This window comes from Mastigoproctus giganteus, chromosome 10, assembly GCF_048544385.1.
Source record: "Mastigoproctus giganteus isolate SK-2022 chromosome 10, ASM4854438v1, whole genome shotgun sequence".
NCBI classification, from domain to species: Eukaryota; Metazoa; Arthropoda; class Arachnida; order Uropygi; family Thelyphonidae; genus Mastigoproctus; species Mastigoproctus giganteus.
The window spans coordinates 182,287,355-182,359,443 of NC_143584.1; the positions used below are offsets into that span (position 1 = coordinate 182,287,355).

At 36.4% G+C, this 72,089-nt stretch overlaps 1 protein-coding gene and 1 pseudogene across 1 annotated transcript; one reads left to right on the top strand and one right to left on the bottom strand.

Annotated features, from left to right (window-relative positions):
• The first annotated feature begins 9,370 nt into the window (after window positions 1–9,370).
• On the top strand, window positions 9,371–32,545 carry LOC150079599 (zinc finger CCCH domain-containing protein 10-like). Its single transcript, XM_090382626.1, has 2 exons — window positions 9,371–9,479; window positions 31,269–32,545. Exon 2 carries the CDS (start codon window positions 31,457–31,459, stop codon window positions 32,543–32,545), a length of 1,089 nt encoding a protein of 362 aa, XP_090238752.1. The 5' UTR covers window positions 9,371–9,479; window positions 31,269–31,456.
• Window positions 27,635–27,733, bottom strand: LOC150079600 (U6 spliceosomal RNA; annotated as a pseudogene).
• Window positions 32,546–72,089: the final 39,544 nt, after the last annotated feature.

The following is a 72,089-nucleotide window of genomic DNA, read 5'->3' on the forward strand; positions in this document are numbered from 1 at the left end:
GACTCTATCCCCCCTCAGTTCTCCCACAACCACAGCACTTCCACTAGCTTGAACCCTTTGCTTTTTGCTCTGGCCTGAAGCATGATTTTCGTTCAATTTCAATATAATGGAAAATACTTCACTAAACAAATAGATCTAACGCAGTAATAACACTATACACCGGTTATGTTATGAATTTTACGTTATTAATTATATATAATTAAAATTCGAATGTTCCTATTGACACACCAGTTACATAATGCTACCAAGTTTGCATTATATATATTACACTATACCGTTACGCTTGAAAGTACAGGTATAATGTGTAGCAAATTATTCAACTAATGCCAATTTAAGGGATTCGAACTTGACCACAATTTAAAAAATTTTAATTCTCCTACCACTCACTCTATAACTATAACAATGGCGGCAGTTTCGAATGACAGAAAGGTTCCACGTATATTAAGCAATAACATACAAAATCTCTAGCTAAATTAAAAATAAAAACAACAAACGTGACTAGAACAATAAAGCTACTTATAGAGTATGATTTAATATGACAATTAGATCAATAAAACGGAAAATTCTTCAAAAATTTATCGTTTCTTGAAGTTGAAAATTCTTCGACTAGCCCGTGGATACTCTCATTTCCGAGTTTCCTGTTAGTGTACCCATAGTAGTGTTCACAGTGTGCCCAGTAGTGTAATTTCCTGTTAGTGTGTGCACAGTAGTGTCTCTGTATGGTTGTCCATTTATATGAGTAGGAGACCGGCAGAATTACTTAACAAGTACAGGTCACTGTTGAACAAAAGCCGAGAATTAGGGTTGAATTTGAAAGTGTCTGCAATTCTGCCCAGACACGATAGGAGGGAGTATATGATGAGAGCCTTGTCGATCAATTCGGCCCTGGAAAGATTGTGCAAGGCTCAAGGGGTAGAATTTTTTTCAGCCTGGACTGTACTTGTTAACAGGAGAGATTGCTTCTACAGGGATGGGATACACTTAAATAGAAAGGGTGCAAGAATATTTGCTGATGCTATCGAGGCAGTGTTAGGTGGGTCGGAAAACTGCTAGCTTAGGGGACGACAAAGACCAATAGATTGACAGTAGCCACTGGCAGAGGTGAAAGAGATTCTTGCACTGCTTCTATTAGAATGAGCAGAAGCCTGAAAAACAAGATGCATGATATTTCAGAGACTGCTGGGAGCCATTGCGGTACAAGTAAACACATGGGTTGTGTTAGGGTAGCTAAGAATAGAAACAGGTGCAGGTATACTTGCGTGTACACCAATGCTAGGAGTTTAGTAAATAAATTTGATGAATTTGAGGTATTGCTCAAAACATCAAAGGCAGATATTGTTAGGACATCAGAGACGTGGTGTCACACAAATATAAGGGATGCAGAACTGGAATTTGGGGAGTACAACGTCTACAGAAAGTATAGACAGGATAGGAAGGGGGGAGGGGTTATGCTATTAGTTAAGAAACACATAAAAACCAAGGAAGTGAAGCCAGTCGACATCGCTGGACAGTGCAGTGTTGAGTCAGTTTGGTGTGACATAAGCATTGGGAGATCAAAATTGAGAGTAGGAGTATGCTATAGGCCTAATGACTCTGATGAGTATAATAAGAAACTGTACAGGGAGATAGAGTGGGCCAGTAAATCAGAGAGTCTTATAATGGGAGATTTTAATTTCCCAGATATTGACTGGAATTTGGGGGCTAGTCACTCACACACTAGCAGGGCTTTTGTGGATTTATTGGATGATTGTTTTCTACATCAGCATGTTCGGGAGGCAACTAGAGGGAGTAATACTCTTGATTTGATTATCAGCAGTGATTCTTCATGCATTAAGAATCTGCAGATAAATGAACCACTAGGTGGCAGCGATCACAGTGTGCTGAAGTGGGATTTACTCAAAGAGGTAACTACCATTAGGGGTAAAGGGAAGAGTTATTGCTTCCGTAAAGGCGACTACGATGGACTGAGACAGTATTTAAATTCTATACAGTGGGACCAACTGATGATGTTACCAACAGCAAATTCAAAATGGGAAGCATTCAAAGAATTAATCTTGGAAGCTACTAGGCTTTACATACCAACTAAGAAATATTGTTCAAGGTTTAGGCCAAAATGGATGTCAGATGAACTAATGAGGCATATGGCAGAGAAGAAAAATGCATGGGATACTTACAAATTAACACATGACACAGAAGCCTATGATAGATACAAGTTGATATGCAACCAAGTTACAAAGGAGGTTAGGCAGGCGAAGGCAGATTACGAGAAATCCTTGGCAAGGGATGCAAGAAAAACAGCAAAGAGTTCTTTACTTATGTAAACTCTAGAAGGAAGGGGATGAATCAGATTGGTCCACTTGATATTGATGGGTCAACTGTTGATGACCCTGCTCAGGTAGCTAACAAACTAAATGAATATTTTGCATCGACATTCACACATGAGGAGTTATTCAGCGAGGGGAATGCCAGAGGTGTATTCAACTCTAGCAGTAAGCTACAGTATCTTGAAATAACTGGGAGTAAAGTGGAGGAGAAACTGTTGAAGATAAACACAAGAAAGGCACCTGGGGTGGATGGGATCGATCCAGTTATATTAAAGGAGGCAGCAAAGGAAGTAAGCAAACCCTTAGCCATAATTATGAGGGCTTCCTTGGACTCAGGGGAGGTACCCATAGACTGGAAATGTGCAAATGTGACCCCAATTCACAAAGGAGGATCAAAGGCTGACACAAGTAATTATAGACCTGTGAGCTTTAACTTCTGTTCCAGGAAAATTAATGGAGGCACTGGTTAAAGAAGCACTGCAGGATCATTTAGACAAGACTTCAGTTATAGCTCGGACGCAGCATGGTTTTGTTAAGGGGAAGTCTTGCCTGACCAATTTGATTGGATATTATGATGCAGTCACAAAAGAACTGGATGCAAGGAATAGCTTTGATATTATATACTTGGATCTTAGAAAGGCTTTTGATACTGTTGCACATGGAAGACTGCTACACAAATTGGAGCAGTGTGGCATTGGAGGCAAATTGCTGCTATGGATAAAGGGGTGGTTGAGGGGGAGAAGACAGAGAGTGGTAATCAATGGACACTGCTCATCGTGGACTAATGATATTAGTGGAGTCCCTCAGGGCTCAGTGTTGGGTCCATTATTGTTTTCTGTATTTATAAATGATATTGATGATGGTATATCAAGCTTAATGTCCAAGTTTGCAGACGATACAAAGGTTGGTAGGGTTGTCAAGGACACTACTGACACTATGCTGCTGCAACAGGATCTGGAGAGGTTGAGCAGATGGGCTGAGAGGTGGCAAATGAAGTTTAACATTGACAAATGTAAAGTACTACACATAGGAAACAGCAACCCCAGAGCAACGTATCAACTCTGTGGTACTACACTGACAGTGGTAGAGAATGAAAGGGACTTGGGGGTGGTTGTGCAGGCAGATATGAAGTTCTCTGAGCAGTGCAGACGGGCTGCAAGAGTAGCTCATGGAGTATTGTCAATGATATACAGGAATTTTTCCAGCAGGGATAAGAAAGTGATTATTCCCTTGTATAAGGCAATGGTCAGGCCACACCTAGAGTACTGTATACAGGTCTGGAGGCCTCATTTCAAGAAGGATGTAGAGCTGCTGGAACGAGTACAGAGAAGGGCAACAAGATTAGTGAATGGAACAAAGGGGTGCTCTTACGAAGAAAGGCTTAAGTTTTGCAAATTACAGTGTCTGGAGAATAGGCACCAGCGAGGTGATCTGATAGAGGTGTATAAAGCCTTGAATGGCTTGAGCATGCTTAATGCTGATGGGATTCTTCCTCTAGCTCAGAATAATCACCTGAGAGGGCATAAATTCAAATTGAGGAAAGACAGATGTAGGATAGACGTGCGGAAATTTGCCTTTAGCCAGCGGGTGGTTGGTTGGTGGAACAGCCTTCCATCCCTTGTAGTGGAGGTTGATAGCCTAAATAAGTTTAAGGCTCAGCTGGACAGGTATTTTGAACGAACAGAGGGGTGAAGTGGAAGTGGGTTTTTTTTTTTTTTTTTTTTGGCTGATGCTGCATAAGCTTGCTTTCTTGCATCAAATGCCTTTACTAATGCTAATGCTATATGGAAGCATTTTTGAATAAACGGTTAAAACAACTTGCAGACTGATATTGACTATATTTTGAGAGTCGTTATATCCACACCAAAGTTTTGATATAATGGAATGAAATCATTTTAGCATAGTATAGGGAGACCATGGGCGTTCCTAGGGTATGGGGCGCCCGTGTGCCAATTTAAATATGGCGTCCACCCTTTACAACTTTCTTCATATGTGTATATAAGTTTCAGGTAATGTTGTTTCTTGAATGTGGTGCCCGGGCGCAGTGCGTCCCTTTCACCCTGGGGATGACTCGCCCCTGAGGGAGACATTAGACGGAGAGGGAGAATCAAACGAGTAGTAAATACTGGCAATATAACAATATTGCTTCAATGGTACAGCAGACGACATCACTATGCTGCCATGCAACATAGGCAAAAATTTCCCCACTAGGATTTCCAAGTTATTACTTATTCTCTCCATAATTTTATGGTTTGGCTACAGATAAATGCGGCGACAGATAAAATTTGCCTTTAGCCTGCGGGTAGTTGATTGCTGGAACAAACTTCCATCTGTTGTTGTGGAAGTTGATAAATAAATTTAAGGCTGAACTAGACAAACATTTGGAGTGACTGGATGGTTGAAATGGAAAGTGTTTTTTTTTTTTTTTTTCGTCTGATGCTGTATAAGCTTGCTTTCTTGCATCATATGCCTCAACTAATGCTAATGCTAAAGAATTCTCTGAGCTTCTGATACGACTCTGATAAAGTTAAAGGAGTCTTGATGAGAGATAATTGGCTTTTCACCCCAAATAAGTTTTGATGTTGTAGGGTGTTAGGAGCATCAGCAACTAAGGTCATATTGTTTCGGGTATATTGTTTGTAAATTGTGTATATTCTGTGGTCAATTTTCTGTTTGATGGACAAAAAACCATGTTACCCTCTCCTAAGACTAACTCAGTCACGTTGAAAAGGACCATAAAAATTTCTCACGCCATCAGTGGCATTCGAACTCAAGTTTTTTTCACCCAGTGTGGGAATTATGAGAAATCCTTGGCAAAGGATGCAAAGAAAAACAGAAAAGAGTTCTTTACCTATTGAAACTCAAGAAGGAAAGGGATGAATCAGATTGGTCCACTGGATGTTGATGGTTCAACAGTTGAGGATCCTGCTCAGGTGGCTAACAATCTAAACGAGTATTTTACATCTACATTCACACATGAGGAGTTATTCAGGAAGGAGAATGTCGTAGGTGAAGTAAACATTGGCAGTGAGCTAGATGATTTTCTAATAACTGAGAGGAAAGTGGAGGAGAAATTGTTGAGGATAAACATAAAAAAGGTACCCGGGGTGGATGGGATCTATCCGGTTGTATTAAAGGAGGCAGAAAGGGAAGTAAGCGGGCCCCTAGCCATAATTTTGAGAGCTTCTTTGGACTCAGGGGAGGTACCCATAGACTGGAGATGTGCAAATGTAACCCCAATTCACAAAGGAGGATCAAAGGCTGACACAAGTAATTATAGACCTGCTAGTTTAACTTCGGTTCCAGGAAAATTAATGGAGGTACTGGTTAAAGAAGCACTGCAGGATCATCTAGACAAGAATTCAGTTGTAGCTCAGACACAGCATGGTTTTGTTAAGGGCAGGTCTTGTCTGACCAATTTGATTGGATACTATGATGCAGTCACAAAAGAACTGGATGCCGGGAATAACTTTGATATTATATATTTGGATCTTAGACAGGCTTTGATACTGTTGCGCATGGAAGACTGCTGCACAAATTGGAGCAGTGTGGCATTGGAGGCGGATTGCTGCTATGGATAAAGGGATGGTTGAGTGGCAGAAGACAGAGAGTGATAATCAATGGACACTGTTCAATGTGAACTAATGTTATTAGTGGAGTTCCTCAGGGTTCAGTGTTGGGTCCATTGTTGTTTTCTGTATTTATAAATGATATTGATGATGGTATATCAAGCTTAATGTCCAAGTTTGCAGACGATACAAAGGTTGTCAGGGTTGTCAAAGACGCTACTGATGCTATGCTGCTGCAACACGATCTGGAAAGGTTGAGCAGATGGGCTGAGAGGTGGCCAATGAAGTTTAACATTGACAAATGTAAAGTACTGCATATGGGAAACAGTAACCCCAGATCAACGTATCAACTCTGTGGTACTACGCGTACAGTGGTAGAGAATGAAAAGGACCTGGGGGTAATTGTGCAGGCAGATATGAAGTTCTCTGAGCAGTGCAGACGAGCTGCAAGAGTAGCTCATGGTGTCTTATCAATGATATACAGGAATTTTTCTAGCAGGGATAAGGAAGTGATTATCTCCTTGTATAAGGCAATGATCAGGCCACGCCTTGAGTACTGTATACAGGTCTGGAGGCCTCATTTCAAGAAGGATGTAGAGCTGCTGGAACGAGTACAGAGAAGGGCAGCAAGATTAGTGAATGGAACAAAAGGTTGCTCTTACAAAGAAAGGCTTAAATTTTGCAAATTAGAGTCTGGAGACTAGGCATCGGCGAGGTGATCTGATAGAGGTGTATAAGGCTTTGAATGGCTTGAGCATGCTCAATGCCGATGGGATTCTTCCTCTTGCTCAGAATAATCACCTGAGAGGGCATAAATTCAAATTGAGGAAGGACGGAAGTCGGATAGATGTGCGGAAATTTGCCTTTAGCCAGTGGGCAGTTGGTTTGTGGAATAGACTTCCATCACTTGTTGAAGTTGATAGCCTAAATAAATTTAAGGCTCAGCTGGACAGGTATTTCGAACGAATGGAGGGGTGAAATGGGAGTAGTGGTTGTGTTTTTTTTTTTTTTTTTTTTGGCTGATGCTGAATAAGCTTGCTTTCTTGCATCATATGCCTCTACTAATGCTGAATGCTGATTACGGTGATTCTCGAGGGTCAGGCAGAGATCAATTGATTATTGGAAAAAAATTCCATATGGTAGTAGTTTTAGTAATATTGGTGGTATCGTCACCATCTTCTCCACACCGGGTGAAAAAGGCCCGGGTTCGAATCCCGTCGATAACGCGAGGAACTTTAATGGGCTTTTTTCATTCCGTGGCTGAGTTAGTCGGTCTCAGGCGTAGACAGCAAATTTCCCCCCCAGGAACTGGGGTTTTTTCGTCCAGTCTGTTTTAGGCAAATCGACCAGAGAACACTCAATTTACAGACCCATTACACAAATGGGTATATAGAATAAAATTTGAGTGACTCTGTTATGCCACCTTATGTGTGTCCTAGGAACAGTAAGGGCGCCATCAGCATTTTGTTACTCAATCCATTGAAAGTTCGTTTCTGGCGCTGCAATTTACAAAAGTAAAGTCTTTCTTGGTAAGAATAACCGTTTCTGTCTTCCTTATTCATTTTGTTGCTCTTTTGTGCACCCGTTCCAACAGATCCACATCCTTCATAAATGAGGCTTCCTGACTTGTATATAGGACTCAATACGCGACCTATCCATTGCAATGGAATATCACCTTGTCCCTGCAGTCAAAATTTCTGCATATCATTTACAATACCCCAATAGCTATCGAGCAGCGTATCTCCACTGCTTAGAAAACATGGACTGTACAATTGTCACCCATATGCAGGACTTTGTGTTTATTAATAACCCCGGGGGCTGATATCTGGTGAGTATGGGCTTGGCATACCCAGGGTCCTGAGCTGGATATCACCATTCTTCTCTCTCTCTCTCTCTCTCTCTCTCTCTCTCTCTCTCTGTCTCTCTCTATCAGGGTAACACGGGTATTTTTTTTTTGCTGGTGCAGCATAAGCCTCAAGCTTCCTTGCACCATATGGCTAATAATAATAATAATATGAATTCTCAACTGCCACTTCAAAGCCAATCTGCGTAATATTTCTATTGTTGAAATAGAATTATGGTGTAGTGTGGGGGAAGTGGAGTTTGGAAATTTTTTAATAGTTTGATTATCGGAAAGGATGGGAAAATTAATTGGATAAAATGTTATTTTGTTTTGATGATGATTTGTGACCTTTCCTCCTTGCATAATTTTGTCAAGAAGTTTTGACATATTGCTGTTGGTCTGAGACAAATTTTCTGGAAAAAAACGCTCCAACATTTTCTGAAAAAAGATCCAAAACTTTTCTTAAAAAAAAGTTTTGGAACATCTTTTGTTATCTTCTTAAATGTTGTCTTCTTTTACAGAGTTGTCTTTTTACCTCTTCTCTGAAAGATATCAAAAATACTGTCCCTACCCATTAACATCAATGGAATCTTTTCATCTAATGGATTGGAAACAAAATTATTGTGGTATTACTGAATTCTTTCCATATAATGGGTAGGGGTGGTACTATCTTGTTTGCATATAGAAATTTAAACTCTTGACATTACCCTGTCTCTTATTTTCCGCTGTACTCTGTTGTAGGCTCATCGAACTTGACAACTTTGCTGTTTCATTATAACTACTTTATTGTTGCAGATAAACCAGCTCCACGATTTTCAACGGGACATGCATTTTTTATGACAGTGACTGTGTATGTTACCCCAGGCAAATAACCATTAAACGCTCAATGCCTTTTGTAAATGGCGTCCTGTGGCCGTAGTGTTTTTTTCTTCAGCTATCTGTCTAGCATTCAATGCAAATAAATAATTAAGGCATTGCCTTATTTAGCGGTCATATGGACTCGAATACTGGCAACTAAAATGCGTTTGCTACTGTACTCGTGCGTTGAACACTCAGCTACATAGTGTTTTTGGTTTATGAGTTATAGCTGCTTGTCTTTTCAAACTTATCTAAAATAACTAATCTAAAATAACTAAAAGTGAATGATTGAACTAAAAGTGAGTGATTGAACGTGTTGAGAACGTTCCATTCACAACAATCGAGAAGAAATAAATTTGTATATACTTATTGATCAGCTGAGTAAAAATTTTAGAAATTCTGCTTAAAATTCATAAAAAATAAATAAAGAATGAATGAAAGAAAAATAATCAGATATTTATTTTATCGCTCCGAAATGCTGGCGCCTGGATAGAATACTTCCAGGAATTTATGTTAGCAGGACCCTGGTGGTAGAAGTTAGCAATATGGAGTCTGTACCTTTTACATCAAATTGCATATTGTCATATTCATTTAATATCGCTAACTATATGTTGATGATAATAAAATGTACTTTCATCTCTTAGTACTTAATTAGAATATACTGTACTTAAAATATAATATTTACTGTTTTGGGATTTCTTCTGGATTTTTTTCTTATTGCGGCTGGATACAGCAACGGCTTTACCACAATGTACAGTTATCATATCTAGCCGTGGAGTGGTACAATATGGTGGCTGTGTGACGTGTACTTTATTAGTTTTATTTAGAAAATATTTGCATATTTACTAACCATCGAAAGAAATTATTGGCTAATCTTGCACACTTGTAAGTGGAATAGCAATATGTGATTATTCCGACTCAAATAGAATTAACAAATTCTATCCATTTTAGCCATATTGAGAGAGAGAGGGGTATCCATGATTATATACGTAATCTAAGAACATGGCCTGATTGCTTTAAAATCGCGTTGTCCTTTTCCCTGAAGGTGACGATATAGGGAACTTTTGAATTATTGAAATCACGAATTTTGTATATTGTGCCTAAGTATTGAATAGGCATAGTGTACAAAACTATTGATTAACTGGTTAATTATCTCAGAAAATTTTAAATCTTGCGAATATTATGTATGTATAAATTATGAATCCAATCCTTTCTCTCTTTCTCAGCACTATTGCACTATTTGTAAGTTATTTTTAGGGACTATCAACTGTTGTGGAGAAGACAATAATTAGTTGAGTATTACCGCAGCTTGCGAAGCATTTATTTTTCAGCTTTATACAGAACTGCATTGTAACTACACTTGGAATTGCACGATGACCTGTGTACACGAGTTATTCTCTCATTAGATATACTGTAGTTTTGTTGATATAGTTGTTATATATGAAGTTGTTTGTGATCGTGATTATCAGCTGTAATGTTAATATTTTAATTCAAGGAATTTATCTGAACTGCATTGTGGTATTTAGTATCTGTTGATATTTGCTGAAACTTAAGAAATTATACGAAAACTATGCCAGAACAATCCTGAATCTTTTCAATTCTCATGATGGCGCCTGAAAACAACAAAATCTGAAGAATGGCAGCGTGCAAGAGTAGCTGCAACTACTATGTACTTGTTCATTTACAGCAGTTCTATTTTTAATCTTGAATAGCCTTATGTTTAGTTTATCTTTTATAATGACCTTAATATCATCCAAAATTCAAGGGTTAGCACTGTAAAGAGAAGTCCTTAGAGCAATAAACCAGTGGGAAATTTGAACTGCCCATTTCCTACCCACTAGCAAAACTGAAATATTTTATCAATATTTTTCATAAAAAATATTGATAAAATATTTTTATGAAAAGTAACATTTGGGGAGGGAACAGTTTATCATGCTCTTGAATAACCATTTGAAAATAACAGGTTAGGTGACCCTGTTTTGTCTGACATTCAAAGCACCACTCTTGTTCTTTGAGTGAAGCCTAATCTGATGTTATGAATAGATAACATTAAGCAATTTTGAAGAATCCTTAAACTTCACATAATTATATAAAGTATGTACATTGTATATTTGTCGTTCTAAATATAATGCAGCAAAAATGTAATTATTGCAGAAAATAAATGGATACTTCTCTGCAGTTTGATTGACATGTGAAATGATGATTGTTGATTGAGTATTATAAAAGATAAAGTAAATTCTTGTATGACATTTTAAAAATTGCTTTTTTTTATGGTATTTTTTAAACTGTTCACACCCACCTTTAAAGCTCATAGACTCCCTATACCGTGTAGTCTGTGAGGACTTTTGCTATATGAAAGGAGGAATTTCCCTCTGCTATGCCAGCAGTGATTTCCTGTGTAGGTATGGTTGTCCATTCTATGCCTTTATTGATAATGGTAATTTTTTTATAAAACTGTGTCTACACTCAAGCTGCTGTCTCCAGCTCATAGCTGTAACAGAAAGGTCTACTTTTTTTTTTAAGTTAGTGTGATGAGTTGGTTCAAACGATTTTGTCTATCAAGTAGTTTGTTATAATGGATCTGGGAGCAGGGCTGCCTTTCAAATAAGGTAGTAACGGGCGATGTTCCCAAATTGAACTAAAATGATGAAGTGACAGTGGGAAGAAATTTGGTTTTTAGGTTTGAATGTATTTTCTTTTGTATTCAGGATGCTCTGGTATACATGAAAGCAAGTAGCAATGCGTGTGTAATCTAGTGTTGGGCACCTTGAAAACACTATCTTTGAGTTGCATGATGTATATGGCCACTTATCACTAAGATACTAACTTTGCATGCAAATATCAACAGATAACCCCGACCTGCTAACATTCTCGCATATCATAACCCATCTAGAACAGCCAAAATACTTCAAACATTCACTAATTAAAATGCAGCTATATACTGTCACAGTGGTTAGAGTGCAGGAATGATGTAATCTCCAACATCTTGACCAGTAATAGTTAAAACTGCCAAGTGTTCCTTTTTGTATGGGTCAGAATACAAACATAGAATTTCCAAGTTCTTTATTTTTAACAATACATAATGAATTGCATTTTTATTCTCCAAATTTAATTATGTCAGGATTTATTTACTTTAATACTTTGTGGCAGCTTAGTTGGCATTATACAGGTTGATTCTAAATTATTGTCGGGGTTTCTGTGGCCTATAATTTTCAAACCGTAAACAATCATCAAAAAAAGAGACAACTGGAAGACAACGATCTTCCAGTTGTCTCTCCTCTGACAATGCTGTACTCACCGCATTGATGTCTGGGTTGATATTGACGGCATTACTTCAAGATGGCAAATCTTCAAGGGAAGACAATATGCGTACTTTGGTTTTTCGAAACAAAGTCCATTATCACATTGCAACGTCGACACAGAACTCAGTATGGAAAAGATCCACCTTCAGATAATGCTATCTGACATTGGTTAGAGCAATTTCAAGAGACTGGTAGTGTTCTGCACCGAAAAGGAGCGGGAAGACCGAGCACTTTGCAGGAAGATGTTAATTGAATCCACGAAGCGTTTTCTCGAAGCCCACAAAAATCAACTAAACGAGCTTCTTTGCAGTTAGGTATACAACAAACCGCCACATTGGGCTCTTATTGTCCGAGAATTTCTTGACATGCATTTTCCTGGGTGCTGGGTTGGGCGTGGTGGACCAATTCAGTGCTCACCTGATCTTACGCTGCTTGATTTCTTCCTGTGGGGATACTTGAAGGACATTGTGTACAAGACCCCTGTGACCTCCCTCGATGAACTGAAGCTCAGAATTGTTGCTGCGATTGAAACAGTTACCACAAATGCTGGACACTTGGAGGGAAATTGAATATCGCTTGGACATCTTATGTGCCACAAAAGGCATGCGTATTGAAGTTGTTTAGCATTCTGCAGCGTTGATTTTATAAATAATAAAAATTTTTGAGTTACACTTTCATATTCCATAAGCAGTTTTATTTTGTTGTTTCCAGTTAGAAAATTATAGGCCATGGAAACCCCGACAATAATTTAGAATCGCCCTGTACATCACCACTTGCTTGGAGAGGTTTTAGTTTCCTTCTCATCTATGACTGGAGGAACTCTTTTGGCATCTTCAATCAGGGCTGGAGTTAACTGATCTGAAGTGGAGGAAGCACAGTATGTAGGGGGAAGAGATATGGATGATATGGGATATAGCTATGAAAGGAAATAGATTTGCTTCTCTACCAATGGCTGCAGTTGTGTGGTGACTATGTCATGTCAGTACTTTCTGTAAATTTAATCCTCTAGCATTTGCTTGAGGATCAGAAAGGTTCTAATTTTTCAGAACTTTGCTTTTGTGCATAAAGAAAGAACATAGCCAGTTCTGGTAATATGAAATGTGTTTATCTGCTTTTCTCAATGGAGGAAAAACTGTCAGATGTCAAGTGGTACTGATTGACTTCTTTCAGCAACATATTTTTCACTTTAACGGTAGCCAGTTGCATAAGAATTTGATAGCATTAGCACATGATGCACGAAAGCAAGCTTATATAGCATCAGCCAAAAAAAAAAAAAACACCCCCTTCTCATTTCAGGAACCGTAGGCCCGTATGCAAAAAATGGGTGCTGATTTATTTGCTTATGATGAGTGGTTAGGGTGATTATTCATCATAATCTGAAGGTTCTTGTCAGTAAATATTAAAGTAAAAGTAAAATTAAAAATTTAAGCTATAAACAATTAAACAATCACATGGGGGAAAATTCCAAGTTGGTTACTGCTGACTGTCCTGAAAAATTGCTAGAACTAAACTGCCCTTGGTAATCTGAATTCATCTGTAGGTTGATAAAGGAAAGTGATCTAGCCCACAGTAATGTGAAGTGATCTAGCCCACGTTGCCTTAGCCCACAGTAATGTGAAGCAAGCTGATGTTGGGATCTGCCCTCTTTCTGCTGGCTAATTGGCCAGAAGAAAGAGGCCCTCTGGTCACCCACTTGGTTAGGTTCAGGTGAGCCGGATTACTTTTATTACTATGTGGGGAACTGGAAGCTCATTGTCAGCAAAGTAGTGGTAGGCCTTTTTGCCACCTCCAAGAATAATTTCTAGTTCTCCTTCCGTATCAGTAACCAGCCATCCCAAATAGTTCAGCAAAATCAGAACAAGTTTTGTTTGTCAGCTCTTACAATATCATCATGAAATTGTCCAATCAAATTGTTTTGTTCAGGACTGTCAGCAGTGTCCAACTAGTTGTTCTTTCTTATGTGATTACTATAAAAAGCATTACTTTTTAATAACATAAAAAAAAAAAAAAAAAACTAAAGGGCTGGCTGTGGTTGTTGGGGTAACGTGCATGAGTGCAAATTAGCACACTGCAAAATCAAGCCTGTATGCTGCCACAAAAAAGTGCACAACCCATTATCAGCTGTTCCACTGTTATGTCAGCTGCAATAAAACAGTTACAATGAAGTTGTAAACTTTTCTGGCTTTGTCCATCCAAATAATAAATGGACATTTATTTATTTATTTTAACTTATATTCATTGAACAGGAACTCCCAGAGAGATGTGTGGCTTGAATAAGATCCTTTTTGGTGTAGTGTAGTGTTATCTATTGGGGTGGTGAAATTTTGGGAAGCTACAGATTAGATCTTTTGAAATTCACCATCAGCCACCATGCTGTTGATCATTGGAATAAGTTACCCCACAAACTTATCTTAATAATATTATTCATTATCAGCATAACCTGCATTCAGATGCCCTGTTTCCAACATACTGTGAACGAAAGAAGTTGCAAAAAAATAATTTTTGAAAAAATTATTTTTTTCAAAAATTATTTTTGAAAGTAATTATTACAGTTAGGAATGTAATATTTCTGAGAGTTAAAGGAAAAAGAAATGGCAACTAGATGATAACAGGCAACTACATTTTATTATTACATTAACCTTTAGTATAATTACCACCTATCTGTATAACTTCTTCCATTGATTATTAGGAATTTCCATATTTTTTTTTTTTTTTTTTTTTTTCAATATTTGCAAGATTATTTCAAAATGCTGGATCAGGAGCAGTTCTTTCATTTTTATCAGCAGTAGATCAGTCTCAGGAAAACGCATGCCATCAGTATAGTGTATACCTAACGTGACCATGCGTCCCGTTTTTAGGTAGCCTATCCTGTTTTCCCCAAGCACAGCTTCGGGATGCCAAAATGTCCCGTTTTCAGAAAGAGAGCAACCCACAGTAACAATTTCAAAAAAAAAGGCGCGAAAAATTAAAAAATCATCCAACTGTAGCACCTAGTAGCGCGGCAATGACGGCATGGCAATACGTCTCACACATATGTAAGTCGGTCAGAAGCCTGGTAGCTCGCTCCTCGGTTGCTAATACGCGTAGAAGGGGCGCCTCTATAGCCAGGTGGGAAGGAGCAGCAGTGCATAGCACACGCTTCTTGATTAGACCGGGGTTTGAGCCCATCACCACCAAATATGGAGGATGCAGAAAGGTCAGGGAATGACCATTGCATATCCCGGAGCAATATGGCCTTAGTTGCTAATGCTCCTAAAAACCAAATAACAAACGCTTAGACGGCTCACGCATCTTTCTTGACGATTGATTGTTTTTTTATCGTGTTATTATAGTCAATTTAAATTTCTTGTACGTGAACCCTTCATTTTAACAATGCCTAAACGCAAGTGCACTTTTAATGTTAACATAGAAACTAAGTACCCGTTTATAAAGCAAAGAAGTACTCCATCGGACGTCAGATATGAAAAATGTCGTACAGAATTTAGCATAGCCCATGGAGGTGCCAGCGATATTAACCAACATTTAAGATCAAAAAAACATAAAAATTCCGATCTTGCTGCCGCTTCAAGTTCTTCGATGCTTAATTTTTTTAAGAAAACTGATTCATCAACTTCGAAAGATCTGGAAGTTGCTGCGACGGAAGGCGCCTGGGCTTGTCATGCGGTGCAAGAGAACCACAGTTTTCTCTCAAACGATTGTGCTTCTAAGTTAATTCAAACATGTTTTGAACAGAAATTTAGATGTGCTCATACGAAAACAGAAGCTATTGTTGTAAATGTGTTAGCGCCAATAGTAATAGGTGAATTAAAAGATCATCTCAGCGAATGCAACTGTTACTATATTAACTGATGCTTCAAACCACGGGTCCAAGAAAATATTCCCTGTTTTAGTTCGCTTATTTTTACCATACGAAGGCACACAAGTCAAACGTTTAGAATTTCAAGATTAACCGGGCAAAACATCAGATGTTATTGTCAATTATCTAATGAAAGTATTGACAGAAAATAATTTGACTTCAAAAATCGTGTCATTTTGTGGAGATAATACTAACTGCAATTTTGGTGGATTGAAAAGACGAGGCGTCAACAATGTTTATGCAAAACTAAATTTATCTCTCGGAAGAACATTGATAGGAATCGGGTGTGGAGCTCACATAATTCACAATGCGATTAAAACTGCCGCAGATTGTCTACCTATAGACTTTGAGTGCGTTATTGTGAAAATATATTCACATTTTTATATCTATAGTGTTCGCGTGGTAGCTCTGAAAGAATTTTGTAATGAAGTTGCCACAGAGTATCACAAATTGCTAGGCTATAGTAAAACTAGGTGGCTTGCGCTTATGCCTGCTATTTAAAGAGTTTTGAAACTGTACAAGCCATTAAAAAACTACTTTTTGAGTATCGATAAATGTCCAAACATATTGAGAACCTTTTTTGAAAACCCTAACTCTGAATTATGGCTTTTTTTTATGCATGCACAGTCAGCAACATTCCATCAAGCTGTGTTAAAGGTCGAGGGTCAGAGTATTTCTGTAATTGAAGTCACGAAGGAAATAAATCAACTTAAAGACAATTTGGCCTTGAAACAAAGTACTCTGTTTCTTTCACACTCCGTTCGTAATTTAATAGCAAAATTGCAAGAAAGTGGCTGCAGTGGTGTTGACAAAGAATATATGAAAACTACAGCTGCTGAGTTCTATAAAATAAGCAAAAAAATATATATTTGGAGCAGTGGACTTTATTCTTTGAAGAATTAGAAATATTTGAATAGGCGAATTTAACCAAAATACCTACGTGGGAAAAATTCAAAGTGTAATGGATGCATTGATCGAAAAGGGATTTATTAATTGTAACCAAGGTACAGAAGTATTTGATGAGTATTCACTTATTTCTAACTACATTACACCGCAAAAAGTGACAGAATGGAACACTGGGAATGTTTCAACCGAAAGTCGTTGGGTGGAATTGTTCTAACACTTTCACACCAATAATTTGAATCGTACGAACTTTCGTATAATTATTGAATATATTTTATGTATGTCCGGCAGTAATGCACCCGTAGAAAGGGTCTTTTCTCTTATGAATAAGTTATGGACGAGTGAAAAAACACAGTTGCAAGTCGCAGTTCTTAAAGCAATGTTAATTACCAAAGTAAATTTTAAGAAATCCTGCCAAGAATTTCATTCTTATTTGAAATCAACACCAAATATACTCAAGCAAATTTGTTCTTCAGAAAAATATAAGACCACATAAATTATTTATTTTCATGTCTTCATTCCTGTTTTTTTCATTAATAAATAAAAACTGAAGAAATATGCGTTTTCTTGAATACACATACTATTACCTAAAAATTAGTAGATGTTCCGTTTTGAGTAAAAAAAATAAATGGTCACGTTATGTATACCTGTGTTTCTGGAGGTGCTGGATTCATGTGAATTGTTGGGGTGGGCGGAATTTGATTTTTCACTTGTCACAGAACTTGAATTGCTACACATGAATGGCCTAAGGAACATGATCCATCCGACCATGAGTAAATAACTATAGGATTATTATCATAACATAAATAAATCTGTTATTGTTGTCTATTATTATTTTTAGAGAAACTATTACTAAATGTTAACAAACAAAGTGAAAACTTGTGCTTCATTAGGGCTATAACAAGCCGAGTATTTGTTACCTTGTGTCTGTTCTGGCTTATGATGATTCTGTGAATGTTGATAATAATCACACTGTTCAACCTTTGTTGTATCACTGTTGGTTGTAAATAAATTTTCAGTCTCGACTAGAAGACTGCCAGTCCAGCAGTGTAAACTTTCATTGCCAATTTTAATATTCATAACTAGAGGACTACATAACTAGAAAGCTGGTTTCAGCTTTCTAGTTATGTAGCCCCAGCTGGTTGAGATGCTGAGGCTTTTTCTGTTACTGATGACCTTATACAACTTGTGCATTTACTTACCAGAATACTAGACATTTCTGCTCACGCGCATCCAACGTTCTTAATCACCCTTAGCAACCTTTCAAAATGCACATTCATACAAATCTCTTTATTACTGTTTTAATTACTGTTTTAAATCTTTCAGTCCTAATGCTTGCTCAGATCATGTTAGTAGTCTTAAAGTTATTCTTATAGGAATAAAGTCTCATTATTTATCTAAACTTTTAATTCAAACTCTTTAATTTAAACTCTCATTATTTAAAAAAATTTTTAATAATTGTACTAAGGTTGTTCAAGATTAGAATGTAGCATATTGCAATTGGCTTTTATTCACATATCCAGGTTTATTTTCTGCTCACAACAGCTGTAAAGTAACAATTATTAACCAGCCAAAACACAGTCTAACAGTATAAAACTTGCTTTTTGCCTAAGTGGTAGCCAAGCCTTCTGATTTCTGGCCAAAACTGTTGGCAGCAGTTTCCATCCACTTTTCTTTCCATCCACTTTTATTGCCGCCTCAGCTCTAGATGAAGCTGACTTTATTAGCATCCTACTTTCCTTGTAACTCTTGTATTGATGATCTTGGCAGATCTCCTCCTGCCATATAAAATGCCTCCTGTGGTCTTCTTACAGAAGGATGTTAGAAGAATACTGAAAACATTTATGAAAATAAAGTTCCAGGTTCTGTTACTCCACTTGTTCTCAAAACCTGTGCTCTGAGCTTGCACTCATTTTTTGTTGCCTTTTTGCACTTTCTTGTTTCACTGGAATTTATTTATATCTAGCCTTTTTCTAAAAAAGCAAATTCCTTGCATCCAGTTATCATTCCATTGCACTTAACTCTACTATTTCCAAAATAATGGAGAAATCCATTAACTGCCAAATCTTAACACTCAAACCTTCCATTTGATCACTGATTGCCAATATGAATTCTTTCAACGTTGATCCAATGCTAATATATTATCTTATGTTACTCATCTTTGGACAAATTCTCTGGAAAAGTTTGTTGGTATTCAAGCAGTTACTCTTGATATTTCCAAGAATTTTTATTGTGTTTGGCACAAAGGTTTTTTAAATAAGCTTCCAGTTTATGGATGGTCAACTGTTTTTTGTAATTGGGTATCCAGTTCTGACCACTCACTGTGAGTGATGGTAGACAGCTGTCAAGTTCCCAACTAATGTTGGTGTCCCCAAGATTCATTTCTTTCTCCCACTTGTTCCTTTTGTATGTTAATGCCTCTCTTTCAATGAATGAAAATTATGTTATTATGATTATTATTAATAGCCATATGGTGCAAGGAAGCCTGAGGCTTATGCTGCACCGGGGGGGGGGGGATCACAAGTTACCCTAAGAGACAGTCAAAAGTAGAAGGGAATCACCAAGAAAGAGAAGAGTCATGATATTCAGCTCAGGACCCTGGGTGTGCCAAGCCCATACTCACCAGATGTGAGCCGTTTGTAATTTTGCTAATGATAGCACACATTTCATCATCCACTTTGGTAAACTTTGCCATGCACAAACAGCTCACCCTCTCAAATATACATATTAATCCATAACCGATATACTAATCTTCTTGTAATTCTCCAATGTGGCAGAGAAAACTAGTTAACCTCAAACCTCAATCTAAAACTCAGTCCTGTCTTATTTCTCTCAAAAAGAGTATTGCTTCTATGCTCATCTTCACTGACACTCAGATTTCTAGACAAGATAAGAAGTCTGTTGGGGAGCACCCTGACTTCTAATCTCTGTTAGAATAAGCACATCACAAGTATTTCTTTTCATAAAAACACTTCCTTTACACTGTCACCATTCCTGGGGAATCACAAGTTACCCTAAGAGACAGTCAAAAGTAGAAGGGAATCACCAAGAAAGAGAAGAGTCATGATATTCAGCTCAGGACCCTGGGTGTGCCAAGCCCATACTCACCAGATGTGAGCCGTTTGTAATTTTGCTAATGATAGCACACATTTCATCATCCACTTTGGTAAACTTTGCCATGCACAAACAGCTCACCCTCTCAAATATACATATTAATCCATAACCGATATACTAATCTTCTTGTAATTCTCCAATGTGGCAGAGAAAACTAGTTAACCTCAAACCTCAATCTAAAACTCAGTCCTGTCTTATTTCTCTCAAAAAGAGTATTGCTTCTATGCTCATCTTCACTGACACTCAGATTTCTAGACAAGATAAGAAGTCTGTTGGGGAGCACCCTGACTTCTAATCTCTGTTAGAATAAGCACATCACAAGTATTTCTTTTCATAAAAACACTTCCTTTACACTGTCACCATTACTTTTCTTCTAAACAGCTGCCATAGCAAATGGTTAAGTGCAAGGGTGCAGAAGTATGTGCATTTGAGTAACCATATCACTTGACAACTAAATATGCCAGTGTCTTTTGATCTTGTGGTTGTCCTAGAGTATAAACAGAATTTGTTTACAAATCCATCCTAACATAGAATATTGTTTTGACATCGACCTCAAGCTCCTTGACTTTTCTTAAGAAAAGCTGTCAGGATAATTAATGACCCATCTCTTACAAAGCCTCTTCACTTTGTCTCATGGATGTTTAGTTTCTTCTGCGTGCCTTTTCTACGTACTGCTGTGACCACTGTTCTTCTGAATTGGTATCTGTGAATCTACTGCACCCTTCCATGACAGTTTAACATATGCCTTAGCCAGTCAACATCCATTCACTGTCCAACTCAAAAGTCACAAGTAACTTTTCATCTTCCTCATCCCTTTTACTTTTGTTTGATGGATGAGTCTTCCTTAATAAGTATCTTCCATCAACTTTTAACCCATGCAGAATACTAATTACAAATACTGTAGGTTCTAATGCCATTCATGTTTGGGTTTTGGGGTTTTTAAAAAATACACACACACAGGCTACAGAGCTTGGCAACAGGTACCTTAGTGAGGCTTGATGAAGATCTATAAGGGTCTGAAAGGGCTGACAAAATGAATGAAAGTGAAATATGAATAGATAGAAATTCAAATTATGCAAAAAGAAATTTAGACTGGAGTTGATGCATTTTAGGTCACAGACTGAAGAAATACAGTGGACACCCCTCCATTGACATTTGATCATGTTCTTTCCAAGCACTATGTATCAGACACAACTAAAAATATACTCATGGGTCTTCAAAGGAGACAGTAGTACAGTTGTGAATGCAAGATGCCATGATCAATGTAGTTAAGACTTCTAGCACAGAATGATAATAGGGTGCCACATAAACATTCGGTCTATACGTGACTTTTCAACCTCCCTGAAGATCTCTAGATTGATGATTGGTGATGTGATCTGCAAATGGAAGCAGACTATTGCTAAAACTGTCGTGAAACAACACAGAAAACCTCTGAAGCTGATAGAATGTGAAGGAGAGCAGTGCAAAGAATTATCTGCTTGGAACAAAGGTCGAGCCGACCTTTATGCCAGACACGATCGAAAGCCTTTGAGATGTCAAGAGCAACTGCTTGTGTTTCAATAAACTTTGCCGACCGGGCTAGCCGGGTGGGTAAAGCGCCTGCCTGGCAACCCAAAGGTCGCGGGTTCGAATCCCGCCTCGGGCTTGGATCAGAGTACTGCAAAAAACCTTGGGAGGTGCACTATGGCCACAGAAGCCGATGCGCCAATAACTACCAAAAAAAAAAAAAAAAAAACAAAGGTCGATATTGTTGCAGTATACACACACACAGGTCCTCAGTGCGATGATTGAAACATGTATCAGCACTAGTACAGTGTGCAGGATGCTGCATGATATGGGTTACTACAGTCACGTAGCCATCTGCAAGCCACTAATCACCCCAAGTAATGCCAGACACTATGTCTTTGTGTAAGGCCTGCTGTTCTTGGACTGAAGACCAATGGAAGGTTGTGCTTTGGAGTAAAAAGTCACAGTATGTGGTCTACCAGTACAGTCTGATAGTCATGCCTGTGTGTGGTAAATGCTTGGAGAAAGCTGCCTGCTGGACTGTATCAACCCAGTAATGAAGTTTGGTAGAGGCAGTGTGTTGATCTGGAGCTGGGGCTGTTTTTCATGGTTTGGACTAGACCATTGGTTGTTTTGGGCAAAACCATGAATGCGAAGGTTTATCTAGAATTCTTGACAATGATGCATTGCGTACATTGGCAGCATGCCAAGGAAGGCCCATACTTGTATCAGCACGACAACACTTTGTTATACTGCTCAGGTTATGACTGACTGGTTTGAAGAGATGAGTGTCAAAAAGTTGCACTGGCCTGCCCATAGTGCTGACTTCATTCCTACAGAACCTCTGAGATGAATTGGATCTTTGAGCAGAGAGGCTGTTCAAAAAACAGCTGAACTGGTCACCACTTTGAAGGCCAAATGGTGGGAAACATTGTAGGACATTACAAAAATCTGATGGAGAGTGTTCCACATGGACTAGAGATTGTCATAAAGGCTAAAGGTTTCAGCATAGATTAGTGGGGGCACCTCGGTGGGCAGGAGCAGCAGTGCGTAGCACATGCTTCTTGATTAGACCGGGGTTTGAGCCCGTGACCACCAAATATGGAGGATGCGGAAAGGTCAGGGAATGACCACCACATGTCCCCGGAGCAATATGGCCTTAGTTGCTAATGCTCCTAAAAACCAAATAACAACAACATAGATTAGTTTTCCTGTAAATAAAAGTTATTTGTATATATATATATATAGGTGTTCAGATATTATTGATAGTGCAGTGTATTAACTGGCACTGTGTGTTGACCATGGTAATGCCTGGCATAGTGCTGTTGAGAAAGATACTCTCATAGTTGTGTATAGTGATCAGCATCACCTTTGTAGTGCTTCATTCTTACTGGAATTTTTTCAATCAGGGAGTGATGCTTGCAAGTTCAACCAGTTTTTCCATAGGTAGTTGAGGCTGACAGACTGGAGGAATTTAAAAGGCCTGGTGATTGGTACATATGAACTGAGGGAAATGTAGTGTAGTGTATGCAGCAAATATCTCTGATTTTCTTGCACACTGTATCAGTACTAATTCTGAAATCTCTGGGACTACCATTTTTAGAAACAAATAAGACAATTACTATGTAAGATGTTCTGGTAAAAACCACTCTACATGTGAAATTTCTTAATTACTACAGCTGTGAGACTACATAAGAAGAAATATAATCAGTACATACTGTGTCCGACATTGTGCTTGGATGTTTTAAACTGCACATCATACATCACTGCAGGGCAAATGCATAATGAGGGATTGAATGTTGAACTTTTAAGTTCTCAGTACAAAAGCATGGAATGTATAATATTTCTATGTATACTGTTGGACCCAATCCTAGAGTTTTTTTTTTTGCCTGTAAAATTTAAAACACGCCATTTCAAATAATAAACAAAAAACAAAACATCAAGAAAAATACCAAAAAAAAAACTACCATACAAGAAACAATTTTTACATGAAAATATTAAATACTGTTAATTGTTTTTCGAGAAACATCGTATCTTGCAAAAAATTCATTAATTCAATTATTTTGTTGATAAAAAGAAATCAAAATGAATAAAATAAAAAATATCTTATACATTAATACTTGTAACCATGTTTTTTTTTTTTTTGTTTTTTTTTTGTACTGTTAATTGTAAATTTTAAAAATACATACTTTTACTACTGATACACAATGCATATACATTAAGTCTTTTTAAGTTATTTTATATTTTAAGTGAACTTAATCAGAATTTATTGATGCCCAGAAATTAATTTTATCCTCACTTGCAGTCTGTTTCTTTAAGTAAGGATTCCTCTTCACTTACTCCTAACTGTATATTAAAATTTTCAACCCTTTCATCAATGAGAGGCTAATCCACATGTTGATTCGTGTGTCTTTTCAATCTCAACCTGTTTTCAGCATTTTTTCAATTCTGAAATGCCAATTTCAGCTGCTTTTCATTCAAGTTATGATTTAACATCAACTAATTTAAAAGATACATTATGAAATGCAATATACTATTTAATCTCTTCAAAAATTAACTCATTTGGGTTCAGGCCTGCATGGTAGTGGTAAATGAAATACAGACATGTCACATCTCTCTAATATTTTATTCACATTATATATTTTAGATGGTTTGTTGTTTAATTAGATTGTATAGTTAATTTTTGAGCATATTATGATTGTAATGGTACTCAAATTTTTTACAACCATTCTTGCATATCACACTTTTTACTGCTAGATGGAATATTTTCTGACAAAGTATTTTGTGATATGGGGTATTTATCTATGACTGATACACTTTTTAGGAGAATATTGGGATTAATTTTCTTTCTATATAAATTTCAAAATTCAGCCAGTTCATTTCATTGTGAAATTCACATCTTTTGTTGAGTAAAATATAAGTAAAGCATTATGTAAAAACCATTATCCCCTCTGGCATGAGCAATAATTAAACAAGTCTTATTTTCTGGTACTAAAACTGGTTTTCTCACTTTTTAGTTTACTTTTTATGCTATAAAAAATTTATTTCCTATGATAAAGAAAACTTCGCTTTTTACTTCGCTTTGTAATTTTCTTGCCGTGTTTTTGCATCTATATATGAGCTATGCAATCACTTTTCATCCATATATATTATAGATTGTCCTTTTCTCTGGAACGGTTATTGGTCCTTAAATATAAAATTTGTAAATTGACAATATCAGATTGTTGTTTTAGAAGAACTCTTATTTGTTGCACATTTCTTTCATTGGAATCTTAGACGTTAAATTATTCATTGTAAAATTCACGATGAATAATTAAAGTTCATCGTAAAGTTAAATTATTCACCTTAAAGTTCACTACATTCAAATCCTATCTTCATTTAGTTTTCTGAGAATTTTCTTTATAATAGGAAATAAATTTTTTGCAGCATAAAACTCATTGATGACTTCATATTACACATTTGTCAAAATAATCAATATGACTTTTTGGATACAGCAGTCAATGCTGAAATTCTTCCAGCTGATTTTGTTAGTGGTGTTAAAATGACCCTTTTTTTCCTCACTTTCAATAGTATTCAGCTATATTAGACACTTTCTTAATTGACTGTGCAAAATTCCGTTTTTCAATGAAGACAACTATTGGATACGTCATATCATGTATCTGTCACTGAAAAAAATTAGTTACTTCGAGTGTTTGTTGAATGCAAAATCCAATCAGAAAGAACAACTCTTCACCATCTGTCTTGTTTTGAACTAATCCAACTGTATTACTGTGATCGGTCTATCACTTACATATGCTCCACTCTGCCAAGCATGCTACCACTTGCAGTACTTAATTATAAATTGTTCTTTTCCTGCTGTTATCTGATTGTTACTACTTTTGCATAATCCTCTTATAATGCTATTGTTAATTGATCATGATATATATATATATACACAGCTATGTTTTAAGCATTAAGACAGTTTCTGAAGAGGGTTTTGTTGTTAAAAAAAAAAAACTGCAGATATGAACATAGTGTTAAATTTTTATGATGCCTGCAGTAATATAGGCACAGCACTACCTCCAGAAAAGTATCTGGACACATGTTGGTTCATAAGCACATTGGTCCCTCTCTTTATGACACATTCCACCCTCCTGGATAAGCTTTCCACCAGTTGATACCACTGGTTTTCCATTCTTTCTACGGAACAGTGATCAGTTGAGCTACGATGTGAGATGTATTTTTGCTGGCCTCACCCAACATTCTAATTCATCCTACAGTGTTCTACCATGTTCAAATCAAGTCTTTGCACCATCATTCGAACTTTTTTTACATTCTTGTCCAAATTTGTGGATATGGAGTTATGGATATATTTTTGCTGGCCTCACCCAACATTCTAATTCATCCTACAGTGTTCTACCATGTTCAAATCAAGTCTTTGCACCATCATTCCAACTTTTTTTACATTCTTGTCCAAATTTGTGGATATGGAGTTATCTAGAGTAATAAATTATGACAAATTAATCAACACTGATATGGAAATTTTTGATACCTTTAAGAATATATAAAAATAGCACCTTCAGACTTCAGTTGCTCTCTAATCTTTTTATATCAGTATCATATAGGATAATATAAAATTTATCAGTTGAAAATCAAAAACAAGCTTGTCTTTCAGAAAATGTATATACTTTTTTTTTCTGCTTGGAAAGACACTGATCTGTGTCTTTTGTGGCATCAGCAGTAGGAACTAGAACTGGCTTACAGCCTTCTATTAGTAAATAACCTCTATATGGTTCTTGAACCATATAGAGGTTATTTGATACCAACTGAGGCAGGGTAGTAGATGCTTAAAGACTTAACACTGAAAACGTTTTCATAGTTAAAACCTTTTTCAGAATTTTGTGAGTCTTAGCATCATATCTTCACTATTGCAAGATTAAGTTTATACACGACTATGCAAAATGCATAGTGGTGTATAAACTTATTAACTGTTGTGCTGGCTTATCTGTTTCAGTAATATTGCAAAGAAATTGCAAACTCCTGTGGCTGTGACATTTATATTCTGAATGTACAGAGTGTAAATGGAAATTTATATACTTTTTAGTAATTAGATTGGCAATATCCAAGACAATATTTGCAGGTGATCGGATTGCTCCACAGAAGATTGAAATTATTTATGAGGTAGCTTACATATTTTATCCTCCTCTCCCCCCCCCCAAAAGTCCAAGCCCTTTTCCTTTTTTTGTGAGAAAGGTATTTTGGATAAGCATTCTGTGCTTAATATGTCAAGAAATAAACCTAACCTGTAATCGGTATATACTTTAGTGAAATGACTTCAATTTTATGGTAGTTTTATTTAGCCCACAACACCAAGTTTGGGCAACCTCTTTAGGTTGTGTACTTTCCTGAAAATGCTGTAGCTGTTGTTATAAGGGAGAGGGCTAGCCTGTTCTAGGTGATCACCACTGAGGCCAATAGTAAATTTCCGTCTTTAATTAAGTCTTAAAATGATATCAGTTATTCAAATCCGGCTGAAATTATTAGGAGCTACTGGGGTAAAAACCTGCCAGTCCAGCACCGATAATAGATAACCTCAATCAAGAAATTAACTTTTTATCTTGAAAAAATATATTCTAATATGCTTTATAATAAGAAATATTATAATATTCCTCCTTATTTATTTTATTTTCCAAATCACTGAAATAATTCACTAACCTGAAATTGTAGTAGATTATAAGGGACGTAATGGCCTTCATTACAGAGAGGATGCATGCTGAATAAAGTAGCTCGTGTTGTCAATAAAAGGAATTTGCATTTTTATCTCTTCCTGGGTTAGGGTCTGTTTACACAAAACTATAAGAACCTTTCCCAAAGGGTTTGAAACAGTGCAGTTCTCATTGTATTTCAGTCATTTTTATTTTGCTGAATAAATGTCATAGGGAAGAACTAAAATTCATTATTTAGTCAACTTGATCCCAGTGATTTTTACCATGTTTTTGCTTCTCGGCCACCCTGCCCACCCAGTTTAAACTTAAGTTTCTTCTCAAGAAATAGTTTTTCTTTCTTCCTTCACTACTGTAATGAAAATTTGAAAATTCTTCATTATTTATTGAGCAAACAGGCAAATTACGTGGTCCAAATGTATGAAATTCTACCGAATCTATAAATGAGGTGGCTCAAAGTCACTCACTTTATGCTGTGATTGAGTATGGGGTTGGTATGCAATGAAAAACATTTAACCACCTATTCTTTTCTCCTTACTATAGCTCGCTCAAAGTAAGTCAGTACTTTCTGTTCTAAACAGTGGAAAAGATATTTTCTATTATAAAATAGTATTAGTATTGACAAGTGTTACAGGAAAGCAAGCTTATTGAGCATAAAAAAATGTGGAAGGCTTCACTATTTTGCATGTCATCCTTGCACAGGGCCATGCTAATCTTCTCTGTCTATATATATACTTCCACATATCTTTTTAAAATCACATGTGCAGTTTTAGATTTGATTAATTGAGTTTCTGAATTAGTATAGGGTGTTTGGTGGTGTTGTTGTTCACAACAGAATTTCCCCTGCAAAAATGCTGCAATAACAGCTGCTCTAATTGAGGAGGAGATTTTGTTTCATCAGGCTATGGAAGTCTTCTCCAGGAGAATTATAGCTTCAGTTCTCATGGTCACTAGTTAAGTATGGTATCAAATTATATTTTGTTCAGGTGTAAAAAAATTTACTACTTGTTGTGCCATTGGTATTTTTTGCTTATACGTGTGAGATTAATCAAGGGAAATATTTGAAATAAGAGCTGAACAGTAAAAAGATACTAGGTAGTGGCATAGCATACATGTAGAAAACCATTGCAGTGCACCTGGGGCCAAAGCCAAAGACCCCTGACACTCTTAAGCTACTTTTACATCTGGATACTTGTATGAAATACAGATTGCAATATATCAGCTCATACAAATTATATGGCATACTTTATGCATTGACTTCTCCAGATAACAATTTTTTTATGATTTTACCACATACATTAATGTTGCAGAACCAATGAATTATACAGGTTCTACATTTAATGAGCTTTTATGAGAACACAGTGGAATTCTCCCACATTACATTTCGCTTTGTGTGCTAAAAGAAATTGTGGTACAAAAGCAGATATATATTTACAGTAAACCTTGCTAATCAGACCCTTTATAATTAATACTGCTTTTTTTTTTTTTTTTATGTATATATTTTTTTATGCAGAATAAAGATTTTCCCTAAAGGCAAATTTAATCAGATGGTTCTGAACTTCCAAAATAGTTTTACAATCACTTTGTAAAAGAAATGAAATCATTCAAAAGGAAAAATTAAGGGCCTTTACTCAACAGAAAATTCCATTGTTTTCAAAAAAAACATGATTTGGGCAGAACCATATACATCCGTTTAAATTTATAATAATTAATGTTTAGGATATTAAGTTTATTGTTTAAAAAATTGCATTAATTGTATTCTGTTTTATTTGAACTCTTTGTATTCCATTTTGTTTTGAATATAAACACTTTTCATAATTTTTTTTTTTTTTTTTTTCCCTTAATCATATTTGTGTCCTGATTACCATCTAAATAAACATATGTTTTCTGGATTAGGAATAAATGTGTTTTTTTAGATTGACTTGAAAATACAGGATGTCCGCACAAACTTCCTCTAAAAAAGCCAAGATGTAATTGTACGAGTAGGGTATATGATTCCAACCTGAAATCCCTTTCACGTGGTATATTCACAAACTGGAAAATGTGCACATTGCATTAAATGGCAGCATCATTGTAACACTACAGTCACGGCGGAATTTTCCAAAAAACTTCAATCCTCATGCTTTTATCATCAGTCGATACTTTCAGTATGAGCTGTAACTTGTATGGTTTCATCTTTAGGTGCCGATGTTATGTGTTGCATGCTGTTGACCTTGACATGTTAAGCTCACAACTAGCACATTGTATGGATTTCTGTTGATTTTGCATAAATCTTCCTCAAACTAGCTCTACTGTGCCGTGACTGGCTTTTGTTTGGCCCCCCTACCTCATCTGGGATGATTTCACAGACAGGTGTCCTTTGTGAATTTTTCATACCATTGCTGAACTGTAAGTGTACTCGTTGATTTCTTTTTAAATTGTATTCAAAATTTATGCATCACAGTTGTGGTAGACTGTAGATCATTAAAAAAAAAAAAAAGTATACAGTGCACCTTCTTGGGGTTGGCAAGTTTCACCCATGATTAGTTTTGCAATTATGCCACCATCTGCTGCAGTGCACACATTTTCTGTCTGATGAATAAAAAGTTGAAGATATCCTCTATCACCTGGAAGTAGTTTCAAGTTTGTATCACATATAGTGTGTGTGTGTGTGTGTGTGTGTGTGTGTGTGTGTGTGTGTGTGTGTGTGTGTGTGTGTGTGTGTGTGTGTGTGTGTGTGTGTGTGTGTCATTCTCTATGTAATTAAATTATACTTATTATACATTAAGTTGTATGTTTATTTTTATGCAATTTCACCAGAAGTAATGCATGTCCACTTAAAAACATGAAACTGTCTTCGTCTGATATCATTTGCCAACTTAACGTGAATTTTTTTTTTGTTTAGCAGTGATTTATATTGGTATTTTTATATAAACATACACAAGTTTGTACCTTATAATGCAGGCAATTTGTGAAACTTCTGCTAATACATGTATCTATATGTAAATGTAGCTTTATATTGAACCAATAAAATAATAGTATCCTCAAATTCAAAATTGTGCTGGAGTTTGCTATGCCATAGCTACTAGAATTAGCCACAAACAGAAGCATGCAGTAAATTGATTCATCTCTACATGGTTTAAACTGTAAGAATTCCATAAAAAAAAATGCTGGACTATTCAGAAGTATGGAATCTGCGATATAGCTTATCTGACATACTGCTCTATTGGTCCGGTGAATTTAACAGCTTGGAATTTAGACATAAACAGATTGAAAGCTGTACTAAAAGAAAAAATTAAAAATATACAAAAGAGATATGTTTCTCCTGTTCAGAAAGGGGAAAATAACATAAATGAGCCTCGGACATTTGCTATAAAGTACCTGCAGATCTAGAGTTAAATCACGTTCCTACCAGTCAATAAAATGTTCACAAGGCACTGTAATGATATCATAATATATTTTTCTTTCTTTCAGTGACCATATGAGCATTTTGTATGTGGTTAGATAAACAACATTTTTAATTACAATCTTTTGAACCTTCTTCCCACCTGCTCTGTAAAATCTGATATTTGCTTCTTTTTTTTTTCCCCTTAAGATTTTGTTTGGTCATAAATCCTCAGCATTATACACCATTATGAACATTTTTTTCCTTTGGTATATATGCTTGTAATTTTAGTTTTCAGAGTTGTCATTCACAGTTAATAGCTTTATCCCAAAGGCCACTCAGATGAGTCATTTGTTCATTATCCTTTAGAATGGTCCACAAACAAAAGTGCTTTTCTCTTGGGGAAGGAGAATTTCATAAATCAACATATTTAAACTAGATATTTTGCAGTCACAGCAAGTCCCAGGGTATGTACTATATCAGGTTATGTTCAGGGTAGCTACCCTGCTTGTCTCACCCTAATTCTGCTACTGACTGAAGGTACACTACAAATCACTAACTTAATTGTATGTTCGGTTTTAATGTAAAATTAGTTTTTAAAAAAATGCAAACTTGTATAATTCATCATTGAATGAAACACATGGTCAAATTGAATATATTATTGTATATGTTATAGTTCTTTCAGTAATATTGTATTATATTGAAGAAATATAAATATAGAGAATGGTGTAAAACTTTGTATGTTATACTTACATTACTTGCTATTCTGACAGGCAACAGTATTTGTATACTGAAGTAGTTATTTTGCAAAAAGTCAATACTTTTATTTGCTTCTAGTACTATTTTTTGTATGACTTGGAATATTATGCAGTAATTAGAATGTTGCCCATGCTTGCCCCTCTAACAGTGTACTTATTTCCTTTGCAGTTGCATTGCGTTGCTGGCAGCCACATTACATTCTGCTGGGAAATAAAGATAAGCTTGTTGCTTGGCATCTGCTAAATATTGCTCATAAATTTAAACATCATTCTTACTGAAGTTTTGGTAGTGTAATAAAAACAGGTGAGAGCTTTAAAAACCATATACAAAATTTGCTCTAGCATATACATTTTAAAATGGCTACAAATGGAGTAAACAGCATTGATGATGATGTATGTAGGGATTTTCTGCGTAATGTTTGCAAGAGGGGAAAACAGTGCAAGTACAAACATCCAGATTTACGGGAAGCAGAAGAGCTGGCTAGGAAAGTGGAGTATGTGTTTTGTCATGATTTTCAAAATAAAGAATGCCGTCGACCAAATTGCAAATTTTTGCATTGTACCAAGCAAGAAGAGGAACACTTTCGAGCTACTGGACTTTTTCCTCCTGGTGTTTTGGAAAATGTTTCTAGCCTAATCAAGGGAGAAATTCCAGTTTGCAAAGATTATTTAAAGGGCGAATGTCGTCGTGGTGGTCATTGTAGATTTCGCCATATGTCTGTTACAGAATATGAATTAGAAACAGGTCGTGATGCTTCTTCCCTAAAACGAGATAGACCAGATTATTTTGATCATTATGGAGGTTTTTGTAATTTTTCACCCCAGACAAAACGCCTGGCATTTGGAAGTCGATATGCTTCGCATCATGCAAATCATGTGGATCATCATATTTTAACTTCTTCACCTTTTCGCATGCTAGAGGAAGAAAATGCAATGTTACACAGGAAAATTGAAGAGCTAAGAAAGCAGGTTGCAGATTTAACAGCAACAAATGAATTTCTTTTGGATCAAAATGCCCAACTGCGCTTGAGCAAGCAGACTACCACTGTATCACCTGTTTCTCAGCCCCTGATTCCCCATACAATTCCTCCCACTGTCGCATCTATCCCTCCTACTATTACCCAACTTACTATGAACACCAGCGACTTAGGTGTTGCTGCAGCGCAAACTACACTACCACCGCAGCGCATTGCACCTGAACTTGCTGTTGCTGCAGCTGCAGCTCCCCAAAGTCTGGCTCCAGTAGTTCCTGTAACCTTGGGCCAAGGGCCAGTTTCAATAGCTACTGTTCCAGTGTCTATGGATCAGGCTATGCCAGCCGTATCCCTCTCACCAAGTATGCGCCAAAACATCATTACTATGAGTGCACAGTCCACTTCTTTGGTGTCTTATCCAATTATGACCAGAAGCATGCGTCCTGTTATTCCTCATAGTTTGGGGCACTAAAAATAATTGCATTAGGTAGGATGCTTATGTGCTACCTCGATTTGAATAAGAATTGAAATTAATTATATTGTCTCATATTATCTGTCAATGTTTAGAGCTATATAAAATACTTAGAATGTAAGCAATTACAAACTGTGTATTGGTAAACATTTATGCACTGACTTTTTAGAAATATATGTCAGTAGATTATCACTTATATATAGCTTCATTCAAGGTATTTGTTAAAACAAGGGAAAAGATATTTTGTTTTAAATCTGTGAACCGATTCTTATACGTCTCTCGTTATAAATGTTGTTTACTCTCCTTATTTGCATTAATATATTCAGAATGTGATGTGGCATGTAATACCTTTAGGATTATTCTGAGTTGAGTTATTCTGCCTGCAAAGAAGATAGGCAGAGCTTGCATCAGAAGACTCGATAGTCAAGTCTTACACAGCTGTTATATATACAATGCTACATACAGTGAAAGTTTTTTTTTTTTTTTATTGCTTTCAAATATACAAGGTTATTTCTCATTGTTTCTACTGTGTTTTCGACAGCCATTGCTGAGGCTTACCCCGAACAGCTACTTTTGAGAATACTCCCAGTATTTTAAATAAATACTTCCAAACAGTATTGATATAGACTTAATTATTATCAGCTTTATTAAAAATATTATTAATGGCATCTTATTCATGTTTCAATGTTTTCTTTGTTTAAATTGTTTTTCTCTGTTTTTTTTTTTTTTTTTTGGTGCAGTTTTTGCTAATTGCTCCAAAAAAATTGGAAAAATAATATTGGAATATTATCTTTTGGGTTATAATTATTTCAAAATGGTTATATTGAGTTGTTTTTAAAGTAGTGGCCTTATCTGTTGTATTATAGTTGGTAAAGAATATTTTGTTTATTTAATAGACACATAGCACTCTTCAACACTTTTTCTATAATCTAAAATAAAGATTTACTGGATTGATTACTCAAAAGGAATCCTGTTACGTGAGCTATATCAGTAACCCAAAAACATAAAGTGGTATAATTGTGTCTATAAAGTGACGTGTTTCACCAATAATATGTTCGTGTGTGAAAAAGATATATGGTTCCTTATGAACATGTTCTGACTTAGACACATCCTTTTTTGTACAATAATACATATGGATACTCAGTTCATGGTCATACCCTAATAACATTAAAATAGGCTAGCAGTGAGTAGTGTTAATAGTACTACATTCGTGAGTTTACATTCGTAGAATTTGCATTGCTCTGGAACTGATGATCCATTGTCAAGTTTAATTCAGTGGTTTTGCTAGAGATTGTCTTTTTAGAATGTTGTTTTTTGGCTCTCTGCCTAGAGAGCCAAAACAGATCTGTGAGAAATCGATAAGGTCTATGATTACTAAGAGATTATTAATTATAGTGTGCTCCAAAACCTGCAGCAATATAATTAAGTGTAATACATATGTAAATACATGTTTACAGTCTAACGTGGATAATCTGGAAAATTATAGACATTGGAATTTTGTCTAGGAACCTCAGTTTTATCATCTGTAAGGTGAATGATTGAGCGAGTTGAAGTAACTGAGGTGTATAAATTAGTTCCAAGAATATTTTAAGGAAAAACAAGTGTTGTGGCCTTACATTTTTCTTGTTGGATAGTGTATTTTGTGGTAGAATAGAAGGATTCCTCTAATGAAGTTGACAAATTGACAGTTGTGACCAACTGCCAATTCCTGAAACTAATGAAAGCAGTGAAACTAGTGAAAGCAATTACTGAATAATGAAAGCAGTGCATCCTTTGAGACATGGGCACTTCAATATGTCTTTAACAGTAATAATGAAATATTTATATACTGCCTTGAGGAATACTTATAAAAACTGTTACCAGCGTGTCTGTCTTAAGGTTTTAGTGTAATGATATTTACATTAAAGCCATAAGACTGACATGCTGGTAGGGTTGTACAAATCATAAATATAGATCAATAACAGAAATGTTTTTAAAAAAATTAAAAACTAATTACAGACCATGCAATAAGGCATAAATAATGGTGTCCCAAAGTAATTTCTCTACTCAGAACATTTTTTCTGACAATTGGGATCATTATAAAAACAGGACAGTTTAAATTGGGGGAAGAAATGGGGTGGAGAGCTTTGGCCAAATGAAATTTCCTGGATATCAAACAAGACTAACTTCTGACTTTGGAGAGTGGCACCTCCAAACACTGAAGTTCCAAAAGTCAAAGTAATTAGGGGTCAATATAAAGGCTGATGAAAAAGGTAATCCTGGAATAGCATTTCTATATAACATTAAATTAAGTTGTATTTTAAGATGATTAATAAGCATAGAATAATGTGATTACGTATACATCTCTAGTAAATTGGAATTATTAAATGAGGAAAAGTTTAGATATTGATTTTTCCAGATTAAGGTACATGCCAAATAGGTTAGACATTATAAGAAATTCATGGCCTTTAAGGCATCTGACTGAGAATTCAATGATGTATATTGAGTAGTTCACTGATGCATCCTTTTAACACACAGTAAAACTTAAAAAAGCAAACAAGTTTGCAAAATGGTATCCTTAGCCTTGCACTTTCTTGAATAAGCAGTGCTTTCCAAATAGAGAAGACTATTGTCTGGGTGGTGGAATTCTACTGAGAATAAGCAACAGTAGTATTCTCTATTTGGGAAGCATTGCTTATCTGGTAGTGCAACACCAGGCAACTTGTGAAGGAAGAAGTTATAATAATGATATTGTTTTGCTAACTTTTTGTTCCTTTGAGTTTACTATTTAGAAATACTTTAGTGCACTGACCAATATAAATATGTTAATAAAACTATTAAACTTGTGAAGGGCTGTGGAGAAAAAGGAATTGCTGATCAGAGCGAATTTATTGGTTGGTGAGCACCATACGAATAGGATAGTCTACATAGGTAGAGAGTCTGTCTTCTGGTTTAAAAAAAAAAAAAAAAAAGCAAAGCCTGCAGTGAACTGCTTTGAGGATTATCTATGCTGGTTACTCTAAGTATTATTTTATTTTTGAATGCTGCAATATAAGGTTTCCTTTGAAAGAATCAACAGAAGTAGCTGGAGTACACAATTAATATTATGGAAGTAGCTCTTCAAAAACCATAACAGCTTGATTAAACACTGGATCCAAAGGCAGCAAAAATGTTACGAGACCATATGAGAATTGAGATTTTTATTTCAATTAGACATTATCCTTGAAGCTAAGTCACCTAAACAGATTAATGTAGATCCCTTTTGAATAGCATAATGGATATGAGTGAAAGAATTATTTTTTATAATTCTCTGAAATTTGGGATCTTAGTTCCTTCAATATAACACTTTTTTGATAATTCTGAGTATTTAAGAGGGGGATAGGTCTTATTATTTTTGTATTTGCATGGTGATTTTTTTTTTTTTTTTTTAAATTTTGGAACAACTTGTCAGTGGCTTATGAGACTTCATGGTTATGAACCATGTTTCTTCCTCCTTTTTGTAATATTGTTCTCTAACTCAGGTTAAAATAAAGTCCCTTTGATTCTATTTCATTGACAATAAATGAATTTTTTTCTGTGTACTTGATTATTACACTATAATGAAGGCATGTACTTATCTGTTTTTCTTGAAACAATCTCATTGCCAAATATCTGTATCAGGCAAGTAACGATGGCCATAAATAACAAATTTGTGAGCAACCATTTCTACCTGCACGTTATCACTGGAAACAAAGTTCAACTATCTAAGGCATAATTTAATATTGTGATTTTGTCCAATACAAAAGTTGATGAAAATGATTGTACTTCTTATTGGCAGCATACATTATTATGTATGTTGATGAAGTTTGCATTTCATCCAAACCATGCATATAAAATTTGCCAATGGATAAATCACGGCAACTCAGATTGTAGCAGTACAAATTGCATGTTCAGTTCTTTAAGTTATTTTTATTTTTGTATCACTGGATGTAGTTTCATACTTCTTCATCTTGAAGACATCATATATAGAAAGTGTCCATAGCAGCTGCAAATTTTCCTTTATATTTGTTCCTTAACATGTGATTTTTCACAAAGGTTATACATTTCTCTAATGTTTAGATTAGCTGTTAAGTACAAAGGAAAGTTAGAAACTAAGAGGTTTTTTTAAACATAAGTTAATCACCAAAAACATTTACATGCTTATCCCATTATTTTACTGAATTCTGGAAACCTGTATAAAAAGATGTCAGCTACTGACATAACCAGTGATCAATGTCATTGTCAACCTCCACATTATCAGAAGTAGATGACTGGTCTGCTACTTTCAACTCAAATCCATACAAGCATCAGTGCAATGAAAACACCTGTTTAGCCCCCATAAGAAAGCAAGCGCCTCCGTAGCCAAGTGGGCAGGAGCAGCAGTGCATAACACACGCTTCTTGATTAGAACGGGGTTCGAGCCCGTGCCCACCAAATACGGAGGATGCGGAAAGGTCAGGGAATGACCACTGCATATCCCCGGAGCAATGTGGCCTTAGTTGCTAATGCTCCTAAAAACCAAATAACAATAAGAAAGCAGGTTGAAGTGTCTTTGCTGCCAACAGGGAAGGTAAAGGAATCTATGGATTCTTGCATTTTCAAAAGCTTAGATACTGTGAATTAGAGCCCTTCATTGGGCTGGGTATCCAAAAAAGGTATGCGTTTTGTAGAGAATAGTTCCCATTTTCCAAAAATTATCAGGAAAAAAAAAATTTTAAATAGCATCTTGATCTTTTCTGCATATTGTTGAGAACATTTACAGTTTGTTCTCAAATCTGATTAAAGCAAATCCTTTTACTGCATATAAGATTTACACCCATTTCAGGGTCATTCCCTGACACTTTGTTTTTGAGATTACACATCTCTAGTCCCTTTTCTTCCACCAGTTTGTTAGCTTGTAGTGGTTAATCCAGAATTCATTCTTTGTCTTCTTGTAATCCATGCCATTACTACATATTCCCACTGCAGCTGTACCACTCCACTCATGAACAGTGAACAGAAAAATATCTTCACTAGCACATAAATAATTATTAAACTGTGTAAAAAAAACCCATAACAGTAACAAAAGTTAAATCCATCCACATCTCTTCACAATATGACTTTAAAAATCAAAGAGGAATCATCACTGTGGATAAAATCTGTATGATGAAAATCTGTATTCATTATCGTAGTATGCCAAACCAGCCACTACAGCAGTATACCTCTATTTTCTGTTGTAGTATACCTCTAGTTTCTTGGTTAATTTTTAGAATATTGGTAAGCTGCTGTGGTGAGTTAGTTGAACTAAGTCAATCAGGACACGTGATCTGTGTCACTTTTGCTTTCAACTTCTCATATGTACTTGGGTATAAGCCCTTTCTCATGAAGATATTCCAATAAATGCATGCATGGTCTTTTTTTTTTTTTTTTGTTTGTGTTTTTTGTTTTCAGCTTTTCACTGATATTGCTTTGGGTACACAAAAATATTTGTTGTTGCTCAGTCTTCAAATTTGGTTGTTAAATGTATGAAGAATGCAGCATATGTACATATAACATATTTTGAGCTCTAAAATTCAGTAAATCCTTGGAAATTATTTGGAAATAAATTTTCCCAGCTGCATAAGCATAAATTTGCTTATATAGCTGGGAAAATGATCTTTCAGTGTATTTTTTATGCTTACTTCATGATCTACAGAATTGCTGCTTGTTTATTTTGTTTGCCAGGAAAATTTTTCTATTCATTTATATGTTTTCTAAGCATTAGAAATTGCAATATTATCATCAGCTACAACATTTGCATTTAACAGGGAAATGGTCCAGCACCTTTTCTGCACTTATCTTGCACATCCCAGTTTCTGGTCAGGCTTATTGAGTGAAAATTCACTGAAAATCCAGGGTTGGGGTTTTTTTTTTTTTGCAAATAGTTCCTTCTCTTTTATTAACATATGTTCATCATCTCGGACTTTCAATGCTCTGCCTCCAAATAATTTGTTCTTGGAGCAGGTTTCAATGACAAAATTTTCAGATCATTTGGCTAACAGATGCATATCCTTATACAGAGAAATAAATGAACTGCAAAAGTATTCATCAGAGTTTTAGTAGTCCAGAAGTATACTGTGTGTATTACTTCTGTTAAGGTTCATCCAGATGCACCTGAACACACTGCTTCATAAAGCAAATATTTAATTATAACTGTTTCATATTAATTCAAGTCTAACAATATAGGAATAAAAAGGAGTTAATAGCACCTGAGGAAAGTAAAGCAGTGCAGAGCCACTGGTCTTCAAACATAATTGAATGTGATGAACAAAAGAATGCAACAAAGCTTTCGTTTAGGGAAATCTTTGCTGCATTATTTTATATTACCAGTAGAAGAATTACACAGATTCTGATATAGAAACATCCTATCAAACATTCTGCAATAACACTATACTTCATAAACTGTTGCTAGATGGAATTGGAGATTTAAATTAATCTGAATGCCGGCTTTAAGATATTTAACATTTAGATTCTTCACCTTTTTTTTTTTTTCATTTATACATGATTTCAAAGTTTTAAAAAATACTCTTACTTAGTTTCAGAACTATGTTATAGCTGTATATTTAATTCATTGTCTTAAAATTTTATATGGAGTGAAATAAGGTAATAACTGTTTTAACAAATATGTATATTAGCTCAATAAAATTTTTACTCATTTTTAATGATAGTTTATGATACACAAAAATTTTCTGTATCAAGCAAAGGTAATGTGTGTGGTAATCTACTTTAAGCTTAGTGCATTTGTTAATTTTTGTGAATTGTGAATAAACGTAGCCTGGATCATGTTTCATCAGGGCCTTTGGTTTTTATCTTGTGCATGATTCAATTCCTCAATCTTTTACAGTGGTGAGTAGGTAGTAATATGATTTTCATTAATTGCTACACTAACCACTTTCAGCAGACACTGAGTACTGTGCATAAGTAAATAAATATTATGAATAATTATTTAGTTTGTTAAAGCCTGGTGTTCACTGTTTTTGAGTAATACTTAAGAATGACTGAGGAAGGCTGTGTGCATTGCTAATATCATTATTGCACTTTTTTACCGGTTGAGGTGGAACATTATGGTACAATGTAAAATAATTAACTGCCTTCGAAATTAAAAGTTAAATCTATTATTATAGTTGAACAAACATGTCAGGCTGTAGTTGCCCTTTCGAAAAGTGTTAAATCTTAAATATTATAAGCTATATAATGCAGTGAAGCGATAACCTTATAGCAGGTAATAGTTAATATTACCACGTCATTAGCTCACATCCAAGTTTAACCTATTATAAGTGAACATCCAGCCAAACCAAGATGTTTCCAATGGATTGCTACTGGTAAAAAAAAATTTCCGTTATGGTATTATTAGACACAGCTTGAAACTCTGGAAATTAATTAAAATTTCTTTAAAATTACAGAATACGTAAAAAAAATTTTTGTCAGTATATATTATTATTTTAATAGTATTAGCTGCAGTTTACATTGAACCATTAAACCTTTCATAATGAGTACAAAAATGTATGTGATAATTGCTGTATTAATTTTTATTATTTTAAAACTCAAAAAATCTTTATCCATTGAATATTATTTTTACCACATGTTTTACATTATTTTCTATTTAAAAATTAAGATTTTTTTTATCAAAATTGATTAATCCAAGAAATCAAATTACATCAGTTGCTGCTGTTTAAATATACATGATAGGATGTGGGTGAATATGTAGTTGAAGTTAAGATAAAAGGCCCTTTTCTTGACAGATTGAATTAACTGTTATTATTAGCAGTAATCTTTATTCTTGGTGCATTGCAAGTTGTATTGTGCACTGTAAAATTTGCAACATTATTTAATCGTAAGCATTACTTATATTAAGTATTAAAAATAGCAAATGCTTAATATGCGGTACTTACCTTGAATATAATCTGCAATAGTTTTATGAAGAGGCTGATGTCTAAAATTTAAGGTGAAATAATTAAATTAATGAATTAAGGCGGGATAAAAAATAAGTTAATTTAACGGAATTTAAAATAAGTGCAAGGAAGCAGAAGTGCGCTACTCCATCCCTGGTTATCATAAGGTAGAAAGTTAATCAAGAACTTAAGTGAAAAAATGAAAATGCCAATAGTCATAACGACGGACTTTTGTTAAGTTATAACGTTTTGAGTTTGCAAAGTTGAGTGGGGAGTGAACGCATGCTGTATTTAAGGAATTATCTATACTCTCGTGATGCTTTTTGGAACACGTGGGAATCTCAAATGTGAGAGATTCCAGACAGTGGAAAGATTAAAGGGGAGTTTCGCATTTATGATATTGAGATCAGAATGATGTTGGAACCATTCAATAATGAGAGCTTCATATTGAAGAATTTTGTGGATGGTTTTAAGTATCCGACTAGCGATTTGAACAATATAATTTATCTGATTAAATGTCAACCAAACTGTGATGCTTGCTACATTGGTAGCAGTACAACAAAGTTAGGTACTACCAAAACCTCTAATACTCGCACATACTACCATTATAATAGTTTTAGAACTGGACAATCTAGCACTGAACTTACAATACGTGCATGTACCCATAATCACACTCCCCTGATCGATTCTGCTATCACTATTATTAAACTTAAAACCAGCCACAAAGTTCTTCAATATGAAGCTCTCAGTATCATAAATGCGAAACTCCCCTTTAATCTTTCCCCGGTCTGGAATCTCTCACATTTGAGATTCCCACGTGTTCCAAAAAGCATCACGAGAGTATAGATAATTCCTTAAATACAGCATGCGTTCACTCCCCACTCAACTTCACCAACTCAAAACGTTATAATTTAACAAAAGTCCGTCGTTATGACTATTGGCATTTTCAATTTTTCACTTAAGTTCTTGATTAACTTTCTACCTTATGACAACCAGGGACGGAGTAGTGCACTTCTGCTTCCTTGCACTTATTTTAATTATTGCACCTTAAATTTTAGCCATCAGTTTCTACATAAAACTATTGCAGATTATATTCAAGGTGAGTACCGCATATTAAGCATTTGCTATTTTTAATACTTGGTCTATTATCACGGTATTATAAGAATTCTATAACTCTTATTTGCATTACTTATATTCAAGTGTGGTTACATAATGTCAAAAATTGTCCATATATAGACATCACTTTTTATAATATTGTACTCCCTACTGTATAGTATACTGCCAATAAATTTTCTTTTTATTCATTTCATCTTTATTAATTGCCTGGAAATTATTGCTTAAGTGTATATATATATCATTATAATCATTTCTGAAAGCTGTTTTCTAAGAAGTAATATTCCTTACCATAAATATGCGATAATTTGCCATAAATACATTCATCAACATTTAAAATATGAATGTCTACTTAATTGTTGTCCTCTGAACCTAATAACAAACCTGACCTCCCAGATCAACTGCAGAACACCGTATTACTGTGGATGGGAGTGGATCTGTATTTTGAACAACACTATAAGTGTTTAATATGGTTGAGCTCTAGGAAATTGGCTAGCCAGGGAAGAGGACAAATTGTCAAATCCAGTCTGCACATTTCTTGCTTTGCATTATCTTGCTGGAAAATGCCATTACCATTGAAAGATAACAGAAACAATAAGTACACCTGATCTGTAAGGAGTTCAAGTAGTCCATAGTTTTTAACATATTGTTGCACATGTATCAGAAGAATATTACAAGAATATTCCAACAAAACAACCAGTCATAATCACCATCCTTGTATCCACTCTGTTTTCAGTTGTATATGTACATTCCTTCCTAAAAGTTTGGAATCATGTTTCATTTCATTAAAATTAAGAAATTTATAGAATGTTCCAGAAAGTTATAGATGAATGTTGTAAAGTAAATGATTCTAGAGTGTTTTGCAATAATATAAATTGAGAGAGTAAGAATTGTAACTTATAAAATCGAACATCCATCGTTCAGAAAGAGAATTTGGTGTAAGTTTTGGGTGTTTCATGATAAACATGGCAAGAAATAAGGAACTGAGCGTTGAAAAAAGAATTGCTGTTATAACTCTGTATAAAGAAATTTATTCCATGAGAAGCATTGGAAAAAACTGGATGTTTCATTTAAAGGAGTACAAACTACCATTAACATATCTTGAATCGTGAAATGATGATTCACGGAGACTGGCTGTTAAAGAACAAACCATGATGAGGATGACTGGGCGTAACAGAGAATCGTAAGTAAGGTAAAACCATAACACTGATTTTTAAATGCAATCAATGAGTTACTGCACCCGAAATCTGAGCCAGTTCAATAAGAACAGAAAAACCCTGTGTCTACATCCACTGTAAAACTTTGTCTTAAACAAGCAGGACTTCTTGGCTCTGTAGAGTTCCGAAAGCCTTTGTTAAAACTTGAAAATTGAAGGAAATGGTTGACTTAGGCTGAGGACCATCAACATTGGACAGTTGAAGAGTGAAAAAATGTACTGTGGATGGTGGATGAATCCAAATTTGAAATTTTTGGATCCAAGCTTAGTTTGTGAGATGATCAACTGAATTAAAAATGGTTCCATCGTGATCTGGAGCAGCAGTTTTCAACCTTTTTTTAATACTTGTGCCACGTAAACCAGAATTGAAAATTTTCAGTACTACTCATTAAAATATGTATTTGTATTAAGAGGAAAAGTCAAGAATATTCGCATAATAAGGCTATGTTATAAATTATACATTTTTATTTCATTTTTAATATAAAAATTGAACAAACTAAATAACAAATATTAAACAAAACAATACAAAATAAGCTATAAAATACGTGATTAACATGGTGATTTAATTGTAATCAATAACAGTTAAATGCAAAAAATCACAAAACATGTGATTTGGAAACTACAGTTAGATTGAAAAAAGATAGGTAAAACATATAATTATTTACTTCTTAGAGGGGAAATTTTTAATGTTTTATTTTTCATAAATTGAAAAATTCAACCATCTTCATTCACATACCACCAGTGGTACATATACTAATGAAACGCTGTTCTGGAGGATCACTTTTGTTTTTCTGCAGTGGGTGACATCAAAATTGAAGGAATTTTAAGAAAAGAAGGCTATAAAAACATAATGCGATATCCTCTGCACTTTGACTTTGTGGAAGAAATTTTCAAGAAGACAATGACCTGAAGCACAGCTCTAAACTGCAGACTTTTTAACAACTAAATAATGGGAGGGGGATATTGCAAATTATGGCGTGGTCACCCTAGTCGCCTGACTTAAGCCCAGTAGACCCCAATTTCATGGATCATCTATGCTGTGAAGTCTGCCCATTTTCACAAAATTTGTGGGAACTGTGCAGATGTAGCCGAGTGGTCAGGAGCGGGAGTGCAATAGCACACACTCCTTGAGTAGACCAGGGTTCAACCCCCTGACTGCTGAATACAGTCAATCTGCCAACCTGCAGTGGACCAGCATGGCAGATTACGGTCCATTTCCCTCAACATGAATTGTTGAGGAGGCTTCCATCCTGCAGTGGGTTGTTAATGGCTTCAATTTACCTTTACTATGCAGATCGCTTAGAATAATGTTACTCAAGACATTCAAGGTGCTATTATAAAATTAATTGACAGAATGCCACATCTAAGGCTGTGATAAAATCTCATGGAGGATATTTTGATGAAAAATCAGTATAGTTAATATAATCATTTCAGTTTTTTTTTTTTTTTTTTGCTGTAAATTTTTCAGTACTTAATAAAATCTTAAAATACTTTGTAATGTGTTATTTTTTTATATTAAACCTTACCATAACTAAGGTTTGCCATAGCTAATTTGAAAAAAAAATTAAAATCTGTTGTCATGTGGTATGATTCTAAACTTTTAAGTGGGAGTGTATATACTGTCTGCATAATGAAAAAATGGTGTGAATCATCATCCCCCCCCCAACACTACTTTTGTATGGGAGGTGAAAGTATTATGTGCTTGTGATTTTCCTGGCATCATGGTAGCCTTTGCATTTACAGAGTGTCCTCATTATCTGAGGATTGGCTCCAGAAAATTCCACTTAAAACGGGGACCAAATTTTTGTAATGTGCATTATGTACTTGTACATAGTGAAAAATGGATTTAAGGAACTGAAAAATGAGACTTCGTTTAATAGACATTTTTTATTATGATATGTTGAACAATGTAATAAGGTTAAGTAAAGTTTATCGAAGTTATACTGTTTTTCAGTTTTATGAATGAACAATGAATCCAGAGTTGTATTTTATTTATTTATCTATTTTATTTATTTATTTTTATTTTTTTTTTTTTTGCCATATTTTTTCAGATAAAATTGTGTTGTAGCATTTAGTTATGCCTTTCACTTAGCACTTAACTTTTGCTGGGTGATTGTGAAGAAGGTCATCATTACAAAAATATTCAAGTGCTTGGTCAATTTTCTCAGGGATTTCCTTAAATTCTTTAATTTTCAAATCCTCGTAACTGCAGGGACTCGGATAATAAATATTCAAATACTGGGGACCCCTGTACGTGAATCCACATTGAAGAACCAAGTTCAGAAATAAAAAAAAAATCACTTGCTTTACTTTGTTCAAAAAAAAATTCCAAATTCTTTAAATTGGTTTTAATCATTTAATATGTATAAGACTTATTTATTCATTAGAAATTTTTAAAGGTATTCATATACACATTCAAATAAACTACAGTCACATTATTTCCCTAAAATAAAAAAAACTGCTTGTGTACTCCATACGGACGAAAGATGTTTTATTTTATGTGAAAACATCTTTGACGAAAATCAAAACTGTTTAAATTTTTAAAATCAAACAGAACCAAAGTTATGAACGATGCAATGTTTTATGCTCACGCTTGCTATTTACTCTACCGAATCAACATTAGTAGTGACTTGAGTTAGCTTCATTTAGGAAGTGACATCATTTCCATTTCGCATTTTCGTTACCAATTGGTTTTACTTCAGTCCGAAATATTATGAACTATGTAACATTTATGCTGCTCACGCCTGCTACTTGCTCAACCGAATTAATGTTGGTGACTGAGTTAGCATTGTTTAGGAAGTGATGTCATTTCCATTTTGCATATTCGCTACCAGTTGGTTTTACTTCAGTCAGAAGAATTTAGTAGGTACTGCCAAAGATGTTTACACATCAAAAATAAAAAATTCTGTTTGTACTCTGGGACAGCCACAAAGGCCTAAAAAGGGAGTTCACGAGAGAGACCACCATATTTATAATTTGACCACTTAGGACTTTGTGCAGTATTAACAGTTGTGCACAGGGAGATGCCACTTTGGAATTTTAGGAATGCAGTAGACTCTCGATTTTCCAGGATAGATGGTAAAAAACAAATCCCGGATAATCAATTTCCCGGTTAATCCAAAAATACAAAAGTCCCCGACATACGTAAGAGATACATTCCAGGACTTCTTACTTTGTCAAGTTTTACGTAACTCGGGAATGTCTAATAACATATTTTACTATATTAATATTATTATTGACAAATCTGAATTCCGTGCGATACTTGTTAATATTTAGCCATTTTGATACATCTTTATTATGATTCCTTAGAGATTTAACAGATGCACTGTTTTCATACTTTTGAATAATTCCAAGTTTTTGTTTAACTGAAAGCGCAACAACTCTTTTGCGTTTACCCATCATTTTCGCAATTTCTAAACAAAAAAAAAAATTTACTATAAAAAAAATTTCAACATTGCTGACATAAATAATGAAACAAAATTTGTCCTTTTGCGCTACAACGGAACACAACAATTGATGCGGCGCAGTAAAACAAACTAAACATTTGTGGGTGTTTTTTTTTTTTTTTTAAGCAGTGGGTATGAAGACAGCGGGGATTGCAAGATAATAGGTACACTAATCTCACAATGACGACTTATAATGTTGCTTATTTACGACTTGCAAAATATCTGTTTATACCTATTCTAGTTATTACTTGATTTTTTTTTTATTTGGAGTCTTGAAGTGTCCCGGTTAATCGAGAGTCTCTGTATCATGTAGCATTGGCAGGAAAAGCTTTGCACATTTATGTACAAAACCAAAAACAAATCTAAATGGTCAAATGAGCAGTTGGGTTTCACCCAATCAATTCAAACACATACAAATGTACCCTTGTTTTTAGCACTTGGCTACATCCATTAAAATTACTAGCCAGTTGATGTGTATGCAATAGATTTTATACAAAAAAAAAAAACCTTGCAAACTTGAGGGGAATCCCCCCCAGCCTTGCTCATGAATATCAGTGATTTGTTGTATTTCAAATTTTTTGATATGGACAGATGATTGCATTCATCAGTTAAGACTGACACAAGAGTTATAAAATTTTCTTGAATTTAATTCTATTAATATTAATATGGTAAAATTAGAACTTTGTTTGGAATGAAAAATGCTGGTCCACCTCACCCCATTCCCCATATTGTACTTTCAGATATTGATCCCTATGAAATATACATTGTATATGACAGTATATATAATATACACATTTAAATACACATCCTGAAAATCCCAAAATGAATCTATAACCTAATGAATCACACAAAATGAAAAGTATTACCACTGAGGGCCATATTAACTACATTCAGCAAAGTTATGAATTTTTAATAGAACTGAAAAAATATACTTTTGAAATTAATGAGTTAATACTGAACAGAGTGGTTGCTGGAGGGATTTGTTTAATGAAACTGCATCAAACTTTTAAGAGAGAGAGAGAATGTTGCAAAACTTTTCTGGTTGCCCCCTCATGGCCATAAGGCTAGGGGTTTTTATTAGAGTATAACAAATACAGGGGAACCATTCAGTGTTATAGATGTGTTCCTAGAAATGATGTTAACAAAAAAAGACTGACCTTCTTCATAGGTGTAATGCTGTAAATTGGCGCTGTGTTCTTGGACAGCTGATCTGAAATGAATTTTATGAATAAATAAGACAAAGAATGTTCAGACAACAATTGTGTAACTTGGAAGCATGGGCAACCTTTTGCATTTTTTTGGCCATTAAAACCAAAAGTTGTTTCTAGGTTATTTCTATGACCAAGCAAGTATCGAGGTGCGTGTAATACTGTGTTAAAATATTAAATATTTTAACAAATTTAGTTTTCCTTAAATGAAAGATTTGGTTTTTGCTTGGAATTAACAGGTTGAAAGATTTTTATTCTTTTAATTAATGTAACGCAACTTTCTGTCATTTATTGTTTACTTTGATTTTAATGTATAAAAACTTGTTCCCCAGGAATGGGGGGAAAGGTTTTTGTACATTAAAAGAATAATGTTTAAATGGAAAGCTTTCACTATATTAAAGTTTATATGCTTTTTTTTAGATGAGGCAACATTAAGTAAAGTCCCCCTATACAATATAATTTATTCTGTATAATTGGATACAGAATGTTTAGGACTAGACTGGTAATGGCATGTGGCCATCCATAAATAGTTTTACTAAAAATTAACTATTTTTTTTTTATGGTCTATCAGTTACATAATGGTGAAACTAAGTTTGTGTACAAAATTATGAAGCAACAAAAATTTTCATTAGAAACTCTTAATGTACATTTTCCTTTTTTGTATATCAGTAAGGACTAGTTACTAAATACAGTTGCAAAAAATGTAAATTAAATTTAGTGTAATCAACTAATTTGTAAAATTAAACATTATACAGCATGTAACATTTGCTGTAAGCTATGATTAATTCTTTCAGACAAATTCTTGTACATGGTATAATAGTGTTTCATTTTGATTGTTCTTTAATTCATTGTAAATAATTTACGTTTAACAGTAAATTCAGATGTCAATTTTTTTGCATTTTATAAATTTCTTAATGTTTGAAAAATTAGCATTAGTAGAGGCATATGATGCAAGAAAGCACGCTTATGCAGCATCAGCCAAAAAAAAAAAAACACTTCCACTTCACCTCTCCGTTTGTTCGAAATACCTGTCCAGCTGAGCCTTAAATTTATTTAGGCTATCAACTTCCACAACAAGGGATGGAAGTCTGTTCCACCAACCAACTACCTGCTGGCTAAAGGCAAATTTCCGAACATCTATCCTATATCTGTCTTTCCTCAATTTGAATTTATGCCCTCTCAGGTGATTATTCTGAGCAAGAGGAAGAATCCCATCAGCATTGAGCATGCTCAAACCATTTAAGACTTTATACACCTCTATCAGATCACCTCGCCGGTGCCTAGTCTCCAGACACTGTAATTTGCAAAACTTAAGCCTTTCTTCGTAAGAGCAACCCTTTGTTCCATTCACTAATCTTGTTGCCGTTCTCTGTACTCATTCCAGCAGCTCTACATCCTTCTTGAAATGAGGCCTCCAGACCTGTATACAGTACTCAAGGTGTGGCCTGACTATTGCCTTATACAAAGGAATAATCACCTCCTTATCCCTGCTGGAAAAATTCCTGTATATCATTGACAAGACACCATGGGCTACTCTTGCAGCCTGTCTGCACTGTCAGAGAACTTCATATCTGCCTGCACAATTACCCCCAGGTCCTTTTCATTCTCTACCACTGTCAGTATAGTACCACAGAGTTGATACGTTGCTCTGGGGTTGCTGTTTCCCATATGTAGTACTTTACATTTTGTCAATGTTAAACTTCATTTGCCATCTGCTCAACCTTTCCAGATCCTGTTGCAGCAGCATAGTGTCAGCAGTGGCCTTAACAACCCTGCCAACCTTTGTATCGTCTGCAAACTTGGACATTAAGCTTGATATACCATCATCAATATTATTTATAAATACAGAAAACAATAATGGACCCAACACTGAACCCTGAGAACTCCACTAATAACACTAGTCCACAATGAGCAGTGTCCATTGATTACCACTCTCTGTCTTCTCCCCCTCAACCATCCCTTTATCCATAGCAGCAATTTGCCTCCAATGCCACACTGCTACAATTTGTGCAGCAGTCTTCCATGTAAAACAGCATCAAAAACCTTTCTAAGATCCAAGTATATAATATCAAAGTTATTCCCTGCATCCAGTTCTTTTGTGACTGCATCATAGTATCCAACAAATTGGTCAGGCAAGACTTCCCCTTAACAAAACCATGCTGTGTCTGAGCTATAACTGAAGTAGATGATCCTGCAGTGCTTCTTTAACCAGTGCCTCGATTAATATTCCTGGAACAGAAAAACTCACAGGTCTATAATTACTTGTGTCAGCCTTTGATCCTCCTTTGTGAATTGGGATGACATTTGCACATCTCCAGTCCAAGAGTGAAATTCTTCTGAGTCCAAGGAAGCTCATAATTATGGCTAAGGGTTTGCTTACTTCCTTTGCTGCCTTCTTTAATATAACTGGATAGATGCCATCCACCCCAGGTGCCTTTTTTGTGTTTATCTTCAACAATTTCTCCTCCACTTTACTCAGTTATTACAAGATTATCAGCTTACTGCCAGAGTTGAATACACCTCTGGCATTCCCCTCGCTGAATAACTCCTCATGTGTGAATGTCGATGCAAAATATCCATTTAGTTTGTTAGCTACCTGAGCAGGATCATCAACAGTTGAACCATCGATATCAAGTGGACCAATCTGATTCATCCCCTTCCTTCTAGAGTTTACATAAGTAAAGAACTCTTTCAAAATGAAAAACAGTGCAGGGCAGTATCACCAGAAATGAAATTTAACATGTTATATCTCTGGAAACTTTTAATCTACCTTGAATGTATACAAAGCCAGCCAGCACTTTTGCTGAATTTTCCAAGCATGCGGAGAGAAATCTTAAAAATGTTTATTTTATTCGAGGAGCATGTGCATTCGGTTTTGAGTAGCTATTAGGACAACAATCAAGTAGTGCAATATTCCAAGGCCATTCAAATGAGTGGATCGGTCAGTTTTTAGGGGGTTCTGCAAGATGTATGGTCATTCAAGGGTTAATGGAGGACTTGATTGCTAGATATAAAATGCTAGCGAAATAGTGCAAGATCAGTCAAAATGTCTTCAGTTTTGCCCAGATGCAACAAGAGTGATGTGATGAGAGGTGTTTCACTTTATTGGTTCTAAGCAAGCAGACAATTTTTTTTAATGTAAACCCAAAACAAAAATACAGCCTATGGTACTTAGTGCCGTGCATTGGTTGCAAGCTGGAAAGGCAGAGGATACGTGTTGGCATTTAGACACGAGTTTGTGGGTTGCAATTTTTAGGAAATACTTGCAATGGAAGGTTGTTTCAAAAACAAGTAGAAGGGAGTGAGGAAGATGGGAAGTTGATTCTGAGTTTGGAATTTGACAGTGGATGGATGCTGACTGGTTGCTGCATGTGTTTGTAGTGCTTTGGAAGAGAATTATAGATGCAAATTCAGAACTGCCTGTGGAAGGATCTGTAGAAGGCATGTAGCAGAAACAGTGGGTATGAAATGAGGTGGAGGGACTGTAAGAGGTGGGTCTTTAATTAACCTGACTTTCCTCTTCAATGGGGTCTAGAAGTTTCAGATTTTGGTAGTATTCCATGGTAGGGCAGATTTGTGGAGCGAATACTTTAGCAGGAAAGTAATTCCAAGAGTGAAAAGGGGTTTTTTTTTTTTTCGTATGCTAATTCCTAATACAGATATATGAACTTGTCTAGAAATCTGAGTGTAATCAAAGATATGTATACGTATAGTAGACTTTTCTTTTTTTTTTTTTGCGAGAAATGGGACTTTTAAAAAAGGTTGAAGAAGAAAAAAGTTATTTACTCCATGGCAAAATTGATTGAGATCATTTAAGGAATTAGCAATGAATATTTGAGATGTATATCTGTTTCTAAGGGAAAGATTTCTCAAACTGGAAGGTAGAATAGTGTACTATTGGCAGAAAAAAACAATAGGATTGCAGTAAGTGCAAGGTGGTCATTAAGGTGGTCAACCCAGCATAAAACCAAACCATGGATTTGCCGTGATTGGAGCCTGTTGTGAGAACCTTTGCCAAACATGAGTAACAATCCTGTATATCATGAATGGATTGACACAAAGAATACATATTGGCGATCACTGATCACAGGGATTTCAAGATCAAGATTGTTAAGAGTTGATAGTAGATTTATCAATTACTTTGGAAAGAGCAGAAATGTCTTGGGATGAAAAGATTTGTTACCCTTTTTTTTTTAGGAGCTGACTGAGTAAATTTGATTTTGTGAGTAAATTTTCAAGCAGAACAAAAACACCAGTGGAATACAAGTGTGGAAAGGCATCACAGAACAGGCACGCGTTTAAGAACAGAAATGCATCAGGTCCTGTAGCTTTCTTGGCATCAAGGTGATTCAAACTTGTAACATCCTTTCATTGGACAACAGGAGGCATTGAGTGCAGTGCACCAGTATGGTAGAAGGTGGTTAAAGGTCAGTACAAGAATTTGAGGAGAAGTAGGATGCTATTATGTTGCCTTTTGTCTTTAGCTGAGAATGCAATGGAACCATCAGGTTGTAGCACAGGTGAGAGGACAAAAGTAGCCAATAACGGGAAGAGACCAGAATGTTCAACTGTATATTTAGAAAAAAAACAAGTTTTTGGCTCAGCCTGTTCAAAGTCCAATTGGATTGATTATAACTTTTACAATTGTAAGCAAATGAATTTCAATACAAGCTAAGTAATGCATTTTTATTTTAAACAACTAGTGCATATATTACTTTTAAATAAATAAATTTTCTGTTTATACTCTGGCATGACAACCAAGTCAGTAGAGTTTACAATAAATCGTCAATACAAATATTTATTGTATTTAGTAGTCACGGGCTTGAACCCTGGTCCACTCAAGGAACGTGTGCTATGCACTGGGCTACGTTTTGCAATAAATGCCCTATGGTTTAGATAAAGGAGGAGATTTTATGGTGAAATGATGAATAATTTCACTGATGCAATTGGAGCAAGCAGGATCAGATGATTTAAAGTAGTAATCCAATCACGGAAGAATAAACCATACAGATCATCCTATTTTGCTTTCTTGAAATGACCAGTTTGCTGAGAATGGCCATGAAAGTGGTCCCATTTCATAAGAGATCAAGTTAGATTCTGAGGGCCTAGAGAACCATTAACATTGTATATTGTACTCAAGAATGTTGGGTGTGATTAGGATTGTCTGGTAACTGGAGAAGCCGGGTCCATATAACAAAAAAACTGAAGCCGGCTGAAGTTGTGAGCATTAAAACAGAATCATTTCAGCGAAAGAAAAACTGTCCCAGTCCAACTTTTATAGAAAAGTTAAACTGAAAAAAGTCGAGTTTCAAAGAAAGGAAGTTCTGAGTGAGTAGTGGAGTTGTGAGAACGATAGAGGCAACACGTATTTGAAAGAATGGAGTAGAGCGATTTTAAACTATAGGAGATTCCAATTTTGGAAGTGTCTGACAAGAAATGGAGTGGCAATGGCTGCTCTCGTATTGTCAGCAAATCGACCACAACACGTGCAGTTTATAAACATATTGTATACGGTGCAATATGGCCCAAGTTGCTGATGTGCCCAAAACTACAATAACCAAGAAAAACTAAATCCATATATAATGCAAAAAATTCTACAAACTTATAATAATAAAAATGCTTTTATTATATTAATTTTTCATCATTTGATGTTCATTATTTATTTTGACTAAAATTAAAACGTTATTTTCTATTACAGGCTTCTTTTTTTTTTTTTTTTCCGGAATTCACTTGTTGGATTTTAACCCCCACATCTCCATGCACGTATACACGCACAATATGGGCCCCCGTTGTGTACTTTGCAGCAGGCTCGCATTAGCTCTCGACGTCTCTGCTTGCAGATGCCGCGGATCACAGGAATATTGTCATTTGTTGATGGCATTCAAAAAACTCCAGGGTTTGTGGATGTCATCTACAAAAAAAAAAGCGTTTGGTCATAAATTAAATACATCGATTCTCTTGAAATACCGGAAGATTTATATATATATATATATATATATACAAAAATTAAATAACTAGATTATGGGTTTTAAACTTTGTACATACAGACAGAATTTTAGAAAATTCCAAATTAATTTAATTTTCCTATTTATTTTCAATAAAATAGCATTACGCCTACTTCTGGCTGCAGATCTTTTGTGTCTTTAAGGCTAAACCTCTTCCATACAAAAGGACTCAACAAATTAAGATTAACTGACAAGTTGGCTTAGAGGGGAACAGGTATCCTGTGTGTGTTATCAGACACTCGGCCTAAAACACTGATGGATCCAATATCTCTCTCTATTACAGAAGATTTAGGAGAAGTCCGGTTGGCCTGCCTCCCTAAAATCCACTCATGCACACCTCGATGGTAAGCCCTGTTATGTCATTTAGGTGGCAACGAACGTGTAGTGGTTCTCTTCAAGACGCCTGGTCAGCGTGAAGAGGAAAAGACCAAACCCTCCACCATGACAGCACAACAATACAAATGGCCCTCAGTCCCCAGCAGCTTTGACTCTCCCTCGTACGGCAGCAAGAAGATCAGAGTGGAAGCAGAGGGTGCTAAGAATCTCTGGGTACGACCAGGCTGCCATGCACGGAAACTGAACCTGGCCTGTTATAACGTAAGATCACTCATCGGTGAAGACAGGATATTAGAGCTGGAAAAGGAATTAGAAAATGTGAATTGGAATATCATCGGCTTGGCTGAAACAAGAAGAAGAAATGAATCACTTATAAGTTTATCAAGTGGAAATCTGCTGTACACCAATGGAAACAGTGAAGGTGGAGTTGGGTTTCTGGTGCATAAAGATTTTAAAAACAACATTTTGGAATTCAAAAGTACATCACCAAGGGTGATGTACTTTTGATTTCCAAGATGTACTCAAGATTTCTAAGAGGTACAAGCTAAAGATTATAATGATTTATGTACTAACATCGAGCCATGATGATGAAGAGGTTGAAGAAATGTACACCGAAATTGAGAGTCTTCTAGATGAGCAGAAAACCCACTACACTATTATTATGGGGGACTACAATGCTAAGGTTGGAAAAAGGCAAAACAGCACAGAGGGAGGAACTATAGGAAATTTTGGAATTGGTGAAAGAAATAAAAGAGGTGAAAGACTTGTGGAATTTGCAGAATCTCAAGGACTGTCAGTAATGAACACTTTTTTCAAGAAAAGGGTGAACAGAAAGTGGACATGGAAGAGTCCAAATGGATTAACAACTAATGAAATCGACTTGTCATTTGTTGATGGAGTTACCGTCCTGAATAAGGTAAATGTTGGAAGTGATCACAGAATGGTAAGATGCACACTTGATATAGATGTAGGAAAGGAAAGGAAAAAACTGACTCGAGTAAATAATACAAAGGTCTTTGACATAACAGAGGAGGAGAAAAAGCAGTATGTACTGGAACTTAAAAACAAGTTTGAGCTTCTGCAGACTGCTCAGGACCAAGATATCGACGAGGAATATTACAACTTTCTGAAAGTGATAAAGCCCAAGAAACCTATAGGGAAACAGAAATCCAAAGAAGAAAAAATTAGTCAAGAAACACTTGTCATGATGAACAGAAGACGACAAATGAAGAGCAAGAAAAACACTGACAGGGAGAAAATTGAGTATACTGAATTATGCAAAGCCATTAGAAAGAGACTCAGAGAGGACATAAGAAGATTTAACACAAGAAAAGTAGAACAAGCATTAAGGGAAAACAAAGGATTTAAATCAGCAGCCATGAGCAGTAATACAGAAAGACAAATGATACTGAAACTGAAGAATAGCGATGGTGTACTTATAAACAGCAGAGAAGGCATAATTCAAATAGCAGAAGACTACTATAGAGAATTATACAAGGAGCGAGGGAATGATACCAGCAGTGGGGAAGATGGATTGCAAAGTAGCAACACATACGACATACCCGATATTCTTCCTGATGAGGTAGAACATGCATTGAAGAAAATGAAGAATCGGAAAGCTCCGGGGGAAGATGAAGTTACTGTAGAGTTGTTAAAATTGGGAGGAAGAGACATAACACAAAAACTGCAAGGCTCTTCTCAAAGTGCATTAGAAAATGTGTGACGCCTAAGCAGTGGAATAATGCAATCATAGTTTTGCTGCATAAGAAAGGAGATAAATCAGAAATTGGAAATTATAGACCAATTAGCTTGTTATCCCACATTTACAAGTTGTTCACAAGGGTCATTACTAACAGATTAGAAAGAATACTTGATGAGAATCAATCTAAAGAGCAAGCTGGCTTTAGGACAGGATTCTCAACTATGGATCACCTTCACGTAATATCACAGCTAATGGAGAAAGCAAATGAATATAAAACACCATTATGCCTGGCATTTGTGGATTGTGAAAAGGCATTTGACTCTATACAGCATAAGGCAATGTTTCGGGCACTGGAAAGACAAGGAATAGATACCCATATATTATGATTTTGAATAAAATATATGAGAGTGCTACCTCCTTTATTAGACTAGTCAAAGACAGTAGGAAATTTAAAATTGAGAAAGGAGTTCGACAGGGAGACACAATATCTCCGAAGCAGTTTACTGCTGCCCTTGAGGAAGCTTTCAGAAGATTAGACTGGTCGCAGAAAGGAGTCAATCTGAACGGAGAGTACCTAAACCATTTACGATTTGCAGATGACATTGTGGTTATAAGCCACGATCCCAAAGAATTAGAGGAAAATCTTAATCAGTTATGCACAGTTAGTAAGAATTTTGGACTAAAGATGAATATGGCTAAAACAAAAGTAATGATGAACAAGTATGCCACGGAAAGGGAAATAATGATTGAAGGAGCAGTAATTGAAAAGGTGGAGTCATATACTTATCTGGGACAAGTTATTAGCTGTAATAATGATAAATGGCTGGAAGTCAAGAGAAGAATAAATTTTGGATGGGTAGCATTCAGGAAATATAGTCACATACTGAAGAACAATATCCCAGTTTGTCTGAAACGTAAAATAATGAACCAATGTATACTCCCCACCATGACTTATGGAAGTGAAACTTGGGCACTCACCAAAAGAATGGAAGAGAAGCTGAGAACTACACAGCGAAGAATGGAACGAATTATATTGGGAATCAGACTGTTAGATAAGAGAAACACATGGATTAGGCAGCAAACTCAAGTAAAGGACATTCTTATCAAAACTAAAGAACTAAAATGGTCTTGGGCAGGACACATAGCTCGAAGACATGATGACAGATGGACTAAGAAAATAACAGAATGGTACCCAAGAGGAGCTAGAAGAAAACCTGGAAGACAAAGGCGGAGATGGATAGATGAAATTCATGAGTTTTTGGGTAGTAAATGGATGGCCAGTGCTCAAAACAGGAGGAACTGGAAAGTTGCTGGAGAGGCCTTCATCCTGCAGTGGATTGAAAATGGCTGATGATGATGATGATGACAAGTTGGCTCCTAGGAAAAGAAGGCAACAACAAAAAAAACATGCTTTCCTCTTGTACATGGTCCATGAATAAAAAAAATAATAAAAAGTCTATGCTTACGAAACAGCCATAATAATGAATCAGGAAATTCTTCTATCAGTCCTTTCAGACTTCTACACTGACCTGTACACAAGCTGACAAAGTAGCCGAATACTATAGTCGCAATTAACGAAATCGCCAAATACCACATATAGGACACCTTGTATATGAGAAAGGTTTATCTAGAATGAAAAGGAAAATGGTACTTGTGTATTGTCCTATCACTATAAGTAAAGATGCTATAATTCTAGTGCATTTCATTACTGTTTGGTACTTTAGATCTAAATAGATGTCAGATGAACTGTTGAGACAGGTGGCAGAGAAGAAAAATGTATGGGATGCATACAAATTATCAGGTGATACAGAAGCCTAGAGTAGATATAAACTAGTTTTCAATCGAGTCACAAAGGAGGTTAGGCAAGCCAAGGCAGATTATGAGAAGTCTAGGGAAAAGAAAGCCAAAAAAACTAGCAACTTATGTAAACACTAGAAGGAAGGGAATGACTCACATTGGTCCACTTGATATCAATGCTTTAACTGTTAATGAACCTGCTCAGGTTGCTGACAGACTGAATAGGTATTTCGCATCTACATACATGAGGAATCATTTAGGGAATGGATGTCATCAGATTAACTCTGAGTGAGCTGGATGATGTGATAACAGAGGAAAATGAAGAGAAATTGTTTAAATTAAACGTAAAAACACCTGTGGTGATTTTTATTTTACTGCATACCAATCATATTAAGGTAGGCAGTAAAGGAGATAAGAAAACCCATGGCCATAATTATGAGAGCATCTTTGGATTCAGTGGAGGTCCCTGTGGACTCAAGCTGTGCGAATGCATCTCCAATTCTCAAAGGGTGACATGAGTAATTACAAATCTCTTAGCTTAACTTCTGCTCCAGGGAAAATGGAGTCACTAGTTAAAGAGGTAATGCAGGATCATCTAGACAGGAGTACAATTATACTGTACTTCAGTCAGCTTGAGTTTGCTAATAGAAGATCTTGTCTGACTAATATGATTGGATACTATGATGTGGTCACAAAGCAACTGGATGCAAAAAATAAATTTGATATCATATACCAGTACTGAGATTTCGGGAAAGATTTTCATACAATTGCACATAAACGACCGTTGTACAAAGTGTGCCATTAAGGGAAAGTTTAATGGGAGAAGACAGAGTGGTTATCAGTGGACACTGCTCTTCATGGACTAGTGTTGTTAGTGGAATCCCACTCGGTTTTTTGCTGGGCCCATTATTGTTTTCTGTACTTATTAATGATATTGATCATTGATCAGGGTATATCAGGCTTAATGCTTAAGTTTACCGAGGTTGGCAGGGTAGTTAACGCTAGTGAAAGTATGCTGCTGCAAAAAAGATCTAGAAAAATTAGGCAGACAGGCTGAAGAATGGCAATTGAAGTTTAATAACAAATGCAAGGTTCTGCATATGAGTAGCAGTAATCCCAGAATAACATATGAAGTGTGTGGTACTACACTCAGGGTATTGATAAAATGAAAAGGATCTGGAGGTAATTGTGTAGTCTGATATGAAGTTCTCTGAGCGCTGCAGACAGGCTGCCAGGACAGCTCGTGGAGTTATGTCAATAATATAGAGGAATTTTGCTAGCATGAATAAGAAAGAGATTATCCTATCGTATAACACAGTGGGCCACATCTGAAGTACTGCATACAGGTCTGGAGGCCTCATTTTAGGAAAGATGTAGAATTGCTAGAATGAGTACAGAGAAGGCAACAAGATTGGTGAGTGGAACGAAGGGGGTGCTCTTGCCAAGAAAGGCTTCAACTCTGAAAATTGCTGCATCTAGAGACAAGAACCTGCGAGGCGATCTGAGTCAGGTGTTAAAAACAATAGCTTGAGCAAACTCAATGCTGATGGAATTCTTCCTCTTACCCATACTATGCATATGAGGTGGGGGGTCACAAGTTCAAACTGAGGAAGGATGGTTATAGAATAGATGTGCAGCGTTTACCTTCAGGCATCGGGTTGTTTGCTGGAACAAGAATCCATCCCTTGTGGAAGCAGATAGCTTGAATAAATTCAATAAGAACTAGACAAACTATGGGAGGGAATGGGTAAGTGAAATTTGAATTGTTTTCTCTTTTTTTTTGGGTGATGGCTGATAAGCTTGCTTTCTTGCATCATTTTCCACTATTATTACTAATAATTTTTAATTTCAACGATGAAAAACGCCATTCCATTGTTTATTTCTAATTTATGATTAAAGAGGCCTGTGCGCTCTGGATTCATTATTATCAAAACTAAAATTACTGTAACACAGAGCGAAAACGGATACAAAAATAGATTGTGACAAGTTTAATAATAGGAAATATACATATATTAGTTTAGATACATACAAACTAAAAGCTTTCGGTTGTTTTATCAACCTTCCTCAGTTAAACTGACAGTTAAGAATGGAGCATGAAGGCATGTCTGCCAATCTTGTACGTGAAGTGCGTGATTAATTGTTGGATGTTGAAGCCTGTGGCTGTGATGCATGCGGACGTTGCCAGCGTTTGTCAATAGTCAGGATTGCTGTTTCGATGATAGGGTGGACTTGACATCCACTGTTCCTGTTGACTGAGGTATTGGAGCATTTGATGTTCAACGACTCCAACCAGGCGCGTCGTCGATAGTGGTAGGACTTATCCACAATCACGACATCGCGGTGTGGGTTGCCCAAACGTGTTCGGCAATAGCTCAGTGCTCCATATCTGCTAAGCGGATTGCTCTTTTGTGTTCAGAAAAGCGTTATTCGAGCCTTCTCCCAGTTTCCCCGATGTAGCAGCTAGTGCAGTGCAGTCACGGCAAGAGATGCGGTAGACCAATCCGCTTTGTGGTAAGGTGGGGACCGGTGTTTTTACTTTAGAGATGAGGAATCGTAATTTTCTGCCTGGGAGTTGTACACATTTTATCCCATGTGATTTTAAGACTCTACAAACCTGTTGTGATAGGTTTGGATAGCATGGGATAAAGGCGCTCGCAGCTGTCATTACCTTGGATGTTTTTGTTGGTAGCTACGTGGCCATGTGTCTGTAGGTCACACCTGTCAAGGGTATTGATGGGATAGCCACACCTCGTAAGATCCACCTTGACTTTAGCAATTTCGTTGCGCCTCTCATTTACAGAGCTAGAATGTGTCCAGGCACGAGTTAGCAAGGTTCGTGCAGTGGCAAGAAGATGGCTAAGCGCGTGTGCTGACCGGAAGTTGGTAAATTGGCCAGCACACATTGGTTTACGATGGACAGTTGTCTTCAAGTGCGTGCCCTCGCGCTGGACAAGGGTGTCTAAGTATGGTATGGTGTTGTCCGACTCTACCTTGATGGCGAATTTTATGAAAGGCGACAGAGAATTGAGGTGGTCTAAGATTCGGTCACCTGAATTTCTGAGGATAACCACACACATCGTCCACGTAGCGACACCAGAAGGTAATGGGATCTGGTCGTGACTGCACTAGCTCCACCTAGGACCAGCTCCACGTTCATAAGAACAAGCATCATGTAGCAGTTATCCTAGGTGATGACTGCTCTCTGGTGGCTGGGTATCCTGTATAAGGATAATAAAATCAGGAATATTAGGTGGATTTGGACAAATGTCTAGGGGCCACCAAAGACAATAATAATAAATAATACACCGATATAATCCATACCTTGTGCTATCAAGCCGTCAGGAAATCTGAACGCTATTGTACATGTCAAAAACGTAAGTTCGATGTTTTAATTGGTGAATGCCATCAATTTCGTCATCAGCATAATACCCCTTCCACAAGTTGCACAGATTTTGTATTGAACTTGAGCAACAAACAGTTATCTACAGAACAAATAGACCTGTTGACTCTGGGTATGATTGCTGTTCTCCCAAGAAACCCACCAATCACTGATATTGCCTTAGGCATAGAAGCGTGTTTAACATGTTTCCCTGAAGATGTGGCAAACACAATTCCCCTAAAAATTGCAGCAATTTTGCACCATACTCACCCTGCTTCTTCCAATCTCAACCACAAACAAATTTCTACCCTTAAGACACTGAAACAAGACTCATCCAACGTCATCCTACCGGCAGATAAAGGACGCCGAACAGTCGTAATGAATCGCACAGATTACGAGGCAAAAGCCTTGCTGCTTTTGCCGAACACTTCTGTTTACCAACCGGTAACCGTTCCTCCCATCAAAGCTTTGGAACGATGGGAGTTGAAAGTGAACATCCTTGTCAACAGTTAGCTTAAACAGAAGAAAATAACAGGATCAACACGTAATCACCTCCGTGCCTCCGGCTGCCAGATTCCACAATTCTACGGACTACCGAAAGTTCACAAAGAAGGTACACCGTTAAGACCCATTGTCTCCTGTTGTGACTCATTGAGTTATGAATTAACTAAGTTTGTCTCGGGGCTCCTTTCTCCTCTAGTAGGCAAGACCACCAACAGTAGTGAATTCATAGAACGGATTCGAACCATATCCATCTCACAAGATCAAATCATGACATTTGATGTAGTTTCACTTTTCACCTCCATCCCAGTAGGACTTGCCATCACGTGCAAAGCAACTCTTAGATAACGACCAAACCCTTGGCAGCAGAACCAAACTAACACCAGACGATATCTCCACCGAACTCAGACTGTGCTTAACAGGCGGTGTAATCATGTTCAACAACTCCATTTACCTAGTACACGGCACAGCCCATGGGTTTCCCAGTTAGTTCGGTCACGGCAAACATCGCGATGGAGGAATTAGAAAGTCGTGCATTTACAAATATACCAGATCCCATTACCTTTTGGTGTCGCTACGTGGACGATGTGTTCGTGGTTATTCCCAGAAATTCAGGTGACCGAATCTTAGACCACCTCAATTCTCTATCGCCTTTCATAAAATTCACCATCGAGCTAGAGTCGGACAACACCATACCATACTTAGACACCCTTGTCCAGCGCGAGGGCACGCATTTGAAGACAACTGTCCATCGTAAACCAATGTGTGCTGGCCAATTTACCAACTTCCGGTCAGCACACGCGCGTAGCCATATTTTTGCCACTGCAGGAACCTTGCTAACTCGTGCCTGGACACACTCTAGCTCTGTAAATGAGAGGCGCAACGAAATTGCTAAAGTCAAGGTGGATCTTACGAAGTGTGGCTATCCCATCAATACCCTTGACAGGTGTGACCTACAGACACATGGCCACGTAGCTACCAACAGAAACATCCAAGGTAATGACTCAGCTGCGAGCGCCTTTATCCCATACTATCCAAACCTATCACAACAGGTTTGTAGAGTCTTAAAATCACATGGGATAAAATGCGTACAACTCCCAGGCAGAAAATTACGATTCCTCATCTCTAAAGTAAAAACACCGGTCCCCACCTTACCACAAAGCGGATTGGTCTACCGCATCTCTTGCCGTGACTGCACTGCACTAGCTGCTACATCGGGGAAACTGGGAGAAGGCTCGAATAACGCTTTTCCGAACACAAAAGAGCAATCCGCTTAGCGGATATGGAGCACTCAGCTATTGCCGAACACGTTTAGACAACCCACCACAACATTGACCCACACCGCGATGTCGTGATTGTGGATAAGTCCCGCCACTATCGACGACGCGCCTGGTTGGAGTCGTGAACTTCAAATGCTCCAATACCTCAGTCAACAGGAACAGTGGATGTCAAGTCCACCCTATTATCGAAACAGCAGTCCTGACTATTGACAAACGCTGGCAACGCAAATCGCAAATCCGCCCTGCCATGGAATATTGTTTTCACATATGGGGTGGTGCCCCAAAAACCTCTCTCAAGCTGCTTGATTCCATTCAGAAGAGGGCAGTTAGGTTAATTAATGATTCAGCTCTAACAGTCTCTCCACTCCCTGTCTCATAGGCGTACTGTTTCTGTTGCATGCCTCTTCTACAGATACTTGGGCACTGTTCTTCTGAATTGGCTTCTATAATTCCCACTCCCTCTTTCAAAACAGTCCGAACACGTGCCGCCACCAGCCAACATCCATTTACTGTCCAATTTCAAACTCACAGAACCAACTTTTCATCTTCCTCGTTTATTCATTCAACTATCGGTTTCTGGAACAACCTTCCTTCATACGTATTTCCTGAAAATTACAATCTACAGAAGTTCAAGTCCAATGTCAACAAATATCTTCTTTCGTCTTCTCAACCTCCAACCCAAGCACGGTACTAAGTACTATAGGTTCTAATACCTCTCGTGTTTGGGGTTTACATAAATAAATAAATAATAAAAAAATAATAATAAAAAAAAACGTCAGCATGCATCACAGCCACAGGCTCAACATCGAACAATTAATCACGCACTTCACGTACAAGATTGGCAGTACACGCCTTCATGCTCCGTTCTTAACTGTCAGTTTAACTGAGGAAGGTTGGTAAAACAACCGAAAACTTTTAGTTTGTATGTATCTAAACTAATATATGTATATTTCCTATTATTAAACTTGTCACAATCTATTTTTGTATCCGTTTTCGCTCTGTGTTACAGTAATTTTAGTTTTGATTATTCATAACTTTTTAAAAATGTTCTTATTTTGATCACACACAATATTAAAGGCAAGCAAACAAATTAGTAACAAAAATATAAAGTGTGAACTGATAGTTATCTTGAAAGTGCAGCGACGTAGCGAGTTGCAACTTATTGCAACATGTTCTGCAACTCAGCCACACTTGCTGAGGCATGAATCATCAGTCTATCTGCAGTCAGTCTGAATCTTTTTTTTCCCCCTCTATCCCTCTCTTTACAACCGTCCAGTTTTCTCTCTCTCTCTTTTTTTTTTTTTTTTTTTTCTTGTCTTGTGCTGGTGCCAAGGTCGGGTTCTAAAGCACGGGAGTGCAATCCACTGGTCTCGCTCTCCACTAACTGATTTTTTTTATTATTTTTTGCTGGCCTATAGATTTGTGCTAGAGGTGGCGTCTTGCTGCTGCCTAGGTTTGGGCTCGCTGGATCCGAGATCGCTGGTTTCCAATGTTCTTTTATTTCGCGGATGCAGAATTTCTTTTTAATTAATTTATTATTTTATTTATTTATTTTTATTTTTTAGAATGATGCCAAAGTCGCTTTGGGCATACAGTAATAATGTGGTCCACAATCCACAATGATTCATGCTTAGTTGCAGCCCATCTCGTAGTGTGGACGCGCACTGGGCAGGCTTTCCAGGTTTCGGACTTCACATCAATCCTGAGAAGTCAAAACAGTTGACTTTCTCTCTCAAACGGAACCCAACAATAGTGAAACCCAATTTAAGAGGATCCGCGATTTCTGCTGTACAACATACAGATCTGGACGTTATTTTTGATCAAAAGCTCTCCTTTCTACCTCACATAGACCACTTGCAAATTAAGTTCTGTCGACTCCGGTGGATGATTAAACAAAACTTATGTACGTCCATGACCAGGCTGTTGGGTGCAGATGTATTAAGACGTGTTTATCCGGTTACGATCATACTTTATGGCGCCAAAGTCTGGACTTCAACTGCTACGACCCATCTTAGACGGATTTTCGCGGGGGAATTCTGGCTACTGAAGTGGGTCATATGGAAATTTCGGCTTCCTCCTGCACCAAGGACCACCCAGATGGCGGCAGCTCTCAACATCAGACGTCTTCCTGCCATCATTCACGATAGAAGACTCGTCTTTGCCATCAAAATGATGATCGGCATTATTTCAGTACCAAATTTCTGGGCAAACTGCTGTTGGAAGATCCCAGTCCCAAGCCTTAGGGCTAATCCAATCCTACAGGCCATTCCAAACCGGTTAAAGCTATCTGATCGGTTCCTACAAGTGAAAATGCTGCAAGACAATCAGTCCTTGGACGGCGACCTCTACAAATTCGCAATCGACAAGGAATATAGGCAGAAAAATACTCAGTCGACTTTCTTCCTAGGCCCATGTTAGAGGACATTAGAACCTGCTCCCGGAGACCTATTCATCACTGCCTGGATTCCATCACCTCAGTGTTCAAACCTTTCAGGAGTAATAATGTTTTTTTTTTTTTTTTTTGTGTGTTTAATATGTTGTGTAATTTCTTTTATGTAAACCCCTGGCTTCTAGCCGTGAAGGGAGTTGTATACAGCAATGTGCCTTCTGTATATAATAAAGAGTTCTTCTTCTTTGTCGGCGGCGATAGAACGGTTAGCGTTCCCACCCAACCGTTGATTAACGATGATCAGAGGACCTAGGGCATACTACGAAAACAGTCTCAACCGTAACACGAACAATGTTGAGACAGTAGACTCATGACACCGCAGAACGGGAGAGCTTAACCATGTTGGCTGTTGTCGTGTTGGCACTTACATGTCTTTCCCCCACAATCATTCCACGTTCGAAGTTGAAAAGACTTCGACGTCGACCCATTCTTCCTTGAAGACACTCAAAAACGGATCATCAAGTGTGCGAACTACAATCGTATATCGGCCGTTCCCAGCTCTGAGCCTTCACCCGTATCACAGCCCACTCCATTGCCATACAAGGGGGTATTGCTGATGCAAAGCCAACTCAATGTATAAGCAATAAAAACGAAAATCTATTGTAGTTGTAAACCCTTTGTTACTGGATTATACAAATGTGTCCAAATTATTCGTTTTTTCCCAGCACTAGGAAAATGGAATTTGGAGGAAAAGTGAATAGGTCTATGTTCAAATTTATTTTTTTTTACTTCGACCTAGGCCTTCTTCATTACAACATGATATAACCTTCATTAGAGGATATTACCAATAAGGCTATATTATATAGCCTTACTGGTAATATCAGGCTATGATTCTGATATTAAAACCCCGATGACTCCCAAGTAAAAAAATAATATAAAGAAACCATCACTCTACGGCTAAACTAAGCACAATCTTTATTAATTCAAAAGAAAATATAGCCTGCCGAACAAAGTGAAGAAGTCAATAAAAAACAAACAAACAAACGGCACTTTAAAATTACCAACAGATTACTGTCTATTAACTGTGAATTCTTCTTTGAATAATTCAATATTACGTAATTCTAATTATTGTAACCAGGATGCACAAAAATATTCCATCTAACAATTACTAGCTCTATACTCTATTCACTCTAACTTCAATCCTGTCATAATCAAATCATCTAATAAGGTTCTTGTTGATTAGCTACCAAGGCAGCCTGTGTTTTTCAACAACTCGCCAATAAGAGCTTTACTAGATGAAATACATTTGTTAGTATCAAAATTACGAGTGAACAGAGCATAGCAAGAACAAATAGCATTAGCATTAGCATAATGCTAATGCTATTTGTTGCGTATTTAGCATTAGCATAATGCTAATGCTAAATACGCAAATATATGATGGATTACCAATTGATTTACTAAGATGTAACTGCATACTTAAGACAGGTCTGCTATCTACTGTAAATTTTGCAAAAAAAGTAGGTTCTTTTTGCCCCGTGATCTACTCTAACTTCTTCTACGGTAAAGAGATAAATACATTAACTCTCGTATAACACGGTTATTAGGTTCGGATAAAATGTGTTGTGCGAAACCGTGTTATACGGGACTAAGAAAAAGTAAAAAAGGGGGGTTGCGTTCCAAAAGCTAACAAAAATACACCATTCTAGATTTCGTGTATCTTCTGCTCTCTTCAAAATATCTGGGTTTGTTTGCTTTTGCTCGATAAATCTTTGTGAATTTCATCGTATGGAACTAAGCATTTTTGAAGCTCCCTTTTGAACTTTTTGGGCTCCTTTCATTTAACAATCTGCATTCAAAAAATAAGATTCTAATTGCTCGGCTAATTTTATGCCTTCCCGTATGCTTTTTAGTGTAAAATCTGGAAGTTGAGAATTTTCATCTGCGCTATCATCATCTGAATTTATTTGATTTTACCATCGATGCCATTTGCACCAAAATCCGCTACGCTAGTCTCTTTTTCTACCAATAATTCTTGAACGTCTTCAATAATCATACCTTTTTTTTTTTTTTAATTTTTTAGGAGCATCGGTGACTAAGGCCATGTTACTCTGTGTCCTGAGGTCGATTTTCTGTTTTTCTGGACGAAAATCCCGAGTTTACGGGAGAAAAAAACCATGCTGTCCACGTTGTGAAAAAGACCCATAAAAATTCCTCCCGTCATCGACGGGATTCGAACTCAGTTCTTTTCCACCCGGTGTGGAGTGGAGGACAATTCTAATCAACTGTGCTACTCAGGAGGGTTTCAGTAGTCATATCGTTAAAACCTTCCCCTCCTACCGATGTAGAAGTTCTACTATCGCACCGATTCCCTTTTCTGCCGGTTCGACCATATTTCCTGAATGAACTGACTTTGACCATACATTTTTCCACACGCATTTAACGTTGATGGTTTTACTTCTTTCGGCGATAAAGCTATGATTCTGACACAGTCCACAATTGAGAAATGTTTCCATGACTCCATTACCTCAATAGATTCTGAATCAATTTTTCCAAAATTTAACGATTTTCTGGTGGAATGAGTTTTAAAGGTGGATATAATGCCTTGATCTAACGGCTGAATGAAGGAAGTTGTATTAACCCAGTACAACTGTGGCGGTAGAAACATAACTTCAACGTTTGGATGATTTAATCTTTTGGATGGCCTGGTGTGCTGTCCAATAGTAATAAAACTATGAAATCTAGATTTTTCCACAAGTTCAATAGCACAGAACGTAACGCGGGAATTTCCCAACAAAATAAAATGGAGGGATTTCTCAATATGTTTTTTTTTTTTTTTAGACGGGGATTCAAAAAGATAAAAAGATAAAAATAACTGCGTATCTAATTGGGTAAATCGCTAATTATAACGAATTATCCTCTTTTGAAAATCGAGGAAGGATTATTCTGATTATCACTTCTGTATTCATTATAACCCACACACTCAGAGAAGGTGGTTTGACTCTAATTATTTTCTTACATCTGAATAATTCCCCTTACGAGTTGCTTGATCATTCCGATAGCTTCAATGAAGGTAAAGTTTCGAACAACGTTTGCGAAGCATCAACGTATTTATTATTTTTATTAATAACAAACGAAAAGTCTATAATTTTTTATGAACAGCAGAAACGCAAATTAATTTGTAAAATGCTGTCATTAGGCAGTCCAAAGATTCCACGTTTTTCTCCGATTTCCTATTGGAAAGGGGAGACTCAACGTTTCTTCTAATATGTAGTTTATTGATTTGCTTATCGTCAAGAAAATATCGTCCCCTCTCGGGACATTTTCCTGATGATTTTAACTGGAGAACAAGAAAGATATGAGATATCCAGATAGGTAGGCAACACTCATTTAGAAAAGATGGTAACGCTTCCACAAGAGCTTTGGAATCTACAATACGAAAAAATAAATGTATAGATACTGGAGACTAGAGAGATTTTTTCTGCAGAACCATTTGTAAATACCTACAAGAGCAAGGAAGTGTTCGCGTGATTTCATCAGCAAGATCGATAAGATTGAATCCAGACCATATCGTAAAGAGAACTTACTGTTCTACTACAAGAATGGTCCTAGTTGCTTTGTAACCAAGAAACAGCTAGGTCTTCGCCATCATCTTTGAAAAGATTCGGCTTCGAATCCTGTCGATAAGTGACGGAACTTATTGAGTCACTCTTTCACTGGGTTTCCTTCTGTCAGTAATCACTGGTGGATCAATCCATTGATCCACCAGTGACTCGGGGCGGTTTTTTTTTTTTTTTTTTTTCTATTGAAAGAGTCAAGTGCATCTAGTCACCACTTAGGGCAAAACTTGGTCCGAAACAATATTGAGGAAATATCTGACGGTAAGGGTTTGTTCAATGGGATTAAGGAGATCCAGTGATGCCCATAAAAACATTCGGGTTTTTTTTTTTTTTTTTGGCTGGTGCAGCATAAGCCATAGGCTTTCTTGCTCTATGTAGCCATTACTAATACTAATACTAATACTAAGTCATTTTATAATGTACTTCATATACTCGCAGTTGCTGAATATACAGAACAAGCCAATCCTAGAATAAGAATAAGAGCCAATTTATTTATTCCAGTGACTGCGTTGACAGCTAATACCGGTGCATACAGGACTATAGTGATGTAAAATAGATGAAAATAAAATAAAATTTTAACTAGTCAACGCTAATGATTAATAATTTGTAAATAATTTTAAGCGATTAGTTATGTAATATATTAAATAATAACCAGTATTAGTTAATGGTACAAATCAAACGAAAATCTCGAGTTTATTAATATAATAAAATTGTCATAAAAACCATTATACTTACCGTACTGAGCATGAAACAAATCGATGCCAATATTCGAGTAACTTTTCCTTATCTTCTCTCCAAGTACTGAAAATAAAATAAGCTGCATGCGTTTAATTCTATAATTGAATACAATAATTTTCTTTCCTAAAATGAATTAGCTCAGATTATTTATGATCACTTCATGACTGCTACTGCGCATTGAACGTCTGCTGACTCGTGGAGGCGTCGTTTAAAAAATAGAAAATTCTAAAAGGTCTAAATTGATAAATATTAAAAATAAATAAATATATATATATATATATATATAATAACTTGAGAAAAAATATTATATCTTAATATTACACAATATGCAGCGAAAAGAACGGTAAAAAATTTGTCAAACCTTTGAGTACGGAAACTGGCACATTCTTAGCTTTAGCATTAGCATTAGTAGAGGCACATGATGCAAGAAAGCAAGCTTATACAGCATCAGCCAAAAAAAAAAATCACTTCCCACTTCATTAATTTTTTCATCCATCGCTCCAACAAAAATCTGTTCAGTTGTCTAGTTCTTCCTTGAATCTATTTAAGCTTTCAACTTTCACAACGACAGATGGAAGTTTGTTTCAGCAATCAACCACCCGCTAGCTAAAGGCAAACATTTTTGCACATCTATTCTGCAACTGCCTTTCCTCAATTTGAATTTATATCCCCTCAGGTGCGTAATCTGAGCAAGAGTAAGAATCCCATCAACACAGAGTTTGCTCAAACCATTCAAGGCCTTATACACCTCAATCAGATCGCCTCGCAGTGCCTAGTCTTCAGACGCTGCAACTTCCAGAACTGTTAGAAAGAAATGTATGCAGTACTTTGAGAAAACTTTCTTCAAAGAATTTCGGACATGAGGCATTTGCTCGAGATATTCGCCACATTAGAATTTCTGTATTTCATAGTTCCAGTTTGAGTTTGTGTACACTGTGTGCAGTTGATCATACCTTTGTGAATAGCTTTCCTTCCACACCTTTCTGGAAACTGGCCGAGTTCGAATCCTGTCAAGACGGGAGGAATTTTTATGGACTTTTTTTTTGTTTGTTTGTTTGCTTTTACCATGGTCGAGTTCGATAGTCTCTTGCAAAGGCTGCATGGTTCGTTCCACCTTCCTCACAAGAAATTCGAGTTTTTCACCCACACAAACAGGCAGTCGTGCACCGAGTATTGTGTGTTTACTCGGCTGTGTGTGTATTACTGTATGTCTTATGTCGGCATACATGCAATTTTCAGACAGAATACACGCACAAACTAGTGGAACAAAGTTAAATTTTGCAATCATGCAAATTAAACCTTGAAAGACAATCACAGGTCTTCAATTAGGTCCTGTGATTAGGTCTTCAATCACAGAGAACTTGACCGCTCTTTTAACTTACTTGAAAATGTTTGGTTTTAACCTTAACCTTTCAATATCTGCAATAATGATTTACTCATTGAAACAGCAGCCAACAGTAATTCAACCATCAGTTTCTGGCACTCTCATCCCAGTAGTTACCTGCTATAAGGACCTTGGTGTCAATTTTGATCCGAAGCTGAGATTCGATGCGCACACAGAATACCTCCGGAAGCGATTTAATACCCTACGCTGGAGAGCGAAACAACACTTACTTCATTCTAAAGATGCCGCAGCCACTACTAGATATCTTCGAACTGCTGTTTATCCAGTTATTTTATACGCTGCTGAAATTTGGACATCTGTGTCGTCCTCACTTCAAAAACCGATGTTCGCGTGTGAATACTGGACCCTGAAATGGGCCACAAATAAGCATCGCCAACTCCCTCAATTGAGAACAACTGACATGGCTGAGCAGCTAAATGTACCCAGGCTCCCAAAGTTAATTGACAGCAGGCGTTTAATGGTTATAGTAAAAATGGTTATAGTAAAAATGGTTATAGTAAAAATTTGGGATTTCTGTCAGTGGTACAATCCTTTGCCATCCTTGAGGTCGGACCCCACGCTAATCCTCAAATACAACCAGTTGAAACTGTGTAATCGTTTCCTACCTGCCCAGGCACTCCCCAAAATTCAGGCACTGCTCCGTCTTGGAGTTAACCCGCAGAAAATGGCTACCGACAACAAATACCGTCGCATTCTCCTCGAGTATATCGCATCTGTTGAACTGGGATAAATTCTTCCAAATTGTGTTACGACGTTCGGTTCTGTTTCTCTTTATATTTTCCTATTTATTATAATTTCATTTTTACATGTTTTAATTTTTGTGTAACTTACCATTTCTCATGTAACTATTATTTTTACCAATTTAATCACATGTATCATTCCTTAACGTAAAACTCCTGGCCATGTCGCCGTGATGAGAATTATTGTTTCTAGTACTTGTACCGTACATAGCAGCAATAAAAGAAGTTTATTATTATTATTATTAAAAATCTTCAGCCTGATTTCAATGTAAGAATATTCGAACATCAAGAAGGTTCGCTGAAACTATTGGAGAGGATGGAGAGGTAAAATGGAAATTTTTTTATTAATTAATTATTTATTTATTTGGCTGATACTGTATAAGCTTGCTTGCTTGCATCATTTACCACTGCTAATACTAAGTCTGTCATTGCCATGGCTGCACTGTGTGAGTGAGGCATTTAAATCTTGGATCATCCCCCAATATACATATAGATCTGGAGCCATCGGACTTTCACCTATTTCCTAATTTGAAAAAAATACCTGGCTGATATCCATTTTCCCACTGACAGTGACATCACTGCTCCAGTGGATGCATTTCTGCAGGAATAAGAGAAAACTTTCTTCTCAGCTGGAATCAACGCATTGCATCGGTGGCAAAAGTGCATTGACTCCAAAGGGAAAAAGGTTGAAAAGTAACATGTTATCAGACTCCTGAAATAAACCCTTCATACTGAGGCCACGAACTTTTCAAATGCCCCTCGTAC

What these genes read in the sequence shown, in the direction of transcription:
- LOC150079599 (XM_090382626.1), top strand. Translation starts at nt 31,457, where the DNA reads ATGGCTACAAATGGAGTAAACAGCATTGATGATGATGTATGTAGGGAT.